Genomic DNA, 72,089 nt, shown 5'->3' with positions numbered 1-72,089 from the left:
TCTGGGTTTGAACGAGCCAGCAGTGGAGTTAGAAATTTCTAGTTAAAGGGTACTCTAAATTTAAATTTAAAACTTTGAGGGACACACATGTAAAGAATGAAAATTATTGAAATTTCTAAATGTAAATAAACTTAAATTTTGTAGGCTGGTTTGGATAAGTGCTGGCACCCGCTAGGGGCAGAGCCAAGAGGGAGACCCACAATTAGGGGCGGAGCGAAGAGGGAGCCCACATAAGTCCTGGCCCCACCTCATTTTTTTTCTTAAATTACATGTAAATTTTAAAAAATTTTATTTGTCCTATATAAAAATTTTGAAAAATAACATTTCAACGTATGTCAAAATTTAGATACTTTAATTCGGCTCTCCTCATAAAAATTTTTTTGGTTCTGCCCTTGGCTACAATGAAGCTCCACCACCAGCGACAATGTAGGTCCGCCATTGGTTTGAACTTGCGCTCACAAAATCCAAACTTGTGTTCTCAATAGCGTCCACATTAGATTGAGGCATGTGACATTGTGACAGTCCTTGCCATACCCCTTGTATCATAGCGCTACTATCAGGCCCACGAGTCAGTTAGGATCGTCAATTAATTAGATATTCCTTTTTATTGTGCATTTTTGTATACTGAAGTTTGTTATTTTTTGAATTGTGAAATATCACAAACTTTACTAAATATGCACAAATACTTACGTTACATGTTATTCATATTTAACTGATGAAAAATTCAAAGATAAAGTCCCCCCACAAACCTACATTCTTTCTTATTTATAAATAAAAAGAAATAAATTATAAAAATTTATGGGCCACACTTGCACCACAGTTTCAAAGCCATTAATTTGAGAGATATAGAGAGAAAGAGAGAGATTTCTTGCAGTTAAATGTTTCAACGCATATTTAATTGCCTCAAATCTAGCTAATATATAAGGAAATTTGAGATCTGCCCACACAGATTTGAAAGCCATGGATCTCAAATTAGAACTCCTTGCCAGATCATATGCTCATGCTTTTTCAATGTGAGAGGGATTTGAAAAACGTGTATATGAAATCTACCTTATGTTTAAATAGTGGGTATCTCTCTCAATATATCTTAGATCTGCATCTGATTTCAGATCCAAGGCCATCAAAGGTACCTTAATAGCAGTTATTGGCTACTCTCACAATAATGGGTTCATTAGTAAGATGAATGAAGTTATTTGAAAATGTTCAAGATATGCTTATGAACTTGAAGCTTGGTTTAGCTTATCATACACAGAAATGATATAAGCTATGGTTTTTGGCTTTTTGCCCAAGAAAACTGCATGGAGAGACGATGCCGGTTGCGGAGCAGCATAAAACCCCAAGGCTACTCCCCGCCCCCTGCCCCCACTAGGGATCCGCAGGCCACTAGCTTGAGCCGGTGCACTGAACTCTTTGGACCCAGGGTGGAGCCAGAAATTTTTCATGATGGAGGTCAAATTAAAGTTTATAAATTTTGACACAGACCGAAATATCATTTTTCAAATTTTTTATAAGAACAAGTAAAATCTTTTAAAATTTACATGTAATTTTTTTTTAAAAATTTGAGGTAGAGCCAAGGCCCATGAGAGCCCCCCCCTTGGCTCCACCCCTGCTTGGACCTACATATATCAAAGATCATATAAGATGAAATACAAATCCTAAATGACAAAAAATTAATATGTATATTGTACACAACCTCCATACTACAGGTATCCCTTGTGTTCTCTTCCTCAAATTAAATTTTGCATGTACATACCTTTCTTTAGCTTGACTTTATAGCTCTGTCAATGAAGGTGAGTATAGAAAATAGTTAAACATGATCACTGTTCAATGAAACTATTATAGATAGGTGAATCCCTCTGCCAACACTCTTCTTGTTTATATACTTTTGGAAAAGAAATTTATCACTACCAAACCTCCTCTCACACGAGGCTCAGGTTGTTGGTTTAATTGATTCCAACATGTTCCCTAACCATTTATGTTCTTTCTCTAAAAAGATTAGGATTAGAACAATTAACCATTTAACGGGCTCCTTTACATGTCCTCTAAGATTTCTTTCAATTTTTGACACATGGCTAAACTTTTTTATAAGATTCCTTTTAATTTTTGACACATGGCTAAACTTTTTTATTTATCTTTACCTTAATATAGGTGCGTCTATCCTTAATATAGGTGCGTCTATGTGTAGGTCCAAGTGGTGAACCAGCTCTTAGAGAACATGACTCACTCCAATTCATAATATCAACGTGCTCCTAATTGTTTCAATTTCCCTCCCAAAAGGGATAAGAACTAAAACATGACCCATTTAGATGTCCTTAAAGTCTTTTCTCAATCTTCGATACGTAACTAAACCCATTTTATATCTCATGTAGGTTTACCATACCATGTTTATATTAACAAACGCCCTTCACTTTTCACCTGCTGCAGTCTCCTATCACTTGTTGGTCATGAAGACATGGATGTATCCCTGGTTTGTCCACATCTCCACTTTTCCTTTTTTGTATCGGCTGCTCGTTAATGTTCTCGCCCATGGTCGCCCTTGAAGAAGTCGGCCTTTTGCCACGACCCTGCTGCTGCCTAATCTTCTTGCTGTGAGTTGCCTCCAACATATTTAACTACATCAAAACCTATCAACATAACTTGTTCATAAACTTTCATGTGCCTTTTGGTGTTTGAACTTATACAAGATAATGTATCCATCGTTGCAAAAAATGAGTTTAGATATGAGAAAACTGAAAAAATTATGTTCTGAATCTACCAATGCCTCTCTCTCTCTCTTTCACGAGTTTGCACAGTTGGCGGCTTGTAGGTAGTTATAGTTGGTCCTATGGTGGGCTCAGGTCAAGTCCATCTAAAGTCTAGCGGCACGCACACATACACAGACATATATAAGTTTGTTGATAGGTATAGCTGGTTGTACATTGGGCTCAGGCCAAGCCCACCGAAAGTCCTTACACACACACATATAAGTTTGTTGGTTGTAAAGAGGGCTCAGGAACTAAGAAACAAAAAAAATCAGGCAGTAGTAGAAAAATGAGAAAGAAAATCCTTGTATTTCCAAGGAGAAACACAAATTTTAATGCACAAATACAATGAGGGAAATATGATGTGACATTGTCCGTTAGCTGGACAATGGAGATGTGTATTTTTATGGTTAAATCCAACCTCTTGTCCCAGCGGAAAAAGAATTTCACGTTCTTTCTTTCGTTTTTGAGAAGGAAAGATTAGGGAAATTCTATTGATTGCTGCTTTTTCCAGACCTCCGGAAAAAGCATGAAAAAATGATAAATGATCACTATGAGTCATACTCAATAGAATTTGATCAATCTGGTGGAGAATTGAACTAAAAATCCTCTTCTTCGTCATCAATTCAATCACTATTGATCTTTTGGCTCAACTTTATCCCAATTTTGCAGAGGGACCAACCTGCCACCAAAAGCAGAACTCCGTGTTTTTTTTCTTTTCTAGAGAATCTCTTTTCCAGAGAATCTCTCAACTGTTCCAAAACAATTAGAAGGAGATTCTGTCCCATACCGTCTACCAAAGAACAAACGGCCAAGTGAGTCAAAGTAGTCTTAACCTATCGGCTTAATTTTCAGTTCATAAGAATCAAACAAGTGACACACCTAATACATGCCATTTACCCGACCAATTACTCACATCTATTTAGCACTAGTGGCACAAGTCACAGAGAGATTTGTTAAAGTCCATCCATCCCATTTGGCGCTTGTGAGAGAGAGAAAAAGAAAGAGAGCCAATAAAATAGAAATATATAGCAAAATTTAGGGATAAGAAATCTCCTAAGTACATAATCAAACAGCAGAAACGAAACAGACAGACAAAAAGAGACGGAGAGGAAGAGAGAGAAATTTGTCTAAACCCATCCCTGGTTCTAGTCAGCTCAGCCGTGGGGTAATTAGCCGTGCTAAGCTCACGCACTCACTCGCCCAGATCCCTGTCACGCACTCGCTCGGCTAGCCCGTCTCTTGCAAGGGATAAATTCATCAGAGGAACTCCAGAACCCCCTGGGCCGCTGCATCAGATATAGCTGCCAACTCCATAGCGAACCGAGAGGAACCTCTTTTTCTCTCTCCACCATGGAGGTCTCCGTGTCCTCCTGCTTGTCTGGTGAGCCCCGTTTCTTCTCCCACCGAGGAATATGCAGGCCAAGGATGAGCGCTAAGGCCCTAGCTTCCGCTTCTCCCAAACCATCCTCTTTCTCCACCAGTTTCGTTGCTTCTCCCCCAAACGGAAGCGTTATGAGCGAGTTTTCGGGCTACAAGATTCGACCACAATCGCTAAATCCGTCCTTCGTTCCTTCACGCGGTAGAAGAGGAGTTATCACTATGGTGAGGAGGAAGCTTCACGTCTAACTTTCCCCCTTTTTCATGCTGTTTCGCGAAGATGGTGGTTGATAAAATATACAATTTGTTTAAGGGTGGTGCGCATTGCAACCTTAGATGGGCTTGTCTTCTTTAAATCATTTGTTCTTGTTTATTTGTCTCCAAAGGTAGCTCGAAATGCGGAAGTCTGTGATCAGTATCGCCTTTTCAGTTGTGATTAGTTTTCGACCGAAATTTGCATTTTTAGTGTTTTATGGTTCTCTTAGCTCTTTTCTTGTCCTGGCTGTTTTATTCACTACTATAGATGGATTCGATTTCGTTAGGGTGCATTTATGATGTAGAAGTACAGCAGCTATGCTGATGTTAGAAGTAATTCAAGCCGTAATTTTATTTAGCTCCGTCGTAAGTAGCTCCGCTGCTTTACATTAGAGCATAGAAATCAAAATAGTCGAGATCTTTTACTTCATTTATCAACTTCTCCTATTTTATTTGACGCAGACTAGCTAGCGAAATATACATAATTCCAGCAGAATGAGATGCAAAGAGGAATCTAATTCATTGATATCTTATGCTTAATTGTGTCAGCTGGATTTGAACATTAATACTGCAGATAGTTTTGGATCGAGTTTCTCCAGCGGAATTTTAGTTGACCGGCTGCTTAATAGGCTTTGATTCGTATTTTTTGTCGAGTTGGAAAACTCGTTTCTTTCCTGTAATCGCTGGTATTCTTTGTTCTTCTTACCGAAAAGGGAGGCGTATCTCAATAATGGCTTCCTACCTCTTGAAATTTTATACAACTCTTGTTATCATTTGTTAGTTAGACGAACCAAATTGGTTTTCTAAGGTTCAACTTTGAAGTCAAATAAGAACGTCTTGGAACAGAGGACTTTTATGAAATTGTTGTCCCTAGTTCATGATGGTCGCCTGATGGAAGATATAGGAAAAAGGATTTGTGGTAATTGCTTTTACATCTCCATACACAGCAAGCATCTCCTGTCGAGCAGACTTTCAGCATATCTTTGCCTATCAACAGTTGCTAGAATCACCTTCTTCACAAGAAGGTCTGGAATCAACCTGAATAGAGCTTGCTGATAGATACTGGTCTGCTGATTGATAATGGGGAAGAAACAATAGGTCCTCAGCACAGATTGTGCTTTTATGGAATAATCCGTTTGTTCAGTTCAGTTTACTTGGCTGGCTATCATATCTCGATGGTGCAATTTTTTGCAGAAGTTATGAGGGGATAGACAAAGTATGCCTGAAGCACAAGTATCTTGTCTAGCAATGACTTTTCTGTTGTAGTTCACATTTCACCATAGGGTGTCTGAAAGGTATGGAAGGCCTTTGGCTTTCCAGTAATTAGGAGATTTAGCAGCTACCGAAGCGATTCTCTCTCTCTCTCTCTCCCCCACCAACCCCTCCCCCAAGAATTGAATATACTTTCTTTTTATGCTTAAGTTTTATTTCACTAAGCAATTTATATTTGAAGTTCTAACATGAAGACAGAACAGTTTCAACCTTTTGAGTTGAGCTCATGATCCATCTTGTTGAGAGAAAGACTATTTTATTTGAAACTACATAGGTTTAAGAATGTGTGGATATCCCAACTGTTTGTGTGGTTGGGTTGTTCATTCTTATCTGATGTAGTTGCTTGAAAATTAATCTCGTCAAGTGGCAATTGCATGCATAAAGGATATTCTATGCGTAGAAAAGTTTGCCTGAATAGAAACACTGCATAATCTCACATATCGTTTCCTTCCAGAATTTCTAGCTTTCTGGTCAGTATTGTTAACATGTGATTGGCTTTCTTACTTGGCAAGTTGGGGGTTGTCTCATTTTGTTCATTTTCTTGGTTCTCTAGTTATTCATAGACCAACCGATATCCTGTGGACAATTTTTGTTTATACTATGAATCGTTAGGAGTGATGTGTTTTGGTTGGTGATAATTCATGCCCTTTGTTTGTCCAACTGGTCTGAAGCTACCAACCTCTTAGTTTACTTATCCCTTATGCTTTTTTCTTTCAATAGGTTATTCCTTTCCAGAGAGGAAGTGCTTGGGAGCAACCACCACCTGATCTGGCCTCCTATTTGTACAAAAATCGGATTGTGTACTTGGGCATGTCACTTGTTCCTTCTGTGACAGAGTTGATGCTTGCTGAGTTTTTATACCTTCAGTATGAAGATGCCGAGAAACCAATATATCTGTATATAAACTCCACTGGCACAACAAAGGTAGTGGGAACGCTGAATTTTGTCAAGAATCAACTTTCCGTGTTCATTCTGTTTTGTGCAGTTCTTTAGCTTGCTTTTTGGTAGTACCACACATTAGCCGATTCATCTTTCTTGTGCCTGATAGTTAATCTTGCAGAACTTGTACGGCTCGGACCGTTTTAGGCCACGGACATAAACAAGAGTACCGAAATAGATTTTTATATGTTTTTGTGTGATCTAACCTTACAGAGTTGTTTAAGAGAAAACATACATTAAACCTTTTGGGTTTTAGTTGTGTTACTTTCATCTTAAAAAAATTATGGCTGCTAACGAAAATTTTGTAATAGAAAAACTAATACTGTTCATGATAATAACTTAAATTAAAACATGTTCTCTACTAAATTAGTTATCATAAACTGGTTAGCTTGTTGACACACACACACACACACACACACATATATATGGTGTTCTTGAACAAATGGTTCTTCATTGTCGTCATCTTCGATTTATGATGAGGTTTCATATGCCTCTTAACAAAATTCCATTCTCAGTCTCTCTCTCTGGAAATATAGTCAAGCCTTTTTTGCTTTGCAACACTGGGCAGTTCTTCTTATGTGTCCTTGTGCACCTAGAATTCCATGTTGTAGTGTTTCTATAATTTTTTGGGAGCCAACACATAGCACAAAGTGTTGACTTTGAAAATCTACACTCACAAATTCTTAGGTGGAGAAAAGGTGTTTTATGCATTTCAATTTCTTGACCTTCCTAGCTGTTGAAATGATTTGAGTGAATCAATATACCAAAAAGGCTTTATGATGTGATGTTGCAATAAAGCAGTTCTTTCTTAGCTTTGTCTTCCCATCCATATGTCTTACCACTAAGATAATACCTTTGTCCTAATACTTTGTATCCAAGGCTAGATGTTGAGCTTCTCCATGTTTTTCATTTGCCATCTTCTGTACACTTCTGAGGAACAATGTTATGTACAACAGAGCTTTTGCTTGGGTGCCGATGGTGCTTTTATTAGAAAGGCAGCAGGAACCTTGTACTCGTATGGTTGTTGCTTTGTGTAGCTTCACATTTTAGCTGAGAAACCATTTCATTCAATTATGAGTTGATTAAGTTGTAAATTATTTATGCCTCGTAGTTGCCTCAAGAATTGTATTCTGATCTTCATATGGCGGAGATTGATTTTAATGGTGCATTTCCCCCCTTTCTGGCTAAATATTTCAGGGAGGAGAAAAGATGGGCTATGAAACAGAGGCATTTGCAATCTATGATGTTATGAGGTGATGCTTACCCTTATGTTTCATTGTTCTTGTTTTGATGTGCTGATGTGCTTCTGGTCATATCAGTTAAGGCTTCATTTTCATGTGTTTCTGCTTCATATCATTTTAGACTTAAAAGATTTAAGAGTAGTTTTTGACTTGCTAGTTTTCTATGTTCATGTATGTGGCAAGCTATGCCTGTTGACCCTTTGTATGCATCTACTTGTTCATGTGAAGATTTCAAAGGTAGCATGCAACCATAGAAATGCACACAGGAACTGATATTATTATCAGAGTATCTGCAGTTAGAGTGATGGCTCAGATAAAGTGGTTTTATATATTCATTTCTTTTATGTTGGTCAAGGTGCAGTATGCACAGGAACAGGCTTGCCACCAGCCAGTATATATTGTTTTTTACATAAACTGTAGTTGCATATAAAAATGATATGATTACTACAAGTTTGGCATTTTATATGTTACTCGTGCATGTAGCTATTTACATTAGTAAGTTCTATTTGAGTAGGCTAGAAGATTTTTTTTATTAGAACCGTAATTTTCTTCACTTCTACTGATCTGTTTATAATTGTAGGCATCTAAAATAAAAACACAAACATGTGAAAACTAGATCAAATGTGACCTGGGAAAACTCTGCATATGCAAAAAAGTGAAATCATTCATGTTCCAATTTCCAAAGTAACATAAATGAAATGTTTGGTTGGTAAAAAAGAGAGAGAGACCATTAGTGAGTCTTCTTGCCAGTGAATCACTGTTGGTCACTGCTGAGCATGGATGAACTGATGAAGAGATGATTGGAGATTGGAAGACAGAGGGTTTGAATTTTGAAGTTGATCATCTTTCTTTTTTGGGTGAGCAAGAGGTTCATTCTTACCACCTAGAATGAGGCTGAAAACCTCCCACTCCCTTTGCCTCTGGGGTCTTGAGCTGCATTGGCGTCAGCGATGGAAGCGGTGCACCCTTCAACTTGGATGTTGCTCTCCACCAGTTTAAAACGCAGGAGCATAACGCTCATGGGAATCGAACTAGAGACCTGCCTTCTTATAGGCCCCTAACTCGACCAGTTACTCTATGCCCCTTGAGGCGATCCTCTTTCTTTTAGTTATTCAATATACATTGAACAATTTTACCCTAAAAGAGTACAAAAATTAACTCAGTAACTTCAATTTGGTCTAGATTTGGACATTTGAGGGCCTGGATATGTGGACCCCACCCAACATGGCGTTGGCCACGTCCGTCATGAGTCCAAATCCATGCCTATGTTTGCTCTTGTGTCTGCTTGTGTCGACACAACACAGGCACAATGCCTTTTTGAGGCGACTCCTAGTGAGATTGGATAAAAGTATATAAAAATGGGCTAAGAATGCCTGGCCTGGCATGCCTGATTGGATAATCGTTGGGCCCGTTACCTGACCCATTACTAATCGGGCCGGGCAGAGGTTTATTGGGTATGGGTTTGAACTTGGTGTCTGGTACCAGGCCCGATAATTTGTTTACTAAATATTTTTGCATGCTCTAAGAACCAGGTCAAGAACCCTTTCTATAATAGTTTCCCATGGTGGCCTTTTTCAATGCTGTTCCATACATGATGAAATGTTTTCTGTGAAAACCTTAACATTGAACAACTTGCTCAGCTTTAAAGTGTTACATTGAAACTTTTGAAAAGTGTGTAAAAAGGAAAAACTCTCACCTTCATGTTTTTTTAGTTAGTCTATTACAAAAGAGGCAACTGGTACACATTGAACGGGAAAAAAAAAAAAAAGCTTGCTGGGCCTGATTGGGCCGACGGCAATGCATGGGCCTAGCATGTTAACTTGTCAGGCCGCGCTCAGCCCAACAAATCTTGGCCCGTTAAGCTGATTTCTGTGCCCGGGCATGGCCCATTCGGTATTCATAAATAGGTGGGAGATGGGAATGATCTTAAGTTCATGCATGGGTGCCTGCTTTTCTCTTGGTAAAGACATGAAGCACAAGGCTTGCATAGCTGCTTCAGGGCATAAACCTTCAAATCTAGGCTTAATCTCCTCCACCCACAAAGCATGACCCTTTTTCCTTATTTGTCCTCCTTTATCTCCTCCTCTTTCTCCCCTTCCTGCTTGTCTATCTGGACAGGGCAGGCAGCCCACATGCATGAAGAGAAGGGGAGGCATGATTCCTTGTTTGTTGGCAAGGTCTGAAGTGGATGGCTTGATCATTCCATTTATCTTGTTTCTATCTATGTTTTAACGTCTCAATTGTTTCCTTTGTGACATTGTATCATTCAGGACTTGTTCGGATATGGAAAGAAAACAGGGGAACATAAGATAAAAAGGGTATTTTATGTTTTTAAGGGGAGGAGCATGCAGTCTCTTCGTTCTAAAGACAATGCCATGACCAGATAAAGACAATATTACATCTTTAGATACTTGCCTTCTGTTAAATATTTTTCCCATCCAGAGCATTTCATGCAAAGATTTTGATATTGAGACACACCACACTACTTGTCATAGTGCCAACTTATCATGGAATCACTAGTATTGCAAATTGTGGTAAATCTGGGTGCATGTGGAGGCATTTCTGTTTCTATAATTTCAATGCAAAAGGAAGATGGCGACTTTGAAGGAGATGAGCTGCTTATCTTGAAGTGCATGGATCTGGTGATGCATATTGTGCTTCTAAATTCTAATCATGGTTGCCGTCTATGCTTCTTGTATCAATGTATTTTGTCACCTAAGTGTTTCTATGTCTGTAAATAATGGATATCTCCTATGTATAACTAGCTGTGAGATCGTTATAGTTTTAGTATGTTATCAAACGAATTTGGACTCGTGTATCCAACTTTTCTGAGTATTGCTGCTAGTAGATAATCTTTGCAGACATGTAAAAGATTCTAAATTATCAGTTTTCTGATGAAGTGTTGCCATAATTTTCTGTTATTTCCCACTGCTGGCTGGTTAATGGTGGTTGCTTTTGACAACTCATTTTGTTTTTCATGCATGTAATTCACGTTATACCATTTAACTTGTAGATTAGGTAGCATTATCTGTCAGGCGATGTGTGAGATTTGAGTGTCTTTCTGATCTTGCAGCTATATCAAAACACCCATTTTTACCCTATGTGTTGGCAATGCTTGGGGAGAGGCAGCATTACTTTTGGCAGCTGGTGCAAAAGGAAATCGTGCTGCCTTACCATCATCTACGATAATGATAAAGCAGGTACATCTGGTTATGGTCTATTCTCTTGTGAGCTCTCTAGTTCCATTGATGTAAATGCCTGGTATGCAACTTGCTGTTGATTGTGAAACATGAACTTATACTGGTTCATCTCTGTCAGCCTATTGCAAGGTTTCAAGGTCAAGCTACTGATATTGATCTTGCCAGGAAAGAAATAAAAAATGTGAAGGATGAATTGGTAAGAATTCTTTATTTTTTAATGGACATATAATAGTGGAAGATGTATAATTCCCTTTTCTCATGTTAGTTTTCCCTAACCACTTCTTTATGTCTGTCCTCTTCTATCTAATTTTAGAATCACTCTAGTGGATTTTTTGGGTATTTGATCTATTTTCCTAAATGGGGGAAAATTGTATAAATTGTGGAGGAAGAACTCCAAAAAATTAGCTACTTTTGTGGTCAAAGTGGTAATCTAGTGAAACCACTCTAAGTTGTGAGCTTATACTAAGGTTCAACTTTTAACCGCTCGGGCTAGTTTTACTTTTTATATAGGAGGCTCTAGACATACTCAATAAAAAAAATCGAACTTTTGTTGCAAGGTCACTCTTTATGCAAGACATATAGGCAAATCTCGAGAGCAGATCGAGGAGGATATAAGGCGCCCAAAGTATTTCAGCCCAAGCGAGGCAGTTGAATATGGAATCATAGACAAGGTATGAGCTGATGACTTTATTTCTTGTAGAGAAACACCAGCTGAATGGAAAACTCTTATTCAATTTGGTATAGGTACTCTACAATGAAAGAGGGAGTGAGGATCGCAGTGTTGTTGCTGATCTAAGAAAAGCGCAGCTTATATGAAGAAGTTGAATTCTCTTAATTAACTGTAATCACTTTAACCATTAAATGGTGCCATGTTATGATAGAAATCTTTCCATTCTTCAAATGTTAAGAAATGTCAAAGGCCTACATTTGATGAATCTGCAAGTTCTCATGTTGTGTTTTGACTATGCATTCACGACAACGGCTTCTCTATCCCTAAACGCGTTCAATCTGAATCGATGCAATAAATTATCATTAAGAATTAAAATTTAAATATTCAGATGCTTGACATTCTTCCATGTTGGTCCACATTGGCAGATGCACATTGTATTGGCTCGCGAATGAAAAGAATCCATCCAACACGAAACTTGGAAACGGAATACTTACAAAGATTTAATGCCATCGTTTGAGCTTTCTTCTGTTGTAAATTCTAGCGCTGATCATTTTTGTTTTGGGTTTCATTCCATGGTATTAAAGACTACGTTATACCTGGACTGGTTGAGCCAAGTGCCGTATGAATAAACATTTTCCTAGACAAGTTCGAGTGGGGGAATCCAGACACGAACCTTTTTACAAACATAAATATTCACCTTCTTTTCTATTCTTTGAAATGAACCCTTTTAGGAACAAGATTAGACTCATGAATCTACTTTATAGATCTTAGCTTTTCTTCTTATATCTTCGGCTTCCACAAAAAGTGACACCTAAAAGGGAGAACACACTGTTCTCCCTTGCTCTGCACAATCTTAGCAGGTCTGTCTCTCGAAGATCACATATCTTAGCAGGTGTGCCTCTCGAAGATCACATGTCGTGTTTGAAAATTAGAGTATCATACTAACGGCCCGAGTCCTACTGAGCTCACTTCTTGCACAGTTGAGGAAATAGTATTTTGGCCTAGGCCCACCCTGCAACCAGCAGAGCGCTAATTATCTTCAAATGGACACTTTTTCCTACCCATAAAAAGATCAGATCTATGGACAGCAGGAATCAGCTGGAAAGGAGAAAGAAAAACTATCTACAAGTGGAGGTGCATCCTTACTAAACCCATATCCAGCAGGGTTCATGGAGGTCCAGCCTGGTACGTTTCTGCTAGCATGTGGTCCGTCCAAAGCGGTCTGACCCAGTGGTGCCACTTAGCCGGACAGCCACCTAATCCCTCGAAAAAGTGGTCCAACCCCTATAAGTAGGCTCAGTCACATGGTGACTTGATCTAGTAACCTTACCTCAGTAAACCTTCTTCAAGTTGGCGTCGGCACAAGGTAGTGCTTCCAAACACCTAGAAGACGTGAACATCTGATTGTTGACATTAGACGCTATAGAACGCTTGTTGGTGCACGCGTGCCCTGCACATTCTTGTTTCATACAGATGCATTACTTTTGCTTTTGTAAGCTTGCCACCTGCAAGTGGTGTGTATGGCTAAGGTTTGGCGAAAAAGAAGAGGATATACTTAGGAACATGATGGGTTTGGTGAAAATTTGGAAAAAAATGAACATAAAGATAAAGGCAGAGGAAATGATGGAATTCCGTAGAGTGGTCGTGGTGCATTTGCTCCTAATCAATATTGCTTATTCTAATTGTGATGCAATTGTATATTAAATGAATGCATTTTGTTCTCTTCGTAATTATCAAGTGAAGCACAGAGCTCGCCGACCACAGTATTGATTTTTCACCAAATCCTCAATTGCTTTACGAGATATAAAGCACGAATATGAAACGTGGAGAAACACTTTAAGGAAACGAGGTTTGGTGGGAGCTTCGACTGCATTGTGGATATCCCCTGCTCACCTGGAATATAAAATGCCAAAGATTATAACAATGTGTGCAAAATTTCATTACTGTTGTCACCGAAATGATAGTCATATTACTGAAGGAACAAATCTGCAGATTAAAGAATGCCAACTTGCATGCACTTGGAATGTTAGAGAACTGAACTTGATACCTCGCTTTCAAATTGTTACATGTTAATGGCTCAGGCTGGTTTATGACTTATGAGTACTGGGCCCTACGGCTAACGAGGATCGAGCCGTTCCTTGTTCCTCTTTTTGTTCTTTTGAATTTACCTGACAAGGGAAACTAAGTTTCTCTGGAAGAAGCATTTCAAGTGTCCTATTCTGCCTGCTAGAGAATCAACTTAGTTTTCTACCTTATAGCAAGAGATAAAAAAATGCAACCATGGCAATCTTTAACCTTTTCTAAGGTCATTAAAACCTGCTCATGGTGAGATGAGTTAGCTGTTTTCTTAAACACATGAAAGATGGTGCGGAGAAAATGTAGGTCTGCCAAATCCTTATCTCGAAGAGATGAAGAACAATCTTCCATGTCAGCCCCATCACTCGCAGTGGAGAATGGTTGGCACATGACTGGATCGTTCGTGATCACTACCAACTAAGTAATTATCATCGACATAATGATCATAAATGGTGGTAATGACAATAATTAGGAAAAATAAGTAACTTATTGACACTTGATATGTGGAGAGTTAGGGGAGGGTCATTCTTTATTGTTCTGTTCATTTTTTTCTTGGCCAATAAGGGTGTTCCACTTATGGTAGTGGAGTCCATAGTGGGTGGTCACTCTCCTTCCTCCCCACCTTCCCTTTTTCCCTCGACCACCATTCTGCTACTTCGAATTCAAACTTAATCGAGATAAAGTTATTTAAAGCGCTCCGCATCTCACAGTTTGTGCATCCTTCTCTCTCTCTCTCTCTCTCTCTCCATGGCTTCTTCTTTGATGAGCTTCTCATGTCTCGTGTACTTTGTCTTGCTTTTTCCGACCCTGTCTACCTCCCAGAATGCCTTTGTGTGTTCTAGGGCCACCTTTTATGGAAACCCATACAGCCTAGGAACTGCAAGTATGCCTCTCTATCAACCCTTTCACACATCACACACAGTCAAGCTAGGATTATATGGAACTAGTCCTAATATTGATGATGAAAGCAGGTGGAACTTGTGGTTTTGGAGAATTTGGCAGCACTCTCAATGGTGGCAATGTTGCAGCTGTTTCTGATCTATTCAGGCATGGTGCTGGTTGTGGTGCATGCTACCAGGTTCTCCTGCACTCTTGCTCTTCAAAATGCTGTCGCTTGCAGCTTTTGCTATGAGAACTACTTCAGCTTTCACACGCAATTTTCTCTGAAAAATCTCCTAATCTGATTTCATAGGCGAATGAAATACTAATTCGAGGAAAAACCAGTTTTTTCTGGTTTTTAATAATCTTGTTCTCCTCCTACTCTCTTGCTCTTCAAAATTCTATGCTGCCTGCGCTCTTGGTAAGAGAACTACTTCAGCGTCACATGCAATTCTCTCTGAAAAATGTCCTAATCAGCTGATTTCAGAGACGAATGAAAACTGTGATACCAACTCGAGGAAAACCAGTTTCTTCTGGTTTTTTATCATCTTGTTCATAATCTGCATTAGCTAAACAGTACCGTTTTTAAAGCAGAAGACTTGCCAAGACAGGTTACTGATCATAGGTAGTGAACATGCAGGTCCGATGTACATATCCAGGCCTGTGTAATGAGAACGGGGTGACAGTTGTTGCTACAGACCATGGTCATGGCGACCACACTGACTTCATCCTCAGTGGCAGAAGCTTCTCCAACTTGGCACTTCCAAACATGGCTGAAGAGCTCATGGCTTATGGTGTAGTTGACATAGAATTTAAAAGGTGGTAAATTCTATTTAAAAACTTGAGCTACTTACTGCATGCCTTCAGTAGAAGCAGCTTGATGAGTGGTTTCTAATGGAACAAGTTCAGGTGTATAATATTTTGGTGGAATTGATTGATGAACAGGGTTTCCTGTCAGTATCCAGGACACAATCTGATGTTTAAGGTGACTGAGCACAGCAACTATCCATACTACATAGCTCTTACACCAATCTACCAAGGCGGGATGAAGGACATAGTAGCAGTCCAGATATGGCAGGTGAAAGCACTCCCTTGTTTGTCTTCCAACATTAGCCAGTTCATCATGATCAAATAAGTTTGCTCAAATTTCTCAACAGAAGTCAACCTATGACTGAATATTATAAGTACAGATATGCCACCTGCTTCTGTTTTCAAATATAAACTACCAAGATGCACCTTGATAAATTCTAAAAATTTGTGCTGGATTTGAACCCTTTGAAGCTTAGATGCACGACTGAGCTTATAAGTAGGTCTATATGTTTCACAACCTGGTATCTTTTCAAGAACTTAATAATTGAAACTATTAACAAAGTTAATATCAGGAAAGGGGCTTCAAGATTGAGGGACACAAACCATTTTGTGATGTGACAACCATAATAAATGATGTTAATGAACGTGGCGCTCATGTTTCACGGTGCTTACAGTTTATAATCCCCAAGGAACTTCTAAGAGCTGATCCATTGGATAGGGAGAGGTTCCCCTGTAACTTGAACTGGATTGTCACAAGTATCGTTCCCGGGAAAATCTCAGTGACGTTTTTTTGTGAAGTAGCTCTTCTCGGGTAAATCTTGGGAAAATCTCAACAATTTTTAAAAATTAACAAACAAAAATCATAAACAACTAAAATTGTGAAAATCACGATAAATTAGTCATTTCTTATTTTTTTGAAGATTTTCAAAATCTCGCGAGTTTCCTTTTTTTTTTTTGGTTTTATGTGGTTTTATCGTAAATATCGTAAGATTTTCGCAAATCCCACGATGTCACTGTCGACAGTGGTTTATACTATACAAAGACAGAAAATATAAGTACTGCAAGACATTAGCACTATGAATGGCCTTTATGATTGAGGCAATATAATTGAACGACTCACAATTAAACACCACAACATAGTTTTTGGAAATTAAATGTAACTGATACTTCTTTTCTTTCAGTTTGAGTCACCATTTTCACAGAATAGAAAGCTTCTTCGTCTCCACTGTTCACTTTAAACGAGAACTACTGTTTTACTTAACAAAAGTTGAACATCAGATCAGGCTATGCGTGTAAGAGAGAGAAAAATTGATAGAGAGAAAGCTATATATATCACTGCCAAGTGCTAACCTTTTCTCTTAAATGTTCAGGAGGATTGCCATGAATGGAAGGAAATGAGGAGAGCGTACGGTGGGGTGTGGGACATGGCTAACCCTCCCAGAGGCCCACTCAACCTGAGACTTCAAGTAAGTGGAGAAGATGGCCAAAAGCCAATTATACCACTTGGGCAAGTGATTCCTGGTGATTGGCAGTGTGGAGCCGTCTATGACTCCAATCTGCAATTCCACTAACAAGCTCACACGCATTCTTCAGAAAGACAGATTGTGTCATGCTCCTGTGGCACATACGCCATCAGTGATCTTGTTGATCTCTTATCGTCCATGTGTTCTGATCATTTCCTTTCATCTTCTTGCTGATCTCTAGCAACTACATCAGTGTGTAGAACAGTGTTCCGTTCAGTTGATCTTCTTGTTCGATTAGATTCAGTTCATAGCTTGAAGATTGGAGATGAGAATGTGTTGTTCTTGTGGGACGTTTTCTCGTTTAGAATCTGTAAAAGTTTTCCTTTTCATTTGAAAGATGCTGTCTGTAATTCAATCTGCAACTCCACTAATTACTGGATGTTAAAAGGAAAAATAATTAATGAGATTATAATAGTAGTACCACTAATATATAATAAGTTTTAAATATTAGAGGCTCATTACTTGAATTGAGTAATGGAGCCACATGTTTCAAAGGCAAAGAGGCCTACCATTCTTTCAAATTGCTTCCAAATGGCGTTCAATAGAAGGGCATTTAGTCAAAAAGAACATTTTGTCATGCTTTCTGGAAAAAAAGTATAACAATTTTAGATAATGAATTCTAATAGCCCAAGGCTTTTCAGGGCTTGATTATCCATTCCACTTGTTGGCTAATATACACGAGGAAAGTTGGTCGAAAGGAGACACTTGTATATACAAGGAAAGTTGGTGAAAACGAGACCGGTTAAGAGGTAACAACCAAACCTATTAAAATTAATTATTATTATTGTTATTATTTTTACGATCTAATCTTACAAATATGATTTTAAGAGTGCTTTGATGAGAAGCATATATTAAGCTAGTTGTTTTCTTACTTAAATAATGTCTTTTTAATAGTAATAAAATAAACGAATCTTATAACATCAAAATATTTTGATAGTATAAAGATAAAATTATTTTTACAAAAAAAGACTTGAACTAAAACATGATTTATATTAATTAGTGTTCATAAACACATTAAAACTTTCACATTTTATTTCATACTTGTTTTAACATGAATTTAAGAGGTTTGGTTTAAGAGAGAGAGAGAGGGACATATGCCTCGGTGGCTCTGGTTGCGGCTTGTGTTTATGGAGGGAGCAAACTTTTATAACTTTTCCCTTTTGGTTGACTCTTGGTGGGGTTGGCATAACAGATGAGATGGAGGTTTGTAGTAATGAGGGGAGCCTAAGCCAAATGTACCAAAAGCAAACCGAAGGGTAGGAACCTTTTATTGGGCATACTTCTTTTGCTGATCAACAATGCCAATGAAATTTAATAGTGCCTCTTCAAATAAGCATTCTCAAATCAAATTAGACAAAAAGAAACATTTTTTTCTAAGAAAACAATACTAGGCATGGGAAGACTTAGCCATTCACTGCCTTTGGTCGGCAGAATTGATTGTGAAGAAGAAGTCCGATTTGAATTCAAATCTTAATTTGAACAGGATCTGGCAAGATAGAGTTGGATCTCATAGGGGGTTAGTCCAATGGTATTAAATAGGGCTGGCAGGTGACCAGTCTTCATTTTGAATTCTTTATGACTGGCTTTTTGTGGTACAACGACGACATCCAAGTTGAAGCGTGACAAGGACAGCATTTCAAGACACCGACGCAGTTTCGATACCCTGAGAGGTTGGGTGAGAGCTTCGGCCTTTTATAACGTCAAACCCTGCTCACCTAAAAACAAAGTATAGTTGGATCCAAAGGACGAATTCGATCCGGATCCGAGTGCACGTCCTTTCCAGTGAAAGTGAACCCAGCAATACGAGACCAATAAGTCCGATCCATAAAATCTGACCCGTTTTGAAAACCCTAATCGTGAGGACATCGTTGGTATTAGCGGAAAAGTTTAGGGTTGAAGCAAGTGGGGTCCAAAGAAAAACCCTAAGCTGCGCCTATAAATTAAGGGGACGGCCAGAGGATCAACGCGCGAATACGTTCCTTGGTCTCCACCAAGGCGACGGAATTAGCGGCGTCATTCCGGCTGTTAGGGTTCCATTATGGGTTTTCGTTCTTCCCGATTTTCTTTCAGTGTTTTATTTTCTTGATCGGAATTGCCTTGCATTTTCTTTTTTCCTTTTCTTTGTTTTGGTTCCGATCGATTGGCGGCCTGATGAGGTCGAGAGGAGAAGAACCGCTGTGATGACTCCGGAAAATTCAAGCTCAACAGACCAGATTGAAGTTCTCGATCTTTTTAGATCCTGAAATTCATGTCGACCACCCCGCTGACCTGAGCGTTCTTCTCTTGGTTTTCTTTTCTTTTCTTTTTTTTTTTTTTCTGATCGTTTTTTATGGTTGAGATGAAATGGAGATGGGTGTTGGGGGGAAATGGGCGCGATGAGGATAAAAAGCTCCCTCTTCTGAATATGATTCGTTGAGGATTCACTGCTGGCAGAATCGAACCTAATTTACTCTATTGCCACCACTGAGCGCCCTCCCCCCGCCTTTTCTCCTTTCTTTTCTTCTGCCTTGCGGAGACTGCTTGTAGTTTTTACTATTTTGTTCTTGTTTATTCCATGTTTTCACTATTGCATTTGTTGGTTTTACGGGTGTCAAATCCTGCAGAATGATCTCTCTTCAACTTCGAAGTATTTCAGTTATTTTAGTTTTACAAAAATAAAGTTCTTTTTTTATCACCAGCTTTAGTAGTACTGGTATAAGCATGGAATTCTTTCGTTAAACTGATAATTTTTGTATTTTATTCAGATAGTTAAATGTTGTATTCAAAACAATGTGTTGCGTTTTCCCTTTCAGAAATTTGCTATATTTTGATATAGTTTTCGTTGAGATAAGAAAATGGAAACTACCTCTTAATTGAAAATCAGACCCTTAGGATCAGAATCTGATGGCTAAGTTCACTTACAAGCTTTCAGGAATCAGTAAGAAATCAGTAAGAGCCGAAAGGTGTCCCTCCGTAAACACATTCACCTTCAGGCTTATTGAACCTTATTCTGCTTTTTCAGATTCTTGGAGATGTGTGCAAAAGTTTCATTGAGCGACCATCCCAAAGCAGTAGACAACTATTACATAATCAGGAACAGCCCGAAAGAATTGATAACATGACGACCTGGGTCCATCAGACTCACTGTCTGATAAACCTATTCAAAGGGAAATGTACTTTCGTTAGCAAATGTTGATCTATGGTATATATGTGGAGATGTTTGGCCATTTTAACAATGTGATACCGCAGACCATTGAGTTGCTGATGTTTCTTTTATGGAAGTATGGGTAGTACAGGTGTTCTAATTGGGTCAGTCCTGGTTGGTCTCTCTATATGAAAAAACAATAAAATTAGATCTAGACAGCCAGCCCAGCCTTACGTGGGTTTAGAAGAGCCTGGTGAAAAGGTATTAAACTAGAGCCTGACTTGACATCTGCTTCCTGCTCAGGTCTTTTATGCATTTGGGACTCGGATGTTGGGGATGCACATCAAAAGAATTGGCTCAAGTTGTTTCTGATTCTATACGACACAAAACATGTATATAATTAATCTGAAGAAAACAACCTTGAGCCTGAGTTAGTAAATTATATGCCATATTATTGGTTAAGAAAAAGTATTTCCCAAAAATGGGCTAAAAACAGAAGCATGCCCTGATGCCCATGTCTGCAAATCACATTTAGCTGCTGCTGAATCAAGATAAATGTGTGCCACAAGTTACTGAGTTAGACCAATGAAAGGTAATTTTTGAATTTTGAGGTATTTTTTTGCAATTGTCTAACAGTTAGGAACCTTTTTGCAGAAAAATTCTCAAGGGATTTTCACTTTCTTTTAGATGTCTTCTCCTTCCATCAAAACTTTCCTGCTGCTTGACAGCCTCCCTTGTTCGGAGGGGATGAACATCCCATGCACATCAAGGTTTCCCAATCTAATTCTTGGTTTTCTAAATGATTTTGTTAACTTTTCTTATCAGTTTTGTTTCCATTTGCAAAACAGAAATTAAGGTTTCTCCCTTAATTGCTCTTGATCATGCTCATCTAACTGCCAGCAGCATACACGACCAATAATGCACAAGGACTTCATCTAATTCTAATACAGATCCTAAGCGCTCATTCTTTATCTTCATTGGAGCCATATCCAACCTAGTAATATTCATGGTTTGGAACTGAAGCATGGGTTGATTCTTTCGTTGGTAAATATTTACTTTCTTGACATGTGAAAGTTACATTTTGAAACGAAGATTTGGTGATGACGACGGAATTGACCCAACCAGCAAGTGCAAGTGCAATCTTATCTAAAAATGCATATGCTGGGCTTACATTAATCATCTGAATCAAAGGCTAATGGCTCCGCTCCGGATCAGGCACCTTGAATATCCTGCGGGTTTGAAGTTAAGGATCTCTAATCTGAAGAAGGTCAAGCTCTGGTGCAGGCCTGTCCAGTGCCCAGCCAGCACCGGGGGGCGGAGGCAACGTGTAGGCAACTGCCCACACGGACCCAAAAACCAGTTATTTTTGTATTAATATTTCTGAACAATTTTTCTCATTTCCATATTTATTCGAAATATTCAATGATTCGATCATTAATAACAATGAGATGAATTCCTCATTAGCTACGCTTTGTGCCTTCTTATTATTCCTCGGTGCAGTTGCTAAATCTGCGCAATTCCCACTTCATGTATGGTTACCTGATGCTATGGAGGGACCCACTCCTATTTCGGCTCTCATACATGCGGCCGCAGGAATTTTTCTTGTAGTCCTTTAAAAATTTAAATATATATAGTGTCCATTAACCAGAATTTTCTGGCTCCATCTCAAACCAGCACCCGCTCATCAAACACTCTGCCTGCGAAATTGATGCGGGCAAGGGATGCAAACTACACGCATTCATGTTTGACTCGCTGAATTGGATTAATCTGATTGTGTAATCGAATTCAGATTCTACGTCCGATATGGACTATGTTTTCTTAAAACCGAATTAATTTGGATCTGACTAGTATAAAATCTGACATTTATGTCTTACTGCGTTAGATCTTTTTTGGATCCTATACTAGTTGGGCATGAAACTCGGATTCAGATGGAGTTATGAAACTACAAACCAAATCGAACCCGATGACCAAAAGGAACTAGATCTCTTTACCAGATCTAGCTAACCAACAAGCTCATCAGCGCGAGGGAAGCAGGAAGTAATCCGTCTCACATTCTTATATCCGAAGTTTCACATCCATTTGATACCAGGTATTTGTGTGTTGCATGCTTCAATTAAGTGAAAACTACAGAGGTGGAGTCATCATTCTCCAAATCCTACCTTTTCAACCAAATGTATGCTTTTTCTCTTTCTAAAATTCAACACATCACAACCACTTGTTGCCCACACACACATGCACACATATAATTTGACACTGGTTCTAAGTTTATAACGGATAGACTCTGCTGAACTATTGGCATGATCAATTTGATTAAAACAGTGCACAAATTGAATATTTAAGATGATAAAGATGAAAATGAAGATAAGAAATTTGGGCCTTCTGTACCTTGTTCCAGTAGGATCTTAAGCAGGCGTGATTCATAACTGCAAGGTCATACTCATCTTATGCGTTCACGGGTCAAAAGGAGAGAAAAGCTGAAACCCCTCAACTTCCAATCCGCAACTATCAATTGACACGCAGAGAGAAAAAAACACACAACCCTCATTCCCCAACTGTAAGAAATTGAACCCAGTCTCAATGAAAAAGCTGATTAGATTGTGAACGTGTCAGGGCATAAGAAGAGAAGCCGCAGCTTTCTTCAGCTCCTGCTCCTAGTGCTGCTGGTTATGTCAATTAGTGCAGGTGAAGAAAATGCAACAGTTTAATGCCTATATATCTACATGTTATGGTCCCTCTGTAGTTATTTTCAGCTGTCATGTGATCTAGTTTCTATAAGGATATATAATAAAAGTGGCTTGTTTCTGGCGAGTAACGTACTAAAAGAGACTGCAGAACACACATGCTGATGATAATTTAAGAGGTCTCGGAAATGAGTTAAAAATCTATCATGTTTACTCTTTACGTGTAAATTTAGGCCGCCTCTGCTAAATATTGTGCTTGAGAGGGGGAGAGCACTTCTCATGTTTTAGTTGACAAAGCTGATCTGGTGCACCTTATACTTGTGTATTTACATGAATGAAGCGTTCATATTGCTGACATGAAAAAGCCAAAGTATCATCAATATGAGTTTGTTTCATCAATCAAACACAATGTACAATAACACGCACACACACACAACACACATATATAAAACAACACACATATATAAAAGAGAAAGAGAGAGAGAGAAAAACTGTATCGTTCCAAATTATTAACTCACAGAACTCCTAACAAGAAGTTGGGAGCTTTAAAAGGTATTGAAAACACCCTACTACAGATAAAAGTACTAAAACCTTGACTATAAAAAGCAAAGCCAACTGATCGTGAATGAAAGATTTCCCCTCACTAAGCAACAACACGAATACAACGAACCAATATCAAGCCAAGTTGATTAAAGCTAAAAGGTGTAGCATCAGATTTTCAAAAATGCCTTTAGTTTGATTTTCATAAATGCTATTCATCTGAGTAGCAAACAGCAACATGCACAACACCGGCATGTATTGAAACGTGTATTGTAGGCAGCCCATGATGCACAACACCGGCATGTATTGAAACGTGTATTGTAGGCAGCCCATGATAAATAACGAAGGAGTCATGACCATGAAGTAGACCATGTCAGCATGACTTCACAGGAAAAGGCAAGAACCTGAGAACCATAAAGGAATACAATGCAAGAACGAGTTGGCTTATAAAAAATTATATTTTTTAGAATTTTATCTTTTTCCATAGTCCTTTTTTATCCTTGTATTTCTGTTTTTAAACTTAGTCAACGGCATTTTGGTTATTATGAAATCAACTAGACAACTTTTTGATGACCCATTTCGATATAAAGCGCACATGAAAGTTGAAACCCAAGCAACAACACGAACCCAAGGCGGATATAACCAGTCCTCTTATTACCACCTAGTCCGACCTCATCCAATCACCACGAACAATGTCCATGAAATACTCGGTCGGATAAGGCATCAAGTTTTTAAAAGGCATCCCGAAGTATGCAACATCGAGTCAATGAACTTACCATGAACCCTCCAAGATACCGGGAGCCAATTTTGCAGATCAGTATTATTATATCTACTGGACGAATCTTATGTAGACAGAAAAGTGGACAAAATCGTAGATAACAAGGAGTTCGCACGATGGGACAAGCTTTTGCTGTCATTTACAGAACTATAATTCACTTTCAATTAGCATCACTCATAATACATGCCAACCATGACGCACACAAGATGACATAGAAGCGGTGAACCGAATAGCTTTTACCATGTTCCGTGGAGGGTCCGGCCTAGGTCGTTCAAGAAAAAGAGATTTCATCATACCTTGTTTGAAAGTTAACAGGGAAATTCACCATAATTTTCCTTTGATGGAGACATAGAGTTTGCTTGCATATTGATCATTAACTATGTGACAAGTCAATGTAACCTAATGTTCTCATCTCAGGTTACACTGGCAAAAGAAGCCTTGAGTGATACAGGCTCATACACAAACAAACTATTTACACTTTGGCAAAAATCGCACCTCCTTTTCTCCACCTTGTTGCACAAAAAAATTGAGAGTGCTGATTTTACATATGACCATACACAGACCTGCTGTACAGGATGAGCAACAACACCAATACAGGAGCCTGGAAGACATATTCAACAAACAGCAAATTTAAACATCACAGAATAGAACTTTACAGTGAAAATGAAAGGTCAGATTGAAGTGATGGCAGAAGTATGTGCATTAAGGAATGAGCTAGTGCTTACCCCCAGATAGTTGATAAGGGATCAGATGCACAAAGATCTTGACACAGGAGATGGTATAACGGGAGTTCTCAATTGCCCATGTATTTGGGAAACCTCAGGGTTCAAGAGCTGAACATGCAGACCATCAATCTCAGTGTTAGCAAGATTGCAATGCGCTCAACAGGCTCTCGCAACAGCTTGGTGTGCTAGAGGAACATACATTGAATGCGGAACCAGCATGCAAAATCACCACATAGTATTTATTGCAATTTTCCCTGCATTCATCAAAACCACAATAGTGCTCTTTCTTTATGCTGCTGTCAGAATCATGACCATTGTAATGACATGATAGCTCTTACATGGAATGAGAAACAACGGCATGCAAAATATCACCACATATCTTCAATACAATCTCCCTGTACATTCATGAGAACCACAGTGGCACTCTTTCTTCTTTATGTTGCCATCGGAATCATGAACATGGCCTACGTTGTAGTTGTAATGATATGTTAACTCCTGTAAAGGAGGGATGTTTTCAGCAGCAAATAACATAATGTGTGGCAAGGCTTTGTCATCATGGTCATAAAGGACGTTCTGAGCATAGAGATTTGGTGAACAACTATGATTAATAAACCTGCCTACATTACCATAGTTCAGAGCATCAATTGTGTAGCCAACCTCCTCAACATCTTCACAAGAACCGCTTGTGTGCAAATCAGGGATTAGTTTTGACACCCCCTTCCATAGTGACTCGTCATTATAATTATGGCCAATGTCAAAAAGATACTCATCATTACCAGTACGCTGTTCTGCCTCTGTATCACGTAGCAGCTCTCCAACATATTCACAAATAAAAGTTCCTGATGCAATTGAAGAAAGGGAACGCACACCCCAGCCCCTGGTCTCAGTCTTGAAAACCTCCAATGGGTATCTCATACCATGCTGGCTTACTCGATTATGACAAGAACGAGAGCACTTGCAAGACGGACCACATTCATATACAATGGGCTTTGCTTCTACGATAGCTCCATTGTGGTTGAAAGGGATCTCCCCACCATTCTTGACAGCACAAGCACATTTCTCAGAATCAGAGCATCCACCAACACAATCACAGCCCTGGGGAGGGGCTGGGTTGTACCACTCAGGGTACCTCATTTTGTCTATGTACTTGAATGGTGCAGGACGCTCACCGTCTAAGGTATTCACAGCACAAATAGGAATCTTTTCACCACCGTGAGTGACATCGCCTACACAAACCCCTTTGCGAGCTGTAGGTATTTTCGATTTTCCTACCTGCTTCACAATTTTCCAGGCAAGTTCAGGTTGTCCTGGCAATCTTCTCAGCTGGAACTTAAACACAGAGTACCCATTCAATAGCTCTGGCCAGTATTTTTCAACCTGATACAGACCATCGTATGTGTAAATTTTAGGCCTTGAACCATCATGGGCCTCAGAAATTTTAGCCTCCTTGAATCCACGAATTACTCTAACAGGTGACCTAGCTTCTATGCAGTTTTTTAACCCGAGATTCCCTCGTTCAAGCTTCTGATGTTCACGATGTTTTTTGTCTCCTCCTCCCTGACCAGAATAAATCAACACATCAGAACTGTCAAAATCATCATCATACCCCCTGACGCCACAATACTAGTGGCTAATATGGTGTCATCGTCTTGCTTCAAACAATCAATTCCATTCTGCAGTTGACGGTGTAGACCAACAATGAGAAGCTCTACCCTGTACTGGAATTCATCACCAACTTCAACACCTGGCACAATTCCAATTATTGGTCTTCCAGGGTTCACAAATTTGTAATTCTCCTTAAGCAGTTTAAAAGCATCAATATCCACTCGTTTCACAGGATGTATGTGCCCTTTGGGCTTCATCTCTTCTCCTTGCGTTAGCTTTCTAACAATTGCATTAAACAGACGAAGTGTTTCTCGGACTTTCTTACGGGTGACTGTCTCACCATAGCTGTTCGAAGAAGGCAATCCGAATGGTATTAAACTCAGTGAACATTCCTGTGATTCAGGAACTCTCATAGAAATAGGTTGAACAAAGTCAAGAGTTTCTCCACCATCTGCAACTGGATTTATGCTATTAGAATCATGACAATCATTTTCATCTGTATGCCTCACAACCATATAATTATGGTCATCAGAAGGAAACCCTTCATTGGGAGTCAATTCTTTCTCATAAGGAACAATTTCTTTACCTTCTGCAGTAGATTTTTTTTTCTTCAGATTCACTTTGACTGTACTGGATGATTTGGAAGCTCGCTTCCCCTGTCTCCATGGGCAATTTGGAGCAGCCATAAGAGCCTGCACAACCACCTTCCCTCTGAAGAATTCAAGGTTAGTTCTGTCTTCTGCATGATCTTGATCTTCGGCCGCCGGAGGAAACATAGGAACTTTTTGCTTAGCCGATTCTAAAGATTTGCCTCCTTTCTTTCCAGAGACAGCAGTTTTCCTCTTTTCTGTTCCAGTAGTTGGTGGTGTCACTAGTCCCTTCTTCTCGGCGATAGATTTTTGAACATCTATGGTTTTTCTCTCATGATCCCTGATTTCCTTACCAGAAGATTTGATATTAATCACTGGTTTCGCCTTATAATCACCATCTTTTCTCTGAGCAAGTAATTCCTGGCGCTTTTCTTCAGTGAGTCTTTCGGCATTCCTCCCACAACCAATAGGGAATTTACGTACAGCTGGCACTGGGGTAAGCGAACATTTTGGCACCAGATCAGTAATTTTTGGAGCTTCTGCAAGTGGGAGAGAGGGTCGTGGCTTAACATCACTAAGAAGGGCAAATCGGCCACAGCCTTTAGGAAAATTACGAATTGCAGAAACTTTCCGCTTCTTGAATCTAATCACACCATCTGAATCAACATATCCATTGATTTCAAAACGTCTCTCCTTTGAAGATCCATCATTAGTGTTACCATTCTCTAGCAAGTCTGAGTTCATGATGATTGAATGCACTCTACAATAACATGGGTTTCACATTTCCATCAAGGACTTGAAATGGACTCAAACTAAGCCAGCCAAAAACTAAAAGTTCTAAGCAACCAGGTTATAATGTGTGTTAATGAAGTCAAGTAGTGCCACATAATCTTGAAAATGGTTCAAAATCCTGAAAAGGTGTTGCCCGCTAAGAATGCACTACCAAGTAGGCATAGTGCTTCTCAGATCAAATGGACTGATTTCACTCTTTCATCTATGCCACATGGGTGCGGGAAATTTCAGAAAAACATGGGTGGGGGTGCGGCGAGGGTATGTGTGTGTCTATACATACATACATACATACATATATATATATATATATATATATATATATATATATATATATATATATATATATATATATATATATATATATATATATATATATATCATACAATTACAAAGTCACATCTTATATTCCAAAATCTGTAGCATTCTGTTTCTTCCACGTATATACATACTCTGGAGTCTAATTTCAGACTTTACAATCTTAATGATAAATAGGAGCTAAACAATTTGTTGTTATACATCTAGTGTTATAAATTTATAACTGTATAAGTATATAACATATAATTACATAGGAGTATAGGACATATGATTAACAAAACAGGTAATACATGTATATAACTTATAAGCAGCATATGTATGTGCATGTAATATATATATATCATTGTCACAGAAAACACATATAATACGCAAGAAATAGGTCAGCCGTATAAAATGGCAATTAGACGTATCCTTTTTAAAAAAACACTAGAAAATAAAAATATGAAAAAAGCGTTTTTTTTTGCATTTTTTATTTTTTTTTATAATTTTCAGGATTTATTAAATGTTTTAAAAATTTTGTGAGATTTTCTCGAGCCGTATTATACCCGAGAAATTTCTCACTGTATAATACCCGTACACGATATATGTGACAATATATATATATATATATATATATATATATATATATAACAGATCAAGAAAGCTTTTGCAATGAATACATACAAGAAAACATGTTCCCATATTAAGAAAACTTATAAATAGCAACAGCATATATGACCATATGGCATACACAGTAGATAAACTTATGAAAAGCATATAATACCTAGTATTGAACTGCAAAAATATGCAGTACAATACTAAAAAGAGTACAACAGATGCAGTAAAACAGAAAAAACTGAAAAATAGAAGAATCATTTCTAAAAAAAATTGAAAAGAAGACAACAATGACCTCAACACTGTTTGATTGAACCAGATTCATGTTGACCACACACGATGCTGTGTCGGAGGCACACCCACACCTGATTTGTGTCAACTCGGGTGCTTTTGCTGTTTTGGTGAGTCCCATGTGACATAGTCCTTCATACAACATTTCTTAATGAATGAGTTAGATTTTGAGAATGTTATGTGAGTTGAGAGAGAGAGGGTTTGGGGATTTTGATTCCAAAACTATTTCTCGGAGGAAGAGGTGGGCTTCTGCAGATTCCTTCCAAGGCAACACCATTGCTTGAATTATAGGACACCATTACTTGCAATTTGCAAATGATTAATCCTTGACATAAATCATACAACTATGGACTACATAAATGAGCACTAAATAAACAAGAGAATACACTAGAAAAAAAGTTACTTATTTGATGAGAAAATAAACCTTAGTAGCAGATAAAAAATCAGTTTACACCAATGACAGATTAACGATATGTCACAAGGATGAATGTAGCCTCAGCTAAGCAGATATATGGAAAACCCTAGTTGCATCACGACAGACAGGACGGCGCTAATATATCCGCTCAAGGAACGGATTTGAACAGACAAACAACATAGATAATGAGAAAAGGAACCACCCCCCCCCCCCCCCCCCGAACCAATGAAAATTAGAGTCCATAAAAAAATACCAATACTTCAAAAGACCATGCATTTTCCTTATTAAAATATTCAAAGAACCAGAAAAAAAAAAGAAAAAAAGAATGGGGGTTGTTAACATGAAGAAACCAGACACTAAACGTGGCACATACCTCATGAGATGATCTACAGAGTAAAAACTAACGCACAACCTACCGATCGAATTATTAGAAATTTGACCTTATTTAACAACAAAGCTAACTCGATGGACAAAAGCAATCAGGCAATCACACATGCAACCATACGTGTTATTGATATTAAACTCAATAGTCCACATACCCATTAGCATAAGGTTAATGAATGTAAGAATAATCCACAGTCACAAGCAAGAAGCCCTAAATGCAGAGAGTGTTTATGGATCATATACAACTAAAAACGCCAGAGCAAATGACGAGACGAATCAACAAAAAGAGCTGGATCAACACTCGGAATCACATCACCGAAGGCAAAGGAGTTCCTATTCGCTAAAACCCAAAATAACGAATAAGGGTAAAATAATCAAACAGGGTCGAACAAAGCCATTCTGCCGCGACTCGGCTTCATATACGTCCTCTGAAACCGTGAAACGAAGAACCAACATGCAACAGTAAAATGGGCAGTAGCAAACCTTATTGCGAGGAAAATCTCTTACCTGAGAAGGAGAGGGGCTCGTCAAAATGGAAGAAGAGCCTCAATGGTCGAATCCCAGGTAACGACGCCGGCAAGCCTCCCGTAGTTCATTGATAAAATGGAGACGCAGGTAGGACTGAAAGGCGTGAAACTGCAGATCCGCCTAAACCCTAGAATCTCCCGTCCCTCACCCCTCTTTGTGCGGGTACGGCAGAGCGACTACCTCTTCCTAGCACGCTCGCTCGCTTTCGCTCTCGCCCTCTCTCACCCCTTTTTTTGAACGGAGACGACTCATAAATACCGAACACCTGCAGATCGTATGTCGGTTTTTGGGCAAGGCCAACTCGGGCTGGACCCGAACTGGTTAAACTCCACTCGACCTCTAGCTAATCCAATTTGAACTTAACTTTGGTAAACTCATCGAGTTTGAGTTGGATGAACTCGATTAGATTAAACTCGACTAGACGCGCTTAACACTACTACTTATTTTTATAATTTCAAAAACTTAAAATCACTTAAACAAAAATGTGAAAATTTTAAGTAGTTAAGGTATATAAAGAATTCAAAGATTTGGGGCATAGCTTTGCTCCTTATTGTTTTTGTATCATTTTCTATTATTTTTGTGTAAAACTCGGTTTTAGCTCTAGATAATAAATAAGGAGGGATTCTCGCATGTATATCATTTTATTAAAATATAACTAAGACATCATTATACATTGGTCACTTGAAAAATATAAAATATATATTAAGAGACATGAGCTTAAACAAGTCGAGCTTGAGCTTAGACTCGGTTAAACGAGTCAAGCTCGAGCTCACCTCATAAAGCTTGAGTTGAGCTCGAGCTCGGGCTCGACTCATTTGGTGAACATCCTTAGCGTCCAGTCGTGTCGTACCAACACAGAGCCAAAACAACTTGGCTGACACGCTCTGATAGGGAGGTTACTATTTTTTTTTTTAACAAATTGTAACTTGAAGGGATCGTTTGGATGCGAGAATACTTTGTGAGTATTTTATGAATTTATCTCAAAAATTAAAGAAGATTCATGAAGAACTCACAACTTTGTTGTTGATGCCAAATGCCCCCTAATTAGTTTGAGAGGTTTAATGAATTGTGGACCTACATTAAATACTGACATAGTAGGAGGAAAAAGAAAGAGATTTTGGCACTCACTTAAACGGTGAATGCTCCCTCTCCCGCTCACCCAAATAACTTTAATACATACAACTAGCAAAATATATGCATACCTAATTTTCTCCACACATTGCTTGTATTAAAGTTTTGCTTCAACAACCTCATAAACCTTTTATAGAAGATGAATTTTGGTTAATCGGTCCAACTTTACTAAGTTTAGTTCTATTAAGTATCACAAGAGATCTTCAAAAAACTTATAAAAGAAGTTGTTAAGTTATTTTGATGGTCTTCGTTCATGCCCTTTTTAAAGCTACAAAATGAATTTGTTAGGAAGCAAGTTGGAATCCACCAAACCGGGAGTTCGAGCCCAATGTCAAAGTGCATTACATTTTTGCAGTGGTCTCATAATCAATTCAACACTCAAAGCCAGGGTAATGTACAAACGCGTATGCGTTAAATATTTGTAGATTGTAATACACCATTTTGAGAAGTTTAGTTCTATATTAAAAATTCTAAAAGGACTTCAATTTTTTAATTGATTGGTTGCCATGACGTCTAGCTTTCTAATGCTATAATTAAAGCTACTAGTCCGCAAGCGGGGATCCACTAAACTAGGAACTTGAAACCAATGCGGTGGTGAGTTGGGTTGTTATAATTATAGCAAAATACAGTTCAACACTTGGACTTGAGGTTCAACGCATGTAGATGCATGTACTTTAAGAAAAGTGAATTGTGAAACCGCACTTTGAAAAGTTTAGTCTCACAGTAAAATTGTGAGAGATTTTTAACAAGGTTGTTAAGTGATCAGTTGTCTTAATTTTTAATTTTTTATGCCTAAAATTGAAGCTACTAGAAAAAGGCGTAGGATGTATAAAACAAGAACGCATTAGAGAGCAGTGGGGTGTCTAGGTCTTCTAGAGAGACTTCTAAATGTATAGTGTGTGACACTTGTATTTACCACCACTTTACACAACATGTTATGAAAGTACTATGTATATATCAAAAGAAAAGTGAGGATGACTATTTGGGTCTTTTTTCAACTCATCTTTTTGTGTTACTTTTCTTAAAGAAACATCTTTTTTGCCAACTTCTCCTTGCTTGCATGCTTTTCAAAGGGTTTGGTAAACCCTAACACTTAGTGTGGGAGTGAGTCCAGTTGCTACAACTATTTTGAGTATGAATATAAAGTACTTAGCTTGGTGGGTAAGCATTGAAAAGTCCATATTTGCTCATTATTTCAAATAAATCAGATTATAGAGACAAATTAAGGCATGCCCCCCCCCCCCCCCCCCCCCACACACATATATATAAATGATATTTTTTGAGGTAAAAAAGTAATTAGCATACGCACTACTCAATAGTAAGAACCAATAAATGTTAAAAGTAAAGAGCAAAACAACATTATAAAAGGAATAAAAGAAATCTATACTGTGTCTGAATTTCCGAGTGGAGAAAGTAGAAAGCGGGTAAATTCTGTGATGCTGCAGAGATGAGAAACACTAAATAATACGTAAAGATACCAAACAACAGTCTAACAATGCACGTTCGTGTAATTATCAAAGAAAAAAAAATGAGGGCAGACGTTATCAGCCTTTTACGTCATTTGTACTTCGGTTGCATTAAAAATTTCTTTACAAAAATATTTGCTTTCATAAAAAACTTGTAAATGACTTTAAAAAAATTATTATAATTACACCAAAAATGCTTGTTAGACTTGACAAATCACAATATATATGTAATTCCACTTGAAATCGAAGGGGACACAGATGGCAAATTCTAGAACACTAATCAGGTTAGTGGCGTGAGAGTAAAATTTGGTAAGAACCTAGGTTATTTTGGTAATTTTTTAATAGGGACACGTTGGGAATTTTCAAAAAGTGCAGAGGTAAAACTGGAACAAGATATAATGAGACATATACCTAAAAACGTAAAAAGGCTGTGGGCAGATTAGTAATCTGCTAATGACGAAGATTAAAGGGCCGTTGGGCGTTCATAACATGATGTTCTTGTCCAGTTAGTCTGTTTCAAATTTAAAGCTGATTCAAAAAATACTATGTTATAGAGTTTTATGAATCTCAACAGTAACAATTTGTTACTGGTGCTAAACGGTCTCTAGGGGATTAAAAATAGTTAACTACCTTAAGTAAATCACCAAGTGATATAGCTAACAGCAGTTTGGTTTGGCTAACCCACTGGTTAACCATAATTAGTCAAAATTAGGCATGCTAAGTTACTAGACAGAGAAAGGAAATTAAGTAAATGAATCCAGGATGGATTAGTAAATCACTAACTGTGAGATTAGTGACTCCTAATTGTAATTAACTAGGTCGTAAACATAATCAGCCACCCTAATGTTGAATTAACACACTTAAGCTAGGATTAATAAAGGTAAGCTGAACTTTAGTTTAATTAAGGACCTGAGTTAGTGTAGGACATGGTGGCGCCACCAGGGTTGACACCGAGCGAAGGTGGGACCCAATTCAAAACCTATAAAAAAATGTATATTAAAATAATATGTTATAAAAATGGGACCCCATTGGGAGAGTAGAGAGAGAGTGAGCGTGGCTCCCTCTTCAAAATTAAAAATCTTTCATTTAGTCTTATATGAATGTTTTGAAAAATTATATCTCTGATCTTTGTTAATTGAAACTATAGTTCGGCCTCTTAATGAAAAATTCTGGCCCTTCTTGTAACTGCTTTAACTGATTGACGTGGCAACAAGAGCGAACATCTATGCAAATATAGTCTGGATTTTCAGATCTTTTTCGTAAAATAATTTTTTTTTTGAGTTTTTGGCTTATAAATTAAGAATTTTGTGCATGTGACGAATCATTTAGCTTTTCGGGCATCGTTGCAAACTGATACGGGCCTACCTCCGCGTGGCCATGATGGCAGAAGGCAGCCCGTATCCATGCCGTCCGAGGCCAAAGCATTGGCAGCCTTTCATCATTCACCAGGTTCCTTTGTGCGTTAGGGAGGTTAAAACGCCTCATGGCCACTCTCTATGGCCTCTCCCCACGCAAGGGAGGCTATCAGGCAGGAGTTATACCCTAGCGAGAAGGGTGTCCGTCAAGTGAGGTTAACAGCCTATACAAAGACCTTGGGCAGACATCGAGTGAGGCTATCCGTGTGGGCGATCATCACAGGCGGCAGCTATGAGAGGTTAGCACCGTGGACCTTTCATACACGTGCAGCAGTGCCGGACATACGCACCCCAGAGCCACCAGCTACCGAGGCCTTCGTAGTTCCTACGATCAAGAGAGGTTATTCGAGAAACGTTGAGGCGTCGTAGGTTCTGGTCGTGTTGAGAGGGTAACGTTTTGCCAAGGGAGGGTAATCCCAGCCCCTCGGCCAAGATGGTTCGGCATGGCTGAAGCCATTCAGCCTTCATGCACAACAAGTTCATCCTCGGACAGGAAAGGACTCACCCCAAGGTGAAACTCGGTCAGGTCTGTTCAGGAGCAGCTGGATTCAGGTTGGTATGCGTGGGACAGCTGCTCGGAACAGGAAGAACAGCCAGGGACAAACGAGAAGAGCAAGCACGGGACGCGTTCAAGGCGTTCTAGAACGGGACACGATTTCAGGAGATACGAGACATGACGAGATACTGAGGACACATGAGCCGGACGCAATCAGGACACTTGTGGGGAGTTCTGACGAGGGACACGCGATGACGTATGGCGGGACACGCCCAGCGAGTAGAGACACGAGCTTGGAGACATGCGCGAGACGAAATGGAGAGCCGTGGCGGGACACGCCGAGCGAGTAGCGACAGTCCAGCGGGACACGGCGGGCAATGGGAACCGGATATGGATCCAGATTTTACTGGCGGGTTGGACCCGCGCGTCTGTATTTCCAATCCTAGCGTTAAAAGGATTCGGATTGGGACTGTGGATCGTTGTGTGGGATCCGGGAGGGGACCCAGATCCACTTTTGCTGAGTCTACCGCTGAACCGGGTTTCTTTTGAGACTCGGGCAGGTTTTTGGGTGTCGAATAAGTGTATCGAACTGAGTCTTTCTTCTTCTCCTTCTTCCCTACCCTTTAAAGGGGAGAACGGCGTTTTCATTTGTGCCTTTGATTAATCTTGTAATGCTTGCTTCTGAATGAGATTTTCAGACTTGATTCCGGCGATTGAATAGCGAGCGAGTTTTATCAAAGTGCCATTAAGGTGACTATGTCTATCTCCTATCAAAAATCCCTAAATCCGGCGATTGACAAAGAGGACGTGGTTCTTCCTCTTCTTCACCCGACGGACGCACAAAAGCTTGATCTTCCGGCGACGTGGTTCTTCACCGGTCAACTCTTGCCTCTCCGATCCCTACTACATTTGGCGTATTGCTCTGTGGTTGTGAGGATAACATCGCCATCCGACTGATCAACCTCTTCCCTGTGCCTGCGACTCCACAGTAACCCAACAAGTTACTGTTCCATTGGCCAGCTGGTTTCTCACCGTTCGAGATTATCTCGTCCTCATTCCATCGGTTCATCCAGCTTCATCCGCATCTCTCATATCCTTTCCACGATCATCCATCGCGTTTCACCCCAAGATCGTGGTATTTTGTGACTGTTCACTCCATGCCCTTGAAGAAGGCCATAACGGCAGAATACAGGAGTGCAGGGATTTGCCTTCCGATCGCCTGTGCTGAGCGTGATCTTGGAGAGCGACCGCATCCAGGCCGCCTTTGGCAGCCCCGGGCAGCGGGGTCGCATCAAGAACTGTGCATGGTTTCAATTTTTAAGACTGGAGCATGTATAGTTGAATTTTGCAAGTTTAGTTTTGGGCATCTCCGGGAACCCATATGGGCGAGTGGGTAGGCAACGTAAGTTAAATCGTGTGCTTTCGCGACTAAACGAACTTGACCACGCCGATAGTTCTCTGGAAAAATGGCCAGAATCGTCGGATTTGACACATTGGCTTGCCAAATGCTCTTTTCTCAGAAAGACTAACCACAAAATCGTTAATGGAACAAGAGACATAGAGGGAATTTTGAGGGAGGTTAGGGGTAGATCAGTCATTTGCTGATGAGAGATTAAAGTCAGATTAACTGGATTTAGCTTAGATTAAATCTCTGGATCTGGACCTGCAGCTGGTTTAGATTTAGATGACGATCCAGATTTGAGATTGATCTTCACTAAAAAACTTTATGCAATGAAAAACAAGGATAACGGATTCGCAATCGAGTTTGCAGTGCAGGGTTTCTCTCTACCATGTTTAACGACATTGTTAAGGCGATAGAAAATGAAGGTTGAAGATTCATTATCTCATGACAAAGTGTGTGACACTGAGGTTGTCCACTGATCTTCTTAATGCATTTGAAGTTTTGAGCACCCTAAAAACATTGTCATCCAGAGGTTGTTTGGCATCAAGGACACATCAAGGACACTTTGTGAGTGATTGAAGTAAATCCATAAAACAACAGTTCTCTTGTTTTAAGAACCCACCACAATCTTTGAAGCAGATTCACAGAACAACCCCTTGAGATGTCAATATTTGGAAAATTGAATGATAATGTATCGTTCCAGTACTTTTACGGAATACTAGATATGAACCTACTCAATTTTTTTTGGACACATTCGTGAAACATTATGTTACTGTTCCATTAGCCAAATGAACCCTCAAGCTTCAATTCAAATGGAACAAGCATGCTTAATAATGAAGGAGATGGGTGCAATTGGAACAACAGTATATGAGAAATTTTAGTGCAACTATAGAGCAATATAATCAATAAATAATAAGCAGTTCAAGTGGACATATGAGGGCTCAATCATCTCAAATTTTATAATGTAAATAAGTACCAGAATACATGATATATACCTATCGCAAAAGCCGCATTGAGCTTGTAGCTCTACATGCACCCAATCAATTGCAATAATAAGATGGATCAGTGCCCTAAAGGCAGATCTCTATCTCTCAGTCCAACATCTTCAGGGTTGTATTTATACACTCTTCCTGTTCTCTAATCTTTAGGAAAAGAATTTTGGTAATGCTAATCCTTTTAATGTTTTGATAGACCCTTTAAACTGGGCCACATGAAAATTTATCATAATTAGGGTTTCCCAGAGGAGGGCTTGTTCTTTATGTGGATGAAGATAAGTTTACAAGGACTCGACTGCCTAGTGGGCTCGATGCGGGTCCCAACTGGACTCAGTCTAGCACGACCACTAATTAGAGGTTGGTTCAAATCCCGTCTGGTGCATTAGAAATTAACAAAATCTTCCAACCGGAATTGGACCGCTTACAACCCAAGTGTGATTTGAATATGGAACCTTCTTGCCTTCTAAATTTGCATATGGCTGGGCTATCACATTGTCAAAGACTAAGTGTGGAAAATGTCCCTTATTAAGCATGAAAGGCTGTGCAATTTAATTCAAGTTTGTAATTTGGGGAAGCTTATGCTATTGTTTTATATGTTTTTAAAAATATCTAAGGACAAAATGTGCCATAAAAAGCAGGAAAATCTTGATTTGTAAACTAATAAGTAGTATGCATTAACAAACTAATGCGGCAAGGTTTCTCACTTTAAGGTGGCATTCGATTGCCCTTTCTCTAAAATCCTTAGGGATTGAAATCCATGGATCCAATAAACTATATTTTTTCTCAATATCAAAAGGCAAAGTGTTAAATCTAAGTCTGACCGTAGACCTTTAGTTTGATGAACCATGGATTTTACCATTTATCTTTTGCCACATCAGCAAAAACATGCAAACTTAGCTCCGCATCAAATCCATAGATTTCAAATTTGAAATAATCAAAAGCTCTAGAAAGTGATTTCTATTATGAAAAAAAAACCCCCATCTTAATGAATTTCGTTTCTTTGGAAGTTGATTGACAACCATATATATGTATCACCTCATTTTTACTTCTTTACAATGCAAGGCACATAACATAAGATTTCAGAAACAATTACTCGTCCACAATTATAGCCTTTCACACTGCACCGAGAATGTACTTGAACTACTCGTCCTGCATTGGAAGAGAATGTACTTGAACTACTGCACTGAAATGGAATAACCAGAGGTAGAGCCAAGAATTTTTCATTGCGGGGCCCAACTATAGCTTCAAAATTTAAAAAAAAGCCAAAATAGAATCTTTCAAAATTTTCAACCACCTCTTCTAGCCTACTGTCTTCCAGAAGCCTGCTTTTAGAAGGGCAGCATTTCTATAACAACAGGTTATAACATCATTGGGGTTGGACCATTAGATTGAAGAACTTTCTCGAGTTGAGCAGGACCCAACCCAATTTGGCTCTCTCAAGGAACAAGAAGGACAAACACAGCAAAAGTCTAGGAGCAGTGAGGTCCAACAACTCACCAGGGGCCAAGCCATACATTCAATACAAAGATACGGGATCTTGATTTCTTAAGAAAAAAATAGTCTCAAATTTTTTATTAAAGCTTTTTCTAGCATCTGTGATTAACTTCTACAGTATGTTGAATGAAAGGTATTCACTATCCAGGCACAAACAGGAAGAGAGGAGAAACAGAGAACAGAAAAGGAAAGATATCGGATGCCAGACTTTTTCTCCAGTTTATCATTACTTTCAAAGTTCATAGAATTAATCAAATAATAATAATCAAACAATCCAATAGTCCAACACAATTTAACTTCACAGCACCTAGGGAGATTATTGGTACCTACTTCTTCAGTCTACACCTTGATACTTAAGACATCCGACATTATATATATAGTTCCAAAAAATCTTATCCAATAGTTCAATCCTAGTAAACAAAATGTCTCATGTATATTACTATTCACAGGACAAAACATAAGTTGCTTTTCAGCGCTACTCCTTTAAAAACAGTACTGCTAGATCCAATCTCTATTTCAGTTCCTTCTTTTTTCTCATATTTTGGGTGCAGTTTGGAGCAGAGCCTTCTCTACTTTCGAGCTGACCTTGTCATCAGAACCTTTGTTAGTGTCCCTCTGATTCATCACCAACGTAATTCTGCATCCATGGACAATTTTGAGCAGCCATCAGAGCCAGAACTACAACTTTGCCTTTACATAACTCCAGATCAATGGGATTCCTTTGGTGATGCTGGTCTTTGTTCGAGTTCATGCCTACCGGCTTCATTGACAGTTTAGAACAATCAACTTCCTTCTTGGCCGACGCTGCAGATTCCTTGGTTAACCTCTTCTCTGAGGTGTCAGTGATTTCCCTATCAGTAACTCCATTCAAAGTCTTCTCTTCTGAATGAGATGATATATTCTCTGAGTCAGGTCTAATGGGAATATCGTTACTCTCCTTCTTCATCCCAGACTTATCTGCTTCATTCCATTTTCTGCAGCTGTACATGTCCCTTGCAAATGACTTGCCAATGTCACCATCCTTGTGTGCCAAAGAATTTAAGCGCTTGTGTTTTCCTACCTCGGTCAGTCTCCGTGCATTCCTCCCACACCCATAAGGAAACGCTCGTCTAGCTGAAATATGTAGTGAAGACTTCTCTTGCATCAAATCATTGAGGTTTACAGATTCTGGAAGTGAGACAGAAGGGATGGGATCTAGGTGTGCCACATATTTTGGTGTTTCCGGTGGGTACAAGTCAATCATAGCACCGGCCAACTCCCCTGCATGTTGAGGTTGAAGGATCTTCGATGGTGCTAAATGTTCCATCACGACCACATCCTTAGAGGATTCATTAAATTGGCCGCACTTTTCCAGAGTGGTTTCCTGCTGAACATGGTCAGATGTGGAAGATGAGTCCTTGCCGACTTTGACTGTTATTTTTTCAGCATTAGCATCCATATCAACATCTATTTGAGAAGTTCTAGGAGAAAACTTTTGGGCAAATCTCCCACAGCCTGCAGGAAATTCACGAACTGCAGACATTTTCAATTTCTTACACTGATAGACTCGATTTTCAGTTCTTGCATTAGTTTCTAATTTTCGCCTCTCAGATGATTCAAAATGGACGAGACCATTTTCCACCAGTTGTGAATTCATAATATCTGAGTGACTTGAGTTGGCAGTAGCATCAGACACCAAAGCAGAGTTGCCACAGGAAGACATTAATGCGGCCATCCGAAAGGAGTTCAAATTTCTCAAATAGTTAAGCCAGGAGTCAACGCCAATGGGAGAATATGTGCAACTCAAACAAATTAGATCCAGATTCCACACAACCTGCAAAAGAAAATTTCGATTAGTAAGCAAAATACTGAACTGAGAATACTTTTACGTTAAGAAACAAAGTGCAGATAGAAGCAGAAAGAAAATAACAATATGGGCTTTACTTTCGTTAAAATACAGATTGAGATGAAGTACATTAAATTAGGGTAGTAAGATCCTAAAGGAACCATAAATCTGTAGAGAAAAACAACGCATGAAACAGTAATTCTCAACACCAGAAAATCATAATAAATTCTTTATCAACCGCTAATGCATATTTGCCTAAGAATAACTGACTACTACACCATAACAATGATTACAGAAAACAGACACCAACATGAAAAGTTGTGGTGTTTACAGATCGTCTGTAGGACGTCATAGCAACAACTTGTAGATTGTAAGTGGGTTAGAAAGTAGACCATGTGGATGACATCAATGTCATTGAGATCTTAACTGATCATATATGGTAATATGTATGATAAGCTGCATTTTATTCTTTAAATTATCCATGGTTGTGGATAAAGCGTCATGTATATAATCATAAACTTCCGCATTACAGATGACAAACTGCGCACTTCTCACCAAAAGTAGAGCCGGTTTTCAGAAAATTATGTTAAGATGAAAGTAATTCATGTATTAATGATTATGCAGTAACCCCAACCCTTATTCCTTACACACCACCTCTAGCCCAAGCCAGAAGGGAAGCTGAAGGGCCCTTGCCATAAATAAAAACAACCCTTGACAGGCACTTTTCCTCTTTGAGGGGCCGATTGATCTTTCATTGTATAACCATCTACACTGAAGTTTTTGTAGAATTAGACAGCCTTCCGCAGGGAACCTTATTCATCAATACATGTTTAATTACCAGCAACAACATTTTTGTAGAAAAAAATTCTAAAATTCCTAATTTAAGTACATGCTGTGATTGGTTAAAACGAAGTACAACAATAACCAAGATTACTCTTTCCTCAAACAAAGATGCGCATAAGGCAATCTTGGCTCTCCAAAATTCCCCAGAGGAATATTCTTCGCGAAGATAAACACAAAAGAGAAGCAGAAATCAAATTGGCGATCACCGTTGCATGGAATATACGTCTCCAAACACGCAGAAAACAATAAACCATCACGACCAACAATGGAGAACCGCGTCTCCAATCCACCGAAAGAGAAAACACATATACAGATCGAGACGACAACGATGAATGATCACACATCTGTCAATCACAGGAAAACGAAGTAAAAACTAAGGCGGTCGGCACCTACGAACAAGAGAATCAACCTCTACCACATACGGTTAAAAAGTTCCGTAGAAGAAATCTTAATGGGAGTTTCTGAACTACCAAAAAGGATCATATTCAAAGTGGGCAAGAGTACAAAGGCCATGAAATTATGCAAACTCAAGCTCCATGGAATTCTCTTTCACCTTAGAGGTGCGTAACACGTTGCAGACGATCTTCGGAGAAAAAACGTAGACTCTAGCATTTAGGTTAAATTGCCTGATGCAGAGTCCTAACCGTCCATTAACTCCCTTCTTCACCTTTCCTTTTAAGCATCCCGTTACTTGATATTTCTGGGGAAAGGCTAGTTTCCAAAGTCGAGAGAGTCAACCAATGAGGGCCGATTCCAAGAACCGACGTTTTCAACGAACGTTATCAAATCAACAGATCCAGTTCACATGACCCGATCCACGATCCAGATTGCATTTATTGGCTTGCGCGTCTCAGTGGCCTGTGTGCTGGAGTGCACCTTTTTGGAACCTAGGGTTTCACCTTGTTGGACTATAATTTGATTGAACTTTTGTGCTTATTAGTTCTGGATCCGATCGATTTGCGTTTTCCTTATATGATTTGTTTTCTTTGATTAATGTTATTAATATCGGATAGATATTTTCTTGTATAAACTTATTTTTTTATTTTTTATTTGAAAATGATTATAAAATGATTGATTAAAAAATAAACAATAGAAAAATGTACACCTTTATAAAAAAGCATGCCTCTTATCGCAAGTGAACCCTGCAATGCCTACCAACTAATACAAACCAATATTAATAATAATATTTTTTTCAGTGAGTGCGGAATACCTACGGTTCAAGAGAGGGCCAAAGCTCCTATTCAATCCCTTGTCTCGTTAGGGTATAAAGTCTGCTTTTGGTACAAATATACAAAAGAATATTAATACTATTGTTTTTTAATAAGTGCAAAAATAAATAACTATTCAGGCTTTGACAAATCCATCTTTTAAATGATATTTATGGGAAAGCAGAAAGATTACTCAGCAGAGGGCCGCATCCCTATTATTCACCCTAAGTCCTAAACCTCTAGTGTACCAAACCTGCTTTTGATGCCTCCAATGCCATTCTTGAAGCGCTTCAACTTGCACATCAATACCCTTTTTGTGGCACAAAAAGTTTGATGCCCTTGAATGAAAACTTAGCCACTTAACGGCCCCGATTTATAACTTAACACTACATTTTGCTTTTTGAGATCCGCTCTTAAACTATAGGTATGGATGAATATTCTCTAATATGTCATTAGACTCGGAAATCTCCTCCGCAGGTAGGCATGCAACTAGATATAAGACCTTCATGTTGATGGAACTTGTAAAGTGTGACCTTAATTATTTGAACTGTAATATGAGAATTGGTAAGTCATTGGGCATCGAATAACTCCTAACATAGTTGGCATAATTTAGATGATGCACATAATGAAACTTGTTTCTTTTCTAACATGAGGAAATTATATTTTTGGATGCGAACGAGCCTTAATTATTTGAACTGTAATATGAGAATTGGTAAGTCATTGGGCATCGAATAACTCCTAACATAGTTGGCATAATTTAGATGATGCACATAATGAAACTTGTTTCTTTTCTAACATGAGGAAATTATATTTTTTGGATGCGAACGAGCGGACATATTATGATCCACCGTGTAAAAAATAGTTGCAGCCTCTCCCTTTCTCATTGCCCTCAGGATTCAGTGCAATGTTGATGCCTGGTAAGGTGACATAATTCCTTCATCTTAATAGCACACTCCATCTCATATTACACGCAGCAGCCCCCACATTCCAAGCCTTATTATTCACATTTCTTATTATTACTTTCCATGCAAATTGCCCGGAAATAGACTCATGACCTTATAATTGTCAAAAAAATAATTACATACGATATCTTAGTTAGGGTCGTCAGTGGATCATCAATTTCGGATCAGAAATCCAGCTAAATTGCTTTAAGTAAGTCGTCTGATATGGAAAGAATTTAAAATCCAATCAAAAAATTAGGATGCAGCCAGATTTAAGAAATGACATGTGATAGGATTGCTTTAAATAAATTTCTGGTCCAATATATGTATTAATATAGTTAGCGGAACTTTTCTACATCTAATATCCAAATATTTTGAAAGTCAGTTCTTAACATATTATAATGTGGTACCCCCTAAAGCATTACTTTTTATATACACATATACGAAATATGTCATTGTGAGCAATCTCCTAAAGGAACATGAAATTTTGAATGCATGAAAAAGTTTGGAAGGAGTAGAGATGTGGACGAATCAGAATATTCCTATTCATGCACAGAATATTCCTATTCATGCACCTTGACCACATTTGATTTACATGTTTGCATTCAAATGAAAATGAATGAAATTAAAGTCTTTGTACCATATTTGAGCCCATTTTTTCGTTTTAAAATTTCAATCGAATCTAAACCCAACTTTTAAATCCCAGCCTAATTCCAAACTTCAACTTCACAAGATTTTTAATAAATTTATATGGATGAAAAAGATTTGGCCAGGGGAATCTAATAAAAAATGAGAAAAAAGGGAATGATCTCCCCCCCCGTGAGGAGTCAAAAGTGTCATGCACCAAAACCAATCATATTTACTCGAATTATGAAAGGAAATGCCATCTGTATGGAAGTAATGCATAACTACAAAGAAAATCAAGCCACATTCTTTTCCACGTATAAATGGAGGCTCCTTGCATGTAAAACTCAGTCTAAAGGCTAGAGAAAGAAAAAGTAACTTAGGTTTCTAATCATGTTGCCAACAGACACCGAGTTGATCGAGTCTTACTTGATCCCAAAGAATAAGAATACCGACCCCAGTAAGGGGAAGTTGAATCAGGATGGTGATTTCTACGATTATCATCCCGGGCAGATGATGGGTATAGGCTTTCTCTCTCTCTCATTTGGAACATCTTAGCTGCAACATAACATGTATACTTTTATCTATTCTTTTTCTTGGCCAAAATAGCATGTTTAATGCCTTTTGGCTCAATTAATTTTGTAATTTATTGGAACCTCAGGGGGCAAGATGCATTTATCAAAAAGTTTAGTGTTTTAAAAAGAATCATAACCAGTATTTTTTCCCCCTAAAATCTCAGTAACCATGGCCCTTGCTCGCCTTCAAGCTCTGACCTTGTATGCACATTTATATACTAACAAAGAAGTTGAAAAAAAAAAGATACAAAAAATGTTATGTTAGAAAGCGTTTAATGTAGCTAGTTGGGCCAGGCGCATGCTAAGAAAAAGTTGTGTTAGGACGGATTTACCCTAGGTCGTCGGGCCAGCCATGCACTAGTAAAACTCTGTTCGATTCTTGTGGACACTAACCTCCTTGATAAAGCTAAAACAAGCATGGACTCTAGGATGGTACTGGTCTTGAAGTTTTATCTTGCAGAAAGGGAGAGGAAGGAGAGAAAGGAGGGATAAGAACCAGCTCACTTGGCCTCATAATGACCCTCATAACTTCAAAATCAACATTCCTCAATACCATCTGGATAGCACCCTCTAAGATTCAAACAAAGGACATGCATAACTATAACATACCACTCAACCTGACCAATTGTTTTCATGCCAAGAAAGAGAGAGAGAGAGAGAGAGAGAGAGAGAGAGAGAGAGAGAGAGAAGTTTTCTCGAACTACAAAAAATCTGTCACCAACAATGTTTTCCTAATCTCTCTTCGTTCTTTTCCCTTTTCTTTTGCCATTTTTATACAGGGAATGCTGCTGGTAATCTAAAATGGTGCTATTTCGCAAGGAGGACAGAGACCAGGAGCAGTGACAAGGGGTTCTGGAAAATACATGGCGACGACGTAGAAGTGAACGACAAGGAAGGGAGACCACTTGGAACCAAGACAACCTTCCGATACTATGTTCGGGAAAATGATAAATTGAAGCCCACTGCCTGGTACCTTGATGAATATTGTCTTGATGAAGCATGTCGAGCTCGACTCAACCTACCATATTCTGAAGTAAGCACTAAACCACATTTATTTTTGTTCCCCGATGCTTTGTGTATGCATATTGAGAGGTGGTTATATACACTGGGGTGCACCATGCACAGCTTGACATATGTCTTACCTGTTCTACTTTCGAGGGGTTCGCATCATGCACATAGGCCTGTGTACCGTGCATAGGTCTGTAAGTGCACTTGTATACAGACTTATGCATATAACCAGTTTCAATGTCTGTGTGCACATGTTTTCACGTGCATTTATATGGACTATACATTAGGGACATAACTATTATGCATGGAGTCATAAAAAATTGTACTCCCCATCACGTCCTCTCATCTGCATCTCTCCTTATAAATTTCATGAAAATTTGATGTTGAATTCATCATAACATATAATTTGATTAAAATATTGAGCAATCAAGAGTTATTGAAAGGATGATAGATGATCCGACCAATCAAGTTAACTTACTCATGCATGTGTTTTTATTAAGGTTGGAATCATTAATTTTACATCTAATATGATATACGATTTTCAGGATTTTATATCTATGGACTCTCCTTCTTATCTTAAGTAGACTTTTTGCTGATACAGAAACATAAAATGTGGAAGCCAAGTTAAGGTCCTTAGCTTGACAACCATGGATTTAGGGTGAAACTTTCGCTATATCAGTGGAAGTTACTCTACTGCAACTACTAATAAAAGCAACCGAGCATACTTGGTCCGATTATAATGACTGCTTATATGGTTAAACCCAGAAGAATAGGTCTTTCACTTGTTTGCAAGTTGGGTTTTACTTTTTTGATCAAACCTTGTTGGATTAATGTTACTTGGAATTGTGCAACGACCAGGAGGAGTATGTAATCTGCAAGCTGTTGACACCGGATAGGAACACCAGCTTTTTGAAGCCCCTTGCGCAAACAAGCTCTAAGACAGGAGCAGCAGCAGAAGAAGAAGAAGAAGAAGATGAAGATGATGATGATGATGAAGAAGAAGAAGAAGAAGATGAAGATGATGATGATGATGAAGAAGAAGAAGAAGAAGAAGAAGAAGAAGAAGAAGAAGAAGAAGAAGATGATGATGATGATGAAGAAGAAGAAGAAGAAGAAGATGATGATGATGATGATGATGAAGAAGAAGAAGAAGAACTAATTTTCAATATCGAGATAAAGTAGAAGAATGAGTACCTGCTAACTTCCGTTAAACGCCATGTATTTTGAGGATTATTGGATTTATCCTAGCACTAAAATATGTAGCTGCAACATTATGTGCGAGAATAAACTTCTCGGTACATTAGTTCTATTACACATTAAATGTGATTATCATGAATACTAAAACTCTTCCAGGTACAAAGCTTATATATGATTATTTTCTCTCTTTTTATATGATATATATATATATATCTGTGTGTGTGTGCCTATATATATATATATCAAATAAATACCAGACTATCAAGTGTTACACCGATCAGAAATTATCTTAGCCATTGATTTAGTTCATACAAGCGGCTGGGAGAAAAAGAATATATATAGGGGATTATAATAATTTATTGCAAATTCACAACGTCTTCTCTCAATACTGAATGGGAAAAATCAATCCACTAATCAATCCACTTAATTGTTAACAACCAATAGCTAATGTGTGACTAATTTATAAAAACCTTTACAAAGTCAATTTTGTTAAGGTTCTCCAAAATGTACTTAAATGTTAACAACCGTTAGCTAATGTGTGACTAATTTGCAGAAACCATTCTATGCTCTTTTCCTATAGACGAGTATCTGATTTTATTTTAGTGGTTGCTTAGAGGAAACTGCTTTTAATGTAAAATCTACATTGCTACACCTTTACACCGTCGAAGTTCTGGTTCGCTTTGCAAAAACTTTGGAAAAATTAACCTAAACAAAGAAATATTCGGCATTAAACTTAAACTTAATAAAGAAAAGTTTCAACTACTATTTACATTGTTTTCCATAAATCCAGTGATGCGAAACGCAAAACCTATAAAATTCCTTAAAAAAATTCAAAATAAGCTACCTAAGTTAAACCACTGCATCAGATTTTAAAAACTTACAATCGCAGCCATTTCGTCACATGCTAATAATTGATCCATACATCAAACTTTATTGATTTTTTTTAATAAATAGAACAAGAAAATGAAAAAAACGTAATTGTTGCCTAGACAATCCTTCCAACAGGGGATCGATCCCCAGCAGGCTAGCAGGCTGCTCTTTTCCTATAGACTAGAATCAGATTTTATTTTAGTGTTTGCTTAGAGGAAGCTGCTTTTAATATAAAATCTACATTGCTATACCTTTACACCATCAAAGTCTTGTTTGCTTTGGGACCTGAGTAGACCTACGATACACCTTTTAGCTAGATATTGTCGTGTTTACCATTATTTGCAGCCAAGAACAAGTTGGATCATTTCATGCAATCACAATGCACTGCTCTAAGTTTGATTAATGTGGAACATGTTTTTTTGGTGGACCATTAATAGCTGATATGGAAATGCATATACCCATTGCAAGCACGCTGTCTGCAAGATAGATATATAAATGAAACACTTCCTCATGATCTTTATACTTTACCTATCATACTCTACATTTTTGGTGGACCATTAATAGTGGCAGATGCAAACACTAGGTGCATGGAAAAACTACCCACTTTGAGCGGTACAATATCCGTTCCACCTGAAACAAATTTGGCCCCTCTTGGAACAGTTTGTTCTTCTCTTGTGGTCCAAACACCAAGAACAAAACGTCAGGTTCTTGGTATCCCATAGAAGAATAAACAAACATCCTCTTATATGTAACAAGAACAGCATTGTGCGACAAGGACGATTCATATATTTGAAGTTTAAACTAAAAGACATATTTTCCCATTTTTCATCCATAAAAGAGAATATTTTGTTTCAATTTGCATAGTTTATTTACGAAAGTGCTCAAAATCAAACGAGGTTGGGGTTGTCACCGGGCTGTAGACACATTCATATTCGATTATACTAAAATGGACATGGATTCGATATGCAGTTCTTTGAAATTGAAATCTGATATCTGATTTATCAGATGAAAATATATTTTGGTCCCGATTACATATAAATGTCAGATCTTATGCTAATCTGATCTCAAATTTGTTAATTTAGAAAGTATGATCACTCAAAGCTGAAACTAATTAAGCCATATCTTACCTGAATCTGAACTGTTTATATCTCCAAGAAAGATAGATAGTGATGAAATAATATGTTATGTACATAAAGTCTCTATCAGCCGGTCCATGACGCATGTCCAAATTAACTTGTCCCTATGACATAGCTTAGCCTATCTATCCTTGAAATCAGTGGCGCAGAGACACATGGGGGCTGATGTATGCCAAAAATTAAGATGACTTATAAATTACGTGAGGTGCCTACACCATACCCGAGCTGATGACTCGAGTGCTCATCAACCAAAAAAATCTTGGCTCTGCCACTGCTTGAAATAAAATGTCTATGTGGCTATATGTATCTATCATGCGTGGCCTTCTCCAATAACGCTTAATCACAGTGTAAGGGCTTTTAGAAGCCTGATTAGAGTACTTGGAGATGATTGTTTTCAATTTTCATTTTTTTCATTACAAAGAAGCACATGATGTTTATTTCAATTGTCACATTTTACCAAATTTCTGCCAACGATAAATTTTGTCGGATCTAAGCTTTCCCTATCCATATAGTGACAGAAGGTTATCAAATTTCCAAGAATTGATCAAGAAACAGGTGTATACATGATAAAATTGGTGGCCCTCACAACATGTGACAAGCAATTTTATAATTTCCAAAATATATATTTCCCCTGCAATATGAATAGTTGGTGTGTCCATGGCTGTTTTTGGAGTATTCGATTGATTGGTCTTTTCAAGATCGTTTCAACAACTAGCTGAAGCAAATAAATGGAAATGCATATACCCATTGCAAGCACGCTGTCTGCAAGATAGATATATAAATGAAAACACTTCCTCATGATCTTTATACTTTACCTATCATACTCTATATTTTGGGTAAAGATTGGGTTGAATGAACTTGAAAATTCATTCATTGGATCAAATCAGTAAGCGCGTCTTGAAATTTTTTTTGTCTTATAACTACAATGAAACTGATTTTAGAAAAAAGCATGTTAAAACGAGATTGTGGCAGAACGAAAGATGTAAAAGTGATGAAGATTATAGAATCAACAATGAAGGAAAGAAACAAAGGAGGGCATACGCGAAGATGGCATTGCTATTACGACTATTAGTCTATTGCTTTACATAAGCTGCCAAGAATCCAAACAACCCATACGTAAATGAACCAGAATGGACCCATTCTAGTCCACCCAATACTTTGTAAAGTTTTTTCTTTACATAAAGTAGCCTCCATACTTTGTGTTTTTTTTAATCTTATATATATATATATATATATATATATATATATACATATACATAAATATAGTCCTTTCAAGGTAAATATTAAACCAGGGCCATCTATCTATTGGTTGTTATTTATTTATTTATTGTGCTTAACCTCTACCTCCCACACCATAAACTCTGCGAGAGAAAAGGGGAAGCACTAGCGTCTGGTTGCAGATCAGAGGACTTAGGTTTGATGCCCACTAAATGTGTTGTTACCATTCAATTGGTGGGTACCTAACCTTAGGTGCATGATTCATATGGAGCCATATTGGACTTCCATTTTTTCAAGATGGATGGCTGAGATAAACTCAAAGAGAAAAAAAATTGTTAGTTAATGTTAGATGACTAAAATATATTATCTCATTTTTCTTCTTGATTTTCTTTTGGCTTGTCATCTTGGAAGACGAATGACCAAAATTTTATTGTGGTCATGCACGTAAGCATCATCTACCTATATATATATATATTCTAAAATGTCGATGAGACTTATTACGACATTATTATTTCATGTTTGGTCATACTTTAGAAATTGGTTACCCATAAAGTTGGATTAAAAAAGGAAAAATATCATCTCACCAAAACATTCAGAATGGAGATTCTTTTGAGAGCACCACGTAGACTTGGAACAGAGGCGTCAAATGAATCGTAGTGCAATCGATTATCCTCCAATCGAACTGCTTACACACACACACATATATATATATATATATATATATATATATATATATATATATATATATATATATATATGTATATCAAATGAAAGAAAAGGAATTTTAGTTAAAAAATCAGATTAGCTTCATATATAAAATGACATTAGATCGGATTTGGCTTTGGGTTTAAATAAATATCTAATCGGATTAGAGTTTAAATTCAATTTTAATTTTAAACAAAATGCTTTGCATCCAATAAGCATGTCATTTTTGAAAGCTGGTACTTAACATTTCGATTCAAAAGTCAGACTCAAATTTAGACGTCAAAACAAAAGCATAATTCAAATCAAATTCAAATCGCGAATTTAAAAACAGTTTTGGATATGGCATTACATTTTTTCGTCACTCACATTTGAATTTCAATACACAAATATCCAATAAATCGGATAGTAAAACTTATGTCCGATTCTAATCCACTGCATGTCAAACCAAATCAAATATATGCTCATTCAGAGTACATGTTATTCAGAATCTGAGCTTGACGGTGCATACCATAAGCAAGGAGAACCAATTTTGTTAATAATATTAGTCATATTATACTTTATTGTGAAAATATAGAACAAGAACTTCAATTTATTTACTGAGAAGCTGCAATGTAAATCCCTGTAAATCAAATCTGGCATCAAAATTCGACTAAAATTAGAGCCCAAATGCACGTAGTAGTTGGCCTTCGATCTCCAATAGCATCTTGCTCTGATATGCGATAATGCGATCACATTAACTCGGTGATACTTACATCTGAGCCGTCTGTACTATTAAACGAGAAAAGGAAGAAGGACGACTAAGATGTAATTTTTCCTTAAGTTGGCAGCCGCCAGGTAAATATCAATTTGTGCCATTGGCTACCAATCTTGCCATTCAAATTTCATCCAATCATGTCACGAGAAACCACATCCTACGGCGACAACACTCCTTCAGAGTGCAGTCGAGGATCGACCCCAGATCCAACGGCCAGAACTGGACTGGGTGTTCTATAAAATCTGCAAAAGAAAGGAGGGTTAGGGTATTTTAGATTTTTTTTTTAAGAAAATATTCATTTTAAACTTTTAACTTTTTTCATAACCCATTTTTGTCATTTTAAAAATCTTCCTTTTTAATTTTTAGAGATATTTTGGTCATTACATATGCACAACTTTTATGCAAAGGGTGTGAAGAGACATTCAGTGGATTTCCTCCATGAACTCAAAGTCAAGGACTGTGGCCTTAAATTCCTTATCCGTTGATGGAGGCATTCGATTCAAGTAAAGAGTAGTTGACCCGCTGTTTGTATACTCAATGCAAGTTATAAGGACAAGATCACGGCCTACTTCACCAGCCACCAGCGTCTTTTCTCCTTCTCTACTCTCTTTTTCTCAGAAAGAACTTAGAGGTGACTGGTTGAACTAATGAACCAGTGCAAATCTGATCTCAATTTGATTTTCGTGTTTTTAACTAACCGGTGCACTGCTTCTCTTCTCACGAAACCACCCTAAGTCCTCTTGGCGGAGAAAGAGAAAGGGCTTCAGCTGTTCTCTTCAGGAGGATCATTACATCTGTGTGTGGGATGCAGTTGTCTCTTCTTTATCATGGTAACAGCTCTTCCCTTCATCCTTGCCTCTTCTCCGCCTTCGAATGTCCTGTACCGAGTTGGCTCCCTCTCTGTGGAGAGGTCTTCCGCGGACGTTCTTATTTCAGAGAAAGGAACATTCAAGGCAGGGTTCTACCAAGTGGGCGATAACGCTTTCTCCTTTGCCATCTTGTTTTCTGAGACGCTCGACCGACAAAAGACGGTCGTCTGGATGGCTAACAGGGACTGGCCTGTGAACAGCAGGGGCTCTCGGTTATCCCTCCGAAAGAGAGGCGATCTCGCCCTGCTGGATGCAGACCGCAGAGGCGTCTGGACGACGGCCACCACCAGCGCCGGTGACGGAGAGGTTGCGAAGTTGTGGGAAACGGGGCACCTGGTGCTGATGGACGGGAAGAGGAAATTGGTGTGGCAGAGCTTCGACCACCCGACGGACACATTGCTGCCAGGGCAGCCATTAACGAGGTCCTTGCGGTTAGTGTCGAGAGCAGCGGAAGGCATTTACACCACGGGGTATTACGTTGCCCACTTCAATGACGACAATGTGCTGAGTTTCGTTTACGATGGGCCCAACAATGTCTTCGAGAACGGAAGGACCCGGTACTTGCTTCATTACTTTGAAGGCATAACTGATGCATTTTTTACTTTTTATTCTTTTCTTGTGGCCATGCATATTAGAAGACTTAGAAGAGCATGGGGTCATTTGAATGCGGCAAAACTACTTACTTTTTGAGAAAGAATTCAACTTTGATAGAACTTGATTCCCCTCATATTATCCGTATAAAAGCCCAGCATTGGATATGACATTCAAGCAAATGAATCAATTAATACATTCACTTGCAAGTTCTTAAACTCATTAAAAAAATGGTTGTCGTAACACCCAATTTTTACAAAACTGAGTTTCACTAGCAAAAATTTCCAAGTTTTCATAAAATTGTGTTTAATGATGACGTGTCAGCCAAACACCCCTTAATTTTGGCAAAACTTGGCTTTTGAGGGTCTCATCCAAATGTCCTTATATGTTTGAAATACGAATCATGCTATAATAATTCTCAGGAAACAAACCAATGTAAATCACATACGGATAGTACTGTTCAGAAAATATATTTCTTAATCCGATTCTCCTCACTTTTCAACGTTGCCAATTAAATAAACAACAAAGATATGTCAATCCAATAAAGTATACTTAAGTTCATTTGATGGTTTTTCTTCCTTTTTTCTTTTTAGCCATGTACTTCTTAATTTCTAATTCAAAATTTTAATCAATTAAAAATTTCAGTTTTAGTTGACTTAGACTAACTTCTTCATTCTTTAATCTAAACTGGTTCAATAAAAGAACCATAATTTTAACAGCATTATTAATGGTCTTGCATGTAAAATGTGGTGGACATTTTCATCGTATAATATTAGGTCACAAATTTTTCTCATTGTTTTCTTCTCAACCATCTATCTCCTTTAGATGGACGGACCTAATTAGATGGCTAGGTAACTCAGAATAGATAGAATCATCATTCACTTAAATATACTTATAAATTATCTTCAGCACTTTCATGACTCTTCCAAGTTACATGCTAAATTATAAAACCCTCAAATACCTCTAACATGTTGGTCGACAATAAGTTGCAGTAAATACTCTGCAAGTTCATTTCTAGCATTAATTATCAATGTCACTGCACCAAAATCATGGTACTTTAGTAGTAATGTTACAATTTGATTAAAGTACTCAAATAACCCAAAACTCTCCAACAGACCATGTAATATGATTCCTGCTCTTTAAAGTATTTCCAAAATGGCTGACCTTTTCGCCTCTATAGCTGATTATGTATGTCAATCTGTAATGCCTTTTCCATTGAACTTCCTTCAATGGTTATAATAGTTCAAGGTACCAATTCTTGATGACATGGGTCGATTTACCTCAAGCGATAGGATGAACTTTTCTCCATCAGATATTGGTTTAGGAGTCAAGAGAAGATTAACAATGGATCTTGATAGTACTCTCAGGCTCTATAGCCTAAATCATACAATAAAAGACTGGGAAGTTTCATCGATGCCAGATTTGGAGAGATGTAGAGTCCATGGCCTTTGTTGGGAAAATGGAATTTGTATTTATAGACCATCCCCTACATGCACTTGTCCTCATGGCTTTGAAACGAAAGTTCCAGGTGATTGGAATCAAGGATGCAAACCAAAATTCAATATTTTTTTGCAATAGATGAAAGAGAAATTTGTTAAGCTTCCACATACAGATTTCTATGACTACAATCTAAACTACAAAACAGAAATATCATTTGAAGCTTGCCAAAACATATGCAAAAGTGACTGCAACTGTTGTGGTTTTGGATATAGGCTGGATGGAGATGGACATTGCTACCCAAAGAGCATCCTCTTAAGTGGCCAATCTGGTTATCACTTTGTTGGCTCCTAAACAGGAGAACCTTACTGGCACTTTTGACCAATCCAATGTTGATTGTTCAAAAATAAGTTCACCAAAGAAATTAGATAGAGCTTATGCAAAGCACATGAAGACTATTTAAAGTATCCATTTGCATATGTTATAGCTAAGCCTGGGCGTCGGGCCGGCCCCGGCCCCGCAGCGGGCCGCCCCTACCTGGCAGCGACCTGAGCCGGCCCGGCCCGACTGTCTCCCCCTCCCGCCCTCCGTCCCCGCTCCCCCCCTCCTCCTCCTCTGTCTCCCTCTCCCCCTCCGTATCCCGCTTCTGCTCCCCCTCCTCCTCCGTCTTCCTCCTCTCGCTCCTCCTCCGTCTCCCGCTCCCTCTCCCCCTCCTCCTCCGTCTCCCGTTCCTCCTCCCCTCCTCCTCCGTCTCCCGTTCCTCCTCCCCTCCTCCTCCGTCCCCCGCTCAGGGTGTGGTGCACAGGAACTCCCTCTTCACAGGGGCGATGGCCCTCGCAACCAATTCCTCCAGTGTCGGAGCCTCCCGGAAGGCCGGTAGAGACTGCATTGCATCTAGTTTCTTTCTGTCCACCAAACTCTTGCCGGTGACCTCCATCTTCTTCCCGCTTGCTTCTTTCCTCTCCTAGGGTTTACTCTGTTCAACCGCTACAGTTCATCCTTCACTAGCAGTAGAGTGGCGGCAGACTGGGCAGGAGGAGGAGCACGACTGCCGGGAAGGGAGAAAGGGGGTCGCCAGTTTGCCGTCGGCGAGGGGAAAAGGCGGTCGGCCGTGCCGCCGTCTACCATGAGCGTCGCGGCGGGCTGGCCTGGCCGGGTCCGGGCCGAGACCCAAGCTAGGGTTTACTCTGCTCAACCGCTATAGTTCATCCTCCACTAGCAGCAGAGTGGCGGCAGACTGGGCAGGAGGAGGAGCACGGCTGCCAGGAAGGGAGAAAGGGGGTCGCCGGTTTGCCATCGGCGAGGGGAAAAGGTGGTCGGCCGTGCCGCCGTCTACCATGAGCGTCGGGGCGGGCCGGCCGGGCGGGGTCCGGGCCGAGACCCAAGCTATCGGGCCGGACCCGGGCCTGGCTGAGCAGCCTGACGGGCCGGCCCGGCTCTGCCCGATACCCACCCTTGGTTATAGCCTTTGGGGTGGAAGAAATATTATGTGTAGCATTTGGATAGTTTTATGTTCACAAGAAAACTGTCACCTTCATCATCTCAATCAAGGTTATGTGGCTGTTTCAATGGGCTTAAGAAGGTTCACTTTTGAAAAGTTGAAAAAAGCAACAAACAATTTCAGGGATGAAATCAGAAGGGGAGGATCCAGGGTGGTTTATGAAAGAGTCCTAGATGATAAGAGAGTTGTGGCTGTAAAGAAGCTAGAGGGTTTGAACCACGGATCAGAAGCATAGTTTTGGAGTGAGGTAAGCACCATTGGGAGAATCAATCATGTGAATTTAGTGACAATGTTTGGATTTTGTGCTGAAAAACAGAAAATATTGTTAGTGTACCAGTACTTGGAAAATGGGTTATTGGAGAAGAACTTGTTTAGCAATAGTACTATGCTTACTTGCGAAAATCAGTTTAATATTGCACTTGGTACCGCAAAGGCTCTTGCTTATCTTCATGAGAAATGCTTAGAATGAGTTCTTCACTGTAATGTGAAGCCACAAAATGTTCTTCTGGACAAGAATTTCCAGCCAAAAGTGGCTGACTTCGGTCTGTCCGAGCTTTTTGATAGGGGTGGCAATAACATCTCTAAATTTTCTAGAGGGTAACAATCACATCCAAGGTTAACATTTATAGCTATGGCATTTTGGCGCTGGAGTTGGTGACTGGGTGAAATTCTACTGGATTTCAATGGACAAGTGAAAATGGAGAAGTTGGATACAAGCAACTCATTCCATGGATTAGAGAAATGGTAAGAACTAATCAGAACTGGGTGAAAGAAATAGCAGAGCCACAATTATTTGGAAAGTATGGTAAGTCAATTATGAATTATAATTAAGGTGGCTTTGCTGTGCACTGAAGAAGAAAGGGATGTAAGACCAAGCATGAGCCAAGTCATGGATTCCAATACAGTTGCTTGCCTTGTTGACAGAGAAATGAATGAAGATATTGAGAGCTTGGGGCAGCAGGCGGAGCTCGAATGAACTAAAAAAAGTCGAGCTGGAGCTCGGCTTGAACCTGATTCATGCTACATAGACCAAGGTCAAGCCCAAGATTGATTTGGTTAACTCGTTTAACTTATTTCTGTTAACTTAATTTGACTTTTTAATTTAAACCTATTTAACTCGTTAACTAGTTTAAGTTTTTTTTTTTAAATTAATTCAATTATGAACAACCATCTAACAGAAAATTCCAGGAAAGAATGAGCATATTATGCATCCAAATATTCCCTAAAGAAAAATATAACAGCAAAAAGTCTCTCATTCATGACACAGTTATGTAGTCAAAGCCAAGCTGAGTTTAAGCAAGTCTATTTACTTACAACTCGAACTCCACCCATTCAACATTTTGAGCATAAATTTACACTTGATCTCAAATCCTTTATACACAAGTTGAGTTTTTACGAGTGAGCTGGAGTTGAGACTGAGTTGGCTCGATTCGTTGTGCAGCCCTAGTTTTGAGAAGCCCGATTAGATTACATGGAGATGATTATTTTCAATTTCTTTTCCATTACACAGGACATGATGTTTTGTTTCAATTGTCATTTTTCAACAAAGTTCTGCCAACCATAGATTTATAGTGACGGAAGGTGTATTAACAAAACCAGTAGTGTATTCATGAAAACAATGGTGGCCGTCAAGAAACCTGTGTATTCATGACAATATTGGTGGTTGTCACAGCATGTGACCAGGAATATATTTCCAACATAGATATTTCCCCTGCAATATGAATACTTGGTGCGTGCATGGTGATTTTTGGAGTATTCGATTCATGGATATTTTTCAGGATCATTTCAACCACTAGCTGAGCCAAATAAATGTAAACGCATATACCCATTGCAAACACCCTGTCTGCAAGATTGATAAATGAAACACTTCCTAATGATCCTTATTTACCGATCATATTCTATATTTTCAATAAAAATGCTGTTGGGTGAACTTGAAATTTCATTCAATATTGAATCAAATCAGTAAGCGCGTCTCAGAATTTTTTGTTTCATAACCACAGAGAAACTGAAATTTTAGAAAAAAGCATGTTAAAACGTGATTCTCGCAACCAATCAATCGTTTGTCATTTATCTTTCTTTAGAAACTGAAATTGTGGAGGAACTGAAATTTTAGAAAAAACATGTTAAAATGTGACAATAGTCTTTCTTTCAGAAAGGCTCGTTTGTCATTGATTTCTGATCATCAACATTAAAACTTTGGAAAAGGCTTCCTTGTTATTCCTATGCTTATGTGGTCGTGGTCTATGGTCAAGGTGACAAAACATTAATTAAAAGCCATTGTTGGACATTGGGTTCCGGAACCTCGGAAAAATCATGACTATAAATTGGTTTCTCCATTGGGCAACGACTCTTGGAACAAATTAAGCTTTCATCATATTTTAATTTTTATCATATTTTTTGGCACTTTAATCTGTGGTTCTCCAAATCAAGTGGCCATCCCCAAATTAACTTCGTCTTTAAACGTTGTGCACTGTGTAAGTCACGGTTGATGGTGAAACTAATCAACTCCACACGACTCGCTGGTCCACGCCCTTAGAGAAACGCAAGTCACGGAATACAACAAATTACACTTGCTTTAATTTCAGAGATATTCAAAGTTTCCGCCGATGGGTACCACCATTATTGACATTATTTTCATTGAAAATGGTTGGATCGTATTGATTGAGATTGAGGGCCGAGAAAAGTCGGACTGATGCCCAAGTTCACAGCGTTCTTCAAAATTATTTTATGCAAAAAGGTACAAACAAATCTTTTAGATGCCTAACCCAAATCTAATTTATAGGTGGCTTGATAATGTTCGATTCCTGAACCCAGTCATGTTCTTTCTTTTTATATCAATGTGAGGTTAATTTTCGGTAATTAAGAAGATCAATTCCATCATCCAAACAAGAGCGGAAGCCCTCAGAATCCATAGATATGTTAGTAGTAGATGGTGATAACTACACGTGATTCAACTTGCATGTAAGTACTCTTCTTTTTTAGGATACAAAAGCAAAACCTCTGCGGGTGAAATTTAAAACATGCCACTTGGTAAGTCTCAAACCACCCATTTGAGCTATGCCCCTCTAAGCAAGGTGAAGTTACACTATACAGAATGTGATTGTCAATGGCAAACATCCTGCAAAACATTTGAGGTTCCAGGCAACTCAAAAGTTGGTTCCTGTGTGCATCATTGAATTAGTGAAAAGAAAAATGAGCCATCGAGTTTTGAGAACCCTTCTTTTGCGTCCCAATTTCCAAAACAGGGGAGAAACAGTGGATTTCCAATAGCCGAGCCGGCTGTTAGTCCACTCATCACAAGTTACATGGACAAGATCACACCAGCCACCAGCGTCCATTCCTTGCCTTTACTCTATTTGGAATTCTTTTTTTTTTCTCTGTTCTTAGCATAGTTGGTCAGACTAATGGCTAATGAAACTTTAATAGTCAATTTGAGTTTCCTGGGCAATACTAATGAAACTTTAATAGTCACTTTGATTTTCCAACTGACCAGTGTACTGCTTCTCATCCACGTTTGGAAACAGCCCAAGACCACCCTTAGAGGCGCTTCAGCCGTTCTCATCATGAAGATCATTACGTCGGTGGGATGCATTAGTCCTTGCCTTGTCCTTGCCTTCGAATGTCCTGTACCTAGGCAGCTCCAGAGAGGCCTTCCGTGGATGTCCTTGTTTCGGAGAAAGGGACGTTCAAGGCATGGTTCTACCAGTTGGGTGAGAACGCTTTCTCCTTTGCCATATGGTTTGCCGAGATGCTTGACCAGCAGGCGACGGTCGTCTGGATGGCTAATAGGGAATGGCCAGTAAACAGCAGGGCCTCTCGGCTGTACTTCTGGAGAGGAAGGGACCTCGCCCTGGTGAACATAGACCGCAGCATCGTGTGGATGACCGCCAGGACGGATGGCACCGGTGCCGGAATGGTTGCAGAGTTGCAGGAAGTGGGGAACCTCTTATAGCTGGACGGCGATAGGAGGGTGGTGTGGCAGAGCTTCTACCTCCCGACGGATACGTTGCTGTGGGTCCTAGATATAACTTAGATCCAAACCCGAATTTATGGGAAGGAAAACCAGTAGAGTCTCGACGTCCCAATTAATAATAAACTGACACAACTTAACAAAAGCTTAATCAACAAACCAACAAAGTTCATAAAGTGATCTCAACAACCGATGATGTAAATGCACCAAGTATACTTAAATAATATATTTGCATTATTTGTCAAGTTGAAACTTACAAAAGTGAGCTACAAGAACTCACCTCAACAAACTCACCTAATGAGTTATCACCAAGTACCCAACGTCTTTGCACTTGAGCACACAATTGAAACTCCCACACTCGAGCTCACAAAGTGAACATACGAACTAAACTCTTGCTCATGACACTCACCATTCTCTTGATTTTTCTAATGCTTTGCAAAATGGGTAGGTACTCCAATTTTAAGAAGGGCTAGTTGGTGGCGGAAGAATCCACCGAATTCTAATAATTTTTTTTAAATTTTATTTTCTTTTTATCATTACATGCATTGCCTTTAAAAAAGAAGCTCACAACTGCTTGAGTCTTCTCGACTCTTCCAAGGGAGTTAGTTTTGACTCTTTACAATCTACCATCATTATCGACTCTTTACTATCACTCCTAATATTCTTCTAAGATTGGCAAATATTTGTACTGACAAGCCTTTGGTAAAGATGTCAGGGACTTGATCTTTTGAAGCGATTGACTGCAATTGAATTTCTTCTATGAGTACATTCTCTATGATAAAATGATGTTCCACCTCTATATGTTTTGTTCGAGCATGGAAGACATGATTATCTACAAGTCTAATTACATTTTGATTATCACAGTAGAGTCTCACTACATAATCCATATCTTGTTTAAGGTTTTTCACCAATCGTATCAACCACACACATTCTTGTGCTGCTTGAGATGTTGCTCTATACTCTGCTTCTGTTGTAGACAGTGAAATTGTTGGTTGTCTCTTACTGCACCCTGAAATTGCACCACTTCCAAAACTGAATGTATATTTAGTGGTCGATCTACGAGCTGATACATCTACAGCTTAATCCGCAGCACGATGACCACCAACTTGAAAGGTTGGTCCTTTTTGATAAAGTATACCAAAGTTAAAAGTTTCTTTGACATCCCTTAATATTTTTTTTCACTAATGTGACTTCCTTGGAGTTTGTATGAATCTGCTCACAATACCAGCTGCATAAGCAATGTCTGATCTTGACAATGTCAAGTAGATTAAGCTTCCAACCAGTTGTTGGTACATAGTGACATCGTCTAGCTTGTTTCATTTATCAATTCTAAGGTTTGCATTTATCTCAATTCTTATCGAGATAGGTTTGCAATCGAGCATGTCATATTTACGTAAGTCATGAGCATACTTCTTTTGCATAAAAATAATCCTTTAGATTCATTATCAATTTTCAATCCAAAGAAGTTTCATAACTCTCAAAGCTTTTTCATTTTGAATCTCACGGTGAGTGTTCACGAATGAGATAAATTTCTTCCTTGTCATCAATATTAATAATTAAATCATCAACATAAATTAACAAAATAGTAATCTTCATACCTTTTATATTGATGAAGAGACTTGAATCTGCTGAGGCGACTTGGAATCTACTGAACACAAAAAATTCAGCTATTTTTTCGTACCATGCTCTGGGCACTTGCTTCAATCCATATAATGTTTTTCTTAGCTTGTAGATGTAGTTTCACTTGTTTGGAGATATGAATCCTTCAGGTTGCTCCATATAGATTTCATGATCGAGATCTCCATATAAGAAATCATTTTTCACATTATGCTCCAATGCATTCATTTCATCTTTCATTGCAACTTGCCATTTTTCAACATTTTTTGTTTCTTCAAAAGAAGTTGGCTCGATCTCCACCATGATGCCATAGTTTGCGTTTGCATACTTGGGATTTGGTTTTAGCATTTTTGTAGATCTTCTTAATGTTATAGATGCTCCTTCTGGTTCTTCAAATTGTGATGATTTTTCTTCTTTTATACTTCGCTGTTGAACATGACTAACTCATGTTCTTTATGGATTTGCTTGTTCTTCTTGTCTAGGCCTAGGTTTAGGTGTTTGAACTTATTTATCCGATCATTTTGCTTCTATGTTTCTCAACTCAGGCTCTCCTTGATTCATCTTAAATTGTATTTTGTTTCGAATATCTCTCTAAAAAATTGGAGAGTTTGGAATCATCTTCTTCTTTTCTGACAATTAGGATGATGTTTCATTGAAGATGACATAGCGACAAACATGAACTTGTCTTGTGCTAGGATTAGCACATCTCCATCCTTTCTGATATGAATCATATCCAACAAAAACACACCTTTGTGCCTTCTTGTCAAACTTAGTTCTATGTTGCTCAGATAAAAAAAACATAACTTACACAACCAAATACTCTAAAATAACTCATATACGACTTTTTTTAATGGAGAATTTCATATGGAGACTTAAAATTAAATTTTGGCAATGGTAATCGATTAATTATGTATACAGCGGTACTAACACACTCAACACAAAATCTTGGTGGCATGTTTTTTGCATGCATCATGCTTCAACATGTTTCTGCTATGCGACGATTCTTCCGTTCTGCCACTCCATTTTGTTGTCGCGTATGGACACATGTAAATTGGCTTTGAATACTATGCTGCTTCATGTATGCTAAAAACATGTCACATGTATATTCGCTACCATTACCAGTGCATATGACACCAAATTCTATACCTGAGTTCTTTTCTCATGATCTGGTGAAACTCCTTAAACTTTTCAAGTGCTCCAGATTTTTATTTCATGATATAGACCCAAGTATATCTAAAAAAAGCATTAATAAATGTGATAAATATGACTTACTTGCAACTGATGTGTTTGCCGAGTACATTTGAATGCACAAGCTCGAATGATGCTTTAGTTTTATAATTTGATTTTTTGAATGGCCTCCTTTGTGCATTTCCATATTAACACCCTAGACATACTTTGCCTGTTCATACCTCTAGCTTTGACATGCGAATAAACTGCCCTTAATTAGACATCTCTCGGAGTTTGTTGTATTCAACATGAGCGAGTCTCTTATGCCAGATATCTGAAGTGTCATGCTTCTTTGTTTTGCCAATATATGTTGTTTCTATTGACATGACATATATTGACTCAACTTTTCTTCTTTCAAATATGGGAATTCCTTGAATATTACATAGTGACCTAAAACTGTAAGTTGTAGCACAGACAAGTTCTTTGTCATTCCTAAAACATGATAAATGTTTCATAAAATCTGGTTTTTACCAAGGTTAGCTATAACCTCACCTTTTCTAATATGAGCCACTGAGAGCTTTGTGTTTTTAGCAGTAACAACAACTCAATTTTCATCATATTTTTTCATACTTAAGAACTTGCTCTCGTCACCAGTTATATGATTTGAACATCCATAATCAATTATCCTATCAGTTTGATAATTGTTCTTCTCTTTTTTTTCTTTTATAGGTTTTATGTGTGCAGAATTATATCTTTCTTGTTCAATATCCTCTTTAGCCTTTATTGAGTATAGAAACTAACTATTCTGTACAATCTCATTAGCTCCCTTATGTTGCTTACTTGTCGTAACTGCATTTCTTTCATCTATTTTGACATTGAAGTCACAAACAAAATGACCAAAATTTTCACATCTAAAACACTTTTTTTTTGTCTCCACTATTGTGTAGTTTCTCTTGTTTTTTTCTATTTATATTTCTTTTCATCAATATTCCTACTTGGTGACGTAATGACTGGCTTAGCTGGTCAATGTGATATCTGACCTTTACTAAACAAAGCTTCATCATTATTTACTTTGAGTGAAAGTCTACCCATCTGCTTCGCTAATGTTTCTTGATTGATTAAAAGATTCTCTAACTCCAGCAAAGTTGGCTGAACTAGCTAGCCTTGAATATCAATTATAAAACTAGTAAATTCTAGATGAAGTCCACGGATAAGAATTCACTGCATACAAGCCTTAATAATTTTACACTCAGGGTCAAATCGAGAAACCACCCTACAAATATTCATAACATATTATGCTATCAACTTGTCTTCCTTAGTTAATGTAGCTAACTCATTTTCTAACAGTTGTAGGTAAGCATCATTGACTGAAAAAAATAGAATTGCAAAAGCATCCCATGCTTCTTTAGGAGTCTTAGTATCTTGTATATGCTCTTATAAATAATTCTCAATTGATACCTTAATTGCAAATAAAGCTTTCCCTACTTTGATCATCCATTTCTTCTTAGCTTTCTCGTCGATAGGAATATTTGTGTATGATCCCAATACTATATCCAATAATTTCTGTCCTAAAAAATACAACTCCATGCAAGATTTCCAATAGCCATAATTGCTATTGTTAAACTTTTCAATATTATTTAATGTAACCGCTAATGCTGCCATAATTTCAGATTATAATTAGCCTAATTAATCTCACTACTAAACTGGCCCTTAGACTGAACCTTGCTCTGATACCAATTGTAGGAGAAAATATGGGCCCCAGATATAACATAGATCCAAACCCGAATTTATGCGAAGAACAACCGGCAGAGTCTTCACGTCTCAAAGAATTCTTAATAATAAACTAATAAAACTTAATTAGTAAAAGCTTAATCACCAAACCAACAAAGTTCACAAAATGATCTCAACAAATGACTTAAATGCACCAATTATACTTAAATAATATATTTGCATTATTTGTTAAGATGAAACTTACAAAAGTGAGGTACAAGAACTCACCTCAACAAACTCACGTAGTGAGCTATCACCCAAGTACCCTACTACTCTCTTGATTTTTTTGATGCTATACAAAATGGCTACCCACTCCTATTTATAGGGAGGACTAGTCAGTGGTGGAAGAATCCACGAATTCTAATTATTATTAATTTTTTAATTTTATTTTCTTTTAATCATTACATGTACCGCCTTTAAAAAGGAAGCTCACAGCTACTTGAGTCTTCTCGACTCTTCCAAGAGAGTCGGTGATGACCCTTTACAACTGCCGGGGCAGCCATTGACCAACTCCATCCGCTTGGTGTATAGAGCAGTTGTGGACGTCTACACCACCAGTTACTTTGTTGCCCACTTCTGAGTTTCACTTATGACGGGCTCTACATGTCCAGCATCTACTGGCCCAACCCTGACTATGATGTCTTCCTGAATGGAAGGACCAGGTACTTACTTAGTTTGGAGCCATAGTCAGACAATTTTAATTAATTTGTATATGTATTTTATTTGCTTCCTATTGTTAAAAATACATGTAAAGTTGATGCTATAATTAATAAAAATTATTTGTCAATTAATGCTAAGTTGTTACTAACTTAAGTTGAGGTCAGTATACTAAAACACTAAAACTATCTTCAAGGAAAGATCCATTCAAGTTCATTAGCTTATATTATCTTAGTAATGCCCAAATTAATTAGTTTCTATTAGCATAAAAGATAATTATTTTTTTAGATTGACTAACTAAAACACTATAAATTGTTATTGATTTTATATCCTTAACCATTTAACAAAAATTTACATTTGTTAATCTTTATTATTTTTATACCTTTTTGTCTGCAATTCAAAAATCTAATTAATTAAAAGTTTTAACTTGTTTTTTATTTAACTCGTGACCTTTTGTGTTTATGTTAATGATTCAATTAAAATGCATTGGCTTGGCCCATACATTGTCCATAAAGTAGCCAATACAGAGCCATGTAGAGCCATATGCAATTATAAATATAATCCGTATGTTCAACACATGCAGAGTCAGATTCAATCCAATGGTCTGTCTGATTAAAGTTAATAAGGAGGGCATAAGAAGCCTCTTTATAAGGACAAAACAAGAAAGCAACAAAAAATGCCATTTCTTCTCATCCTGCAACTTGTTTATTTTGCATTAACAATATTAAAGTCCCTGCACCTGACCTACTTGATTAATTATCAATAATGTTACAGCATGGAGTATTTTAATCTCCCTCTCTCTCATTCTTACCTGTGATTTGATTCCACAGTCTAAAAAATTATTGTCAAGAGGGTTGTTCTTAATTTAAGCTTCTATAGTTTATTATGTCAATCTATGACACTGTTTCGCTTGGAATTCTTTCATAGGTATAATAGTTCAAGGTACACAATTGTGGATGACATGGATCAGTTTAAATCAAGTGATAGGTTGCAATTTTCTGCATTAGATTTTGGCTTAGGAGTCAAGGGAAGATTAGCAATCGATTTCGATGGAATTCTGAGGCTCTATAGCCTCAATCACACAACAAAAAATTGGGAAGTTTCATGGATGCCAAAATTGGTAAGATGTAGAGTTCAAGGCCTTTGTGGGGAAAATGGCATCTGTTTTTACAAACCACACCCCACATGCACTTGTCCTCTTGGTTTTCAATTGAAAGATTCTATAGAATGGAGTCAAGGATGCAAACCAGAATTCGATATTGTTTGCAATAAGGCAGAAGTGAACTTTATTAAACTCCCACGTGCAGATTTCTATAAAAATGATTTAAACTATCAAACAAAAATATCATTTGAATCTTGTGAAAGCATCTGCAGAAGTGACTACAACTGTCATGGCTTTTGGATATAGGCTGGTTTGTTGAAAAAATTGCTACCCAAAGAGCATTCTCTTTAGTGGTACCTCCAGTTCTCACTTTGTTGTCGATATGTATGTCAAAATTCCCATACAAATGAACTTTATCGCCAGCAGTATTGATCATTCCAATCTAGATTGTCGAGAAGTATATTTACCTAAAGTCAGCGAAGCACATGGAGACTATTTAAAATATCCACTCGTTTTGTTATAGCAATTGGGATTTCAGATATAAATGTGTTTTACATTTGGTTGGGTTTATCTTCATAAGAAAACAATGGACCTCAGAAATCTCAGTCAAGGCTGTGGCTGGTACAATGGGCTTTAGAAGTTCCACTTTTGAAGCGTTGAAGAAAGCCACAAACAATTTTAATGGTGAAATCAGTAGGGGAGGATTTGGGGTGGTTTATAAAGGAGTCCTAGAGGATAAGAGAGTTGTGGTTGTAAAGAAGCTAAGAGGGTTGATCTACGGACCAGAAGCACAGTTTTGGAGTGAGATAAGCACTATTGGAAGATTCAATCATATGAGTTAAGTGATTATGTTTGGATTTTGTGATGAAAAACAAAAAAAAAACTATTAGTTTATGAGTACTTAGAAAATGGGTCCCTTGAGAAGAACTTGTTCAGCAATGGTACTGTGCTTACTTGGGAAAATCGGTCCGCTCTTGCACTTGGTACAACAAAGCACTTGCTTGTCTTCATGAGGAGTTAGAATGGGTTCTTCACTGTGATGTAAAACCACAAAATGTTCTTTTGAACAAGGTTTTCCTGCCAAAAGTAGTAGAGTTTGGTCTGTCCTTGTCTTTTGATTGGGGTGGAAATAACATTTTCGAATTTTCTAGGGTGAGAGGAACAAGTGGTTATATGGCTCTTGAGTGGATTTTGGACCTACCCATCACATCTAGGGTCGATGTATACAGCTATAGAATTTTGGTGCTAGAGTTGGTGACTGGCCAATTTCCACTGGATTTCAACAGATAGGTGAAAATGGAAGTTGGAAACAAACAACTTATTTCATGGATTAGAGAAATGGTGAGAAGGAATCAGAATTGGGCGGAAGAAATAGTAGATCAACAGTGGTCTGGAATGTATAACAGCTCAAGCGTGGACATTCCAATTAAGGTGGCTCTGCAGTGCATAGAAAAAGAAAGGAAGACCAACCATGAGTCAGGTTGTGGATTCCATCAGAGTTGCATGCCCTCTTGTCACAGTGCAAGAAGAAATTCGGTAATCCCAATTATCTGATTGCTTGCTTCATGAGCCACTTCATTTGTGTTTCTTATTTCTTCAAAGCACGTTAATGTCGATTTATTTGGACAATATAGTGCACTTAGTCTTGCAATAAAGCAAAGATGGTTATTATGTGAGTGAGGGGAGCGCTTGAACTAAGTTGATGTCACCTATCAATTATTAAAGTCTGTCTGTGAAGTATAAGCCTGTGTTCCATTTGTCGTTCATATATATATATATATATATATATATATATATTCTTTTTTTTGGTACAAAGACATAAATGCCGTTTCGACGTCTGCAGGCCTTCACCACCAATGAAGACCCAAGATGCATGCCTCTCTTGTCAACAAAAGTTCATATTGCTTACTTTCCCTTGAGGAAATATTGGCAATTATAGTAATCTCTTTAGGTCATATTTATGCATTTGTAACCCCAAAAAAATTGTGTCGTAAAAGGTATACATAGGAAAAATGACCTAATGCATGCCCTTTTCGTTAAGAAGTTTTCCATAGTAAAATCATCAAAGATTTCCCTACTGAATCCAAATTTGTTCGAATATTTATCCATATTTGAATCCAAATCTGATCAGATATTATTTTGTAAATCTGAATCCGATTTAATTTCTTAATCTGATGTTAAATTTTGTTTTTAATTTTTTTATAACAGTTTGATCTGATATTGAAACCAAACCAATTGGATATACACAATGAGCCATGTTGTGCAAAGTATCCTAGACCAGTTTAAGACCCACTTAGGTGCTTAGCAATGTCGTTCCCTCGATCCTGCTCAAGGAGGACCATCCCTTGGCACTGTGAGAGCTGAGCTTGGTCAGCCAACTTCAGTGGGTAGCTATAGTAACAGACCAACAACAACGTCCATATGGAGGAGTATCATTCGACAGTGAGGAAGCTCCAGCTAGGGAAAATATATAGACAAATGTTGGTGTTTGTATTGCTTGTGGTTTGAATCTGTTTACTTCTAATTGAATTATTGTCGTACAGAATGCTATTGTAGCTCAAACCTTAATATTTTCTGTATGTGAGGGTTGTAGGTGGATTTGCAATTATTTTAAACACCAATTGAGGGGTCTATTCAGAGACTGGGGGTGTCGTTAGGGGCAATGGCCCCCCTCGAACTTTCAAAAAACCAAAATTTGTATGTAATATAAAAAAATTATTTAGCACATGTAAAGTTCTGAAAAATTATATTTTTTCCCCGTTAAAATTTAGAAACTATAGTTTAACCCCACTATTGAAATTCCCTACCTCCACTACTGAGTGAATGTACATGTTACTTAAACAAGTTTGTCGTGGCAACAAGGGCAGAGGCAGGAGGGCTGGCAGGGGGCACTTGTTCCCTCCTCTCTCAAATTTTAAGAACTTTCGAAATTTATATATAAATTTCAACAATTTCACTTTAACATATATAAAAAAATTAAAAATTTCTAATTCGGCCTGGCTGTTAAAATTTTGAAACTATAGTTTGGCCTTCGACAGAAAATCCCCTGCTTCGCCCCTCGTGAACCTCTTTTTTCTGCAATTAACTTTTAATTTTCGTATTGATAGTAAAGATGGTTGAATTGGGCCACTCAATTATGTTAGTGACGAGACCCAGTTCCACGAACCTCGTTGGGCTAGTTTACTAAACCGAAGAGTTCAGTACAAATATGCCACGACAACAACCACTCCAATTTTTTATCAGTTTGACGGTATAGTTCTTCTTCAAATTAAATAGAGTTCAACAAAATCTTTGAAAAATTTAAAATTTACATGTAAATGTTGCAAAATTTAATTTATCTTATATACAAATTTTAAAAAATTATATTTCTATACTTATTAAAATTTGAAACTATAATTCGACCAAGGTCGCAAAAACTTCACTTTGTTCCGTATTCTGCCTGCTGGATGATACTTTTGCCGAACTCATACACCGCATGCAGGGGCAGAGCTAGGATTTTCCGTAAGGGCGGGCCAAATGGGGACTAGGTTTTGTGGATTGGTTTTGGGTAGGGCCAAACTGAACTTATATTCAAAAAATACATTGAGAAAAAAAAAATTTCAATTTTTACACTAGATTTTTTTTTTTTAATTTGGTTGAGGTGAGGCCATGACCAAGGTGAGCCCCCCCCCCCCCCTTCCCTCCGCCCCTGACCGCATGTACTTCCGCCAAGGGGATGCAGCCCACCGAGACTTCTATAATGATTCTAGCAAAGCCCTATTTATTTATCTTTTTGGTGCATTGATCTTTCTAACATACGGAGCACCTATGATGGACGCAATCTCCTCAAATGCTCCCCCATTCCATAGTTCAAGCAGGTCAGGAAAGCGTATCGATATGCATACCTTAGTGGACGCAACAACTTTCAGCTCCTGTCTCCGCGATCATCTGTTCGCAGGCGGTAGTCTTCCAGACCCCTGGCTTTAGTACACCTTGAACGTCTTCCTTAAAATCTGAACTTACTAGCAAGTTCCTTTTCCGATCATCGTAAACTTCACCGAAGGAATGTGCATCCACTGCTTTAGAAGCGCTTCAAAGAAGAACAGGTAGTCCCCTTTGCCATTGCTACCTGCTAGAGGAACTATAGCCGTGAATTCCAAAACCTTCGACATTGCCTTGTGGGACTCATTTGAAATGAACATTGTTTTTCACCCATCAATCTCTCTGGTTTCTAGAGGTGGCAAGTCATTTTATTGATGGGTAGCTCTGCTTCCGGGCGGAGGCAGGATTTTTCTCAGGGGCGGGCCAAACAGTCTAATGAACTATAATATATTATATTATATTATATTATTATTATTATTATATATACTTATACACTTTAGATAATATTTGCAAACGACAGGATAGTAAAACTGAACATATGTCGTATATAATTGCCCACGTCATGAACGTGAAGCGCGACCTGTCCTACGGCACATTTAATAATTGCTTGTGTCATTAACACAAAGCGCGATCTGTCCTCAGCAGATAAGGTGCTCTATTTCTATTACAGTGGCGTAAGTGTAAACAGTGAGTATAAGGTGGACATGCAAATATCACAACTCAAAATATAGCAAACAAATATATATATAAACCCCAAAATCAAAACATGTTACTTACCTAAAACAAGCCGTTTTGTATTCTTTCTATGTAACACAATCCGTTGTTTCTTCTGTTTTTATTGAAAATAGTTACATATCATCATTCATTCACCTGCACAATAAAATATAAACAAAAACTACATCATTTATTATTGAAACTAAATAATGACTCAAATAAACATTAACATAAAAATGATGCAACAAAATACTTTACCTATTGCAATTGTGCTCTACGGCTTTTCATCTTGTAAAAGGCATCAATAATATCATTGGAATCAAACATTTGGGCAATTTCTTTCTCAATATACAAAAGCAAACAATCAACAAAGAATTCATCCTCCATTTTGTTACGCAACCTTGTTTTAATAAGCTTCATAGCAGAGAATGCCCTTTCTGTGGTTGCTGTGGAGACAGGAAGCGTTAAAATGAGACTAAGCAACCTGTATACATAAGGATATCCTTCACTTTTTCTACTATGTATCATTGCTTGACATACATCTGATAGTGTACCCAAATTTTGAAAACTTGGATGATGACAAATATCATTTTTATAATGCATCAACTGATAATTTAAACTCATAAGATCTGAGTCTAGAAAATCTTCAGGATAAAACTTCTCTGCAAGAGTGTATGCATCTTGTGCATTAAATGACTCATATTGATCTCTAGGGTCGAATGTCGACATCAAACGTAGTATTTCCATAGAATTTTCATTAAATCTACTATTCAACTCTACCAGTTGAGAATCAATAGCAGCAATAAAAATATCGACATGATAATGATGTCTCACTGTAATAAAATTGCATTCACGACGAGAACGTGATCCTCTGACAAAATATTGAGCATCCATATCTGGAATAGGGATATCATGTGTCACACAAAATGCTCCCACAGTTTCTATAAATAAATCCCAACCATTCTCCCTGAGTTCTTGTAGGAACTTTTTTGAATTATCAACCATAGTCATTGCATTTAAAATGTCTTGTCTTTGCCTTTGCAATGACTGACAAAGAGTATCACTCTGTCCCAAAATTTGTTGTACCAAGTGTAAAATAAATACAAAGTCAAAGGATGTGATCATGTCATAAGCTGAAAGACCTTCACCCCGTATTTGAGATGTTGATCCATTGTCTCTTAA

At 38.2% G+C, this 72,089-nt stretch overlaps 5 protein-coding genes and 2 non-coding genes across 7 annotated transcripts; 5 read left to right on the top strand and 2 right to left on the bottom strand.

Moving 5' to 3' along the window:
* The first annotated feature begins 3,938 nt into the window (after positions 1-3,938).
* On the top strand, positions 3,939-11,993 carry LOC116266419 (ATP-dependent Clp protease proteolytic subunit-related protein 4, chloroplastic). The gene is made up of 7 exons (XM_031647637.2): positions 3,939-4,346; positions 6,369-6,572; positions 7,785-7,840; positions 10,902-11,028; positions 11,147-11,224; positions 11,586-11,699; positions 11,773-11,993. Exons 1-7 carry the CDS (start codon positions 4,095-4,097, stop codon positions 11,842-11,844), a joined length of 903 nt encoding a protein of 300 aa, XP_031503497.1. The 5' UTR covers positions 3,939-4,094; the 3' UTR covers positions 11,845-11,993.
* A 2,496-nt stretch (positions 11,994-14,489) lies between these two features.
* Positions 14,490-17,404, top strand: LOC116265974 (expansin-like B1). The gene is made up of 5 exons (XM_031646994.2): positions 14,490-14,657; positions 14,746-14,852; positions 15,294-15,472; positions 15,599-15,731; positions 16,834-17,404. The coding sequence occupies exons 1-5, from the start codon at positions 14,522-14,524 to the stop codon at positions 17,032-17,034; spliced, it is 756 nt and encodes a 251-aa protein (XP_031502854.1). The 5' UTR covers positions 14,490-14,521; the 3' UTR covers positions 17,035-17,404.
* Positions 17,405-19,155: 1,751 nt separating this feature from the next.
* On the top strand, positions 19,156-19,264 carry LOC116266493 (small nucleolar RNA Z107/R87). The gene has a single exon (XR_004175390.1). It is a non-coding gene; the product is annotated as a small nucleolar RNA Z107/R87 (small nucleolar RNA).
* Positions 19,265-19,351: 87 nt separating this feature from the next.
* Positions 19,352-19,457, top strand: LOC116266491 (small nucleolar RNA R30/Z108). Its single transcript, XR_004175388.1, has one exon. It is a non-coding gene; the product is annotated as a small nucleolar RNA R30/Z108 (small nucleolar RNA).
* A 4,945-nt stretch (positions 19,458-24,402) lies between these two features.
* Positions 24,403-30,581, bottom strand: LOC116265645 (histone-lysine N-methyltransferase, H3 lysine-9 specific SUVH6-like). The gene is given in 4 exon segments (XM_031646390.2): positions 24,403-24,710; positions 24,835-26,447; positions 26,450-27,789; positions 30,328-30,581. Coding segments are annotated over 2 exon segments (2,556 nt in total). The 5' UTR covers positions 27,774-27,789; positions 30,328-30,581; the 3' UTR covers positions 24,403-24,710; positions 24,835-25,215.
* Positions 30,582-39,049: 8,468 nt separating this feature from the next.
* LOC116266199 (uncharacterized) lies at positions 39,050-42,059 on the bottom strand. The gene is made up of 2 exons (XM_031647314.2): positions 41,969-42,059; positions 39,050-40,560 (listed from the first exon to the last, which is right to left on the bottom strand). Exon 2 carries the CDS (start codon positions 40,459-40,461, stop codon positions 39,352-39,354), a length of 1,110 nt encoding a protein of 369 aa, XP_031503174.1. The 5' UTR covers positions 40,462-40,560; positions 41,969-42,059; the 3' UTR covers positions 39,050-39,351.
* A 10,022-nt stretch (positions 42,060-52,081) lies between these two features.
* On the top strand, positions 52,082-53,233 carry LOC116265328 (putative receptor protein kinase ZmPK1). The gene has a single exon (XM_031645877.2). It carries the CDS (start codon positions 52,479-52,481, stop codon positions 53,208-53,210), a length of 732 nt encoding a protein of 243 aa, XP_031501737.1. The 5' UTR covers positions 52,082-52,478; the 3' UTR covers positions 53,211-53,233.
* Positions 53,234-72,089: the final 18,856 nt, after the last annotated feature.

Source organism: Nymphaea colorata, chromosome 12, assembly GCF_008831285.2.
Source record: "Nymphaea colorata isolate Beijing-Zhang1983 chromosome 12, ASM883128v2, whole genome shotgun sequence".
NCBI classification, from domain to species: domain Eukaryota; kingdom Viridiplantae; phylum Streptophyta; class Magnoliopsida; order Nymphaeales; family Nymphaeaceae; genus Nymphaea; species Nymphaea colorata.
The sequence above is the reverse complement of the archived record's forward strand: the minus strand, read 5'-3'. Positions and strand labels throughout refer to the sequence as shown.

Coding starts and splice junctions, on each gene's coding strand:
- LOC116266419 (XM_031647637.2), top strand. CDS start 4,095: ATGGAGGTCTCCGTGTCCTCCTGCTTGTCTGGTGAGCCCCGTTTCTTC. Junction 4,347..6,368: donor GAAGAGGAGTTATCACTATG/GTGAGGAGGAAG, acceptor TTCTTTCAATAG/GTTATTCCTTTCCAGAGAGG. Junction 11,029..11,146: donor CTACGATAATGATAAAGCAG/GTACATCTGGTT, acceptor CATCTCTGTCAG/CCTATTGCAAGGTTTCAAGG.
- LOC116265974 (XM_031646994.2), top strand. CDS start 14,522: ATGGCTTCTTCTTTGATGAGCTTCTCATGTCTCGTGTACTTTGTCTTG. Junction 14,658..14,745: donor ATACAGCCTAGGAACTGCAA/GTATGCCTCTCT, acceptor TGATGAAAGCAG/GTGGAACTTGTGGTTTTGGA. Junction 14,853..15,293: donor GTTGTGGTGCATGCTACCAG/GTTCTCCTGCAC, acceptor GTGAACATGCAG/GTCCGATGTACATATCCAGG.
- LOC116266199 (XM_031647314.2), bottom strand. CDS start 40,461: ATGGCCGCATTAATGTCTTCCTGTGGCAACTCTGCTTTGGTGTCTGAT.
- LOC116265328 (XM_031645877.2), top strand. CDS start 52,479: ATGGTAACAGCTCTTCCCTTCATCCTTGCCTCTTCTCCGCCTTCGAAT.